Genomic DNA, 72,089 nt, shown 5'->3' with positions numbered 1-72,089 from the left:
TTATAGCAGCAATTCTAGTTAACCTTCAAAGAGACATTTCATTTTTGAAAGCTGATAATAATTGAGCTGCATTTTTGTCTGCATAAAACCCCATGAACCAAATTCAATTATCTGCTAAATAAGGACATATATGCTTCTCTGTTTCATTTCATTTCTTCTCACGTTTTAGTGCTTGCTTGGGGACAAGCAAGATTTAAGTTTGGTGTTGTAATGACAAGTCATCTTATGCTAGTTTCACAAGCATTTTTTATTTGTTTCATTAGGTTTTATGCACTTTCTTGCACAATTAGTAAGTGGTTGGAGTGGAATTTCATGATTATTGTGATTCAATCAAACATCATTTATTTCATTCAAAATCATGAGATTTATGCAAGAATTAAGTTGACTTTGATTGCTTATTTGGTTGATTTCAGGTGATAAAATAAAGAGAAAAAGGTTCAGCACAGGGCAGCGTTGCGTTCAAATAAAGAGCGCTACGCTCACTTACGATGCGCATGCGTGCGGGATGCTCACGCGTCAGACAACAAAATTTGAAGATCCACGCGTACGCGTGCATGACGCGTATGCGTGCATGACCCGTACGCGTGGGTGTGTTTGGCGCTCGTTTTCAAAGAGAGTGCTACGTTAAATTACTCAGTCTTTTCGGGCAAGATTCAAAGCTGGAGGCAAAGTTTTGCAAACGACGCGCACGCGTGCTTGATGCGCACGCGTAGCTGGCGCTGAAGCCAGAGTTGATATTTGGTTACCTACGCGCACGCGTACATGACGCGCACACGTGGGGTAGCACTCACTAAGCCAACGTAGCGCTCACTAAGTGAACGCCATTAAGGACGCGTACGCATGAAAGTAGGCGCGCGAGTTTGGGAGCTGAAGACTGATAGTGACGCGTACGCGTACATGACGCGTACGCGTCGATGAGCAAAATGCAAAAAGGACGCGCACGCATCAGAGATGCGCACGCGTGGATGAATGAATGCAGCGCTCACTTAGAGAACGCAACGTTCCACTGGGAGCTGGATCAGAATGGCATTTTGCTCCACTTCATGCAAGGCCACAAAGCCCACTCCAAGTGCTGAAGGCCAGAAATAGAAAGTGTATATATAGATAGGAATTTAATTTCATAGAGAGACTCTCTTTTAGTTTTCAATTTTTAGAGTTTTGGGATTGAGATCAGATCTGAATTTTCCTTTCTGTTTTTGGCTTTCTCTTTTCTGCAGTTGTTACTTTCTGTTTTGGGTTTTCAACTTCAGATTGGAGAATTCTCCTAAATTTCTTCATCTTGGAGTTCTTTTTCATCTTTTTCCTTTGATAGCTTTATGAATTGAAGATCTTATCTTAGCTTTCTGTCTTGTTTTCTTTCTTCTGCAATTTACACTTTTATGTTTTGTTAAGAGAGTAATTGAGATTTTATTTTCCTTTCTGTTTCGTTGGTTTCCTGCAATTTCTCATTTCCGAATTCTGATTGATCTATTTTCTAAGATTTGTCATCTGAGAGTTCCTTAGTTTACTACATTTTATATTTTCTATTTCTACTTTGAATCCTCGGACCCAAATCCCTTTACTCTTCATGCAATTTAAGTTTCCTGTTAATTTAGATTCAGCAATTTAAATTACTTGCACTTTAAGTTTTAGCTATTTATCTTTCTTGTAATTTAAGTTTCAGCTCTTTTACTTTCTTGCACTTTAAGTTTCTGCACTCTACTTCTTTTGCACTTTAAGATTCGCCCAATTTCAATTTTGCAATTTAGTTTCCTTGCAATTTTACTTTTGTTAATTAAATTTCACCCAAATCCTCAAATATTCGCTTAACTAAATTCATCAGTACACTAAAGTTGCTCAATCCATCAATCCCTGTGGGATCAACCTCACTCCTTTGAGTTATTACTACTTGATGCGACCCGGTACACTTGCCGGTGAGTTTGTGTGGAATCAATTTTCCCATATCAAGTTTTTGATGTCGTTGCCGGGTGATAAACCACTATTTTATGATTTATCTTATGCTCAATTGTGTGGTTTTTATCAAGTCTTTGCACACTTATTCATACAAATTGCATAGTTTTACAATTTCTTCCTAGTTTTGTTCTATCATTGAAAACTTGCTTTCTATGCCTTTAATTTATGTATTTTAAATCCCCTCTCTACCATTTGATGCCGTGATCTGTGTGTTCAGTGTTTCAGGCTTTATAGGGCAGGAATGGTTTAGAGGATGGAGAGGAAGCTAGCAGAAATGGAAGGAGCACAAGAAATAAAGGAGACAACCAGCGAGCATCGACGCGCACGCATGGTTCACACATGCGCGTGATCTGGAGATTTTCACAGCGACGCATGTGCATACTTGACACATACGCGTGGATTGAAGTTCTGCAAGACGACGCGTGCGCGTGCATGACGCGTACGCATGACATGCGAAGATGACCAGCAATGCGTACGCGTGACTGATGCGTATGCATGACATGCGCGATCTGCAGAAATCACAGAAAACGCTGGGGGCGATTTTGGGCTGAGTTTGGACCCAGTTTCTAGCCCAGAAACACAGACTAGAGCCAAGAGACATGCAGAGACTCAATACACATTCTCATTAGCATAGTTTTCAGTTTTAGATCTGAATTTAGAGAGAAAATTATTCTTCCTCTAGGTTTTCTTTATATTCATAGATTTCTAGTTTTATGCTTTTGCCTTGGATATTGAGAGAGTCATCACCTCCGTTGAAGTTACTATTCTAGTTTGTTTTCTTATTCCTTTACTCTTTTGATTACTTATTAATCCTGTTCAGATAGGTATGTTGCATTTTGGATTTATTAATACAGAGAATTATTTTTACCTTTAATTAATTTTCAATCCCTATTTTATTTAATTTATCATGCTTCCTTCTTATAATTTTGTGAGCGTTATATTCATGTCAATGGAGTAGATTCCCAACTTGACATGAGGGTTGATTAAAAGGAGACACTTGAGTTGGAATGCTTAAGTGATTAGTTAAATTGGAAGTTGTTGGCTAATTCTCTTTTTACTAATGCTAGTCCTTCCCAAGGGAGAGGACTAGGATTTGCGAATAAGAGTTAGCTCAATCACTTGACTTTCCTTTATTTAGTAAAGGGTTAACTAAGTAAAAATAACAACCTTTTGATACTACGCTTGAGGAATTCCAACAAGGATAGAACTTCCAATTAATCATACCTCCGGTCAAGGCTTTTTATTCTGAGTAGATAAATCTCTTTTAATTTACATTGCTTTAATTCACAATCCTTTATTTTCCTGCCTTTCAACCCTCAAAATTTCTCGAAAAACTCCTGATTAATAAAATAGCACTCTTTTGTCAACTCGTTGGGAGACGACCTGGGATTCATACTCCCAGTATTTTTATTCTAATTTTGTGACAACCTTTCTAAATTGATAAGTAGATTTTTGCTGGTTAAGGACTATACTCGCAAGTATTCCTTCTATTAATTTCTTAATTGGCTGATTTCCGCCCTAATCAATTTTTGGCGCCATTGCCAAGGAGTTGCAATAGCGTGCTAAATTATTAATTGGTGTACATATTTTTAATTTTTGCATATTTTATTTTATTTTATTACCATGAGCTGTATGTTTCTTTCATTGAATGACGTGTTCACTGCCTGATCCGAGCTTAGCCGCATTTGATCTTGAAATTGAAAGAACTCTTTCATGTATTAGGCGGGCTCGACGTCAGTTAGCCTCTGAGGGTGGTAAAGTGATTACTATCAATTCACCAGTCTTATATGAGGGTGATTCTGAACTGCCATTTGAGGAAGAAACAAGCTCATCTACTACTGATTCTGTTAATTCACGTGCAGGTAACATGGCGGAGCCCAGAAGAATTACTCTCCAGGAAGCTGGAGCTCCAGACTTTACACTGCAACCGTATCAAGTGCGCCACCCAAATCTGGTTGCAGATTTTGAACTGAAGACTGCATTAATCAACTTGATGCCTAAATTTCATGGATTACCTGCTCAGGAGCCTATAAAGCACCTCAGGGATTTTCAGACAGCCTATTCTACTGTTAGGCGTCATGGTGCAGATGAGATTTCCATCCTGCAAACTGCCTTCCTGTTCTCTCTTGAGAGAAAGGCGAGGGAGTGGTACTACTCCCAACTTGAGGCAGTTGTTACTAACTGGGATACGCCCACGAGAGAATTCTTGGAAAAATACATCCCAGCTGAATTGACAGATAGACTGAGGAAAGAGATTTCCTGCATCATTCAAGGTGAATCGGAGACTCTTTATGAGTACTGGGAGCACTTCAAGAATCTTCTGGACGCATGCCCCCACCACATGATTGACAAGTTGGTGGTGATCAGCTACTTCACTCAAGGCATGAAGCCTCAGGATAAGACTACATTGGATGGTGCTAGTAATGGTTCTCTGAAAAAGTACAAGACCGCAGATGAAGCGTGACAACTGATCAACGAGCTAGCTGAGTCCACCCAAAATCACAAGCACACAAACAATGACTCAAAGGCTGTTTCAGAGGTTTTCTCTAGCATTGAGACTTATGCTCTTACACAGAGTATATGTGAGATGACCAACCTACTGAAGCAGATACATCTGGGCCAACAACAACCTCAGCCTCCTCCACCATAACAAAGTCAACAGTTAGTCCCTCAGAGAGTATGCGAAATATGTGCTGATTATAGTCATTACACTGATGAGTGTCCACAGCTCCAACAAGAGGACAACACCTTGGCAGCTACTCATAATTTCTATGACCGCTCGAATCAAGGGTACAATCAACAAGGCGGCAATTACAACCAAGGTGGAAACTACAATCAAGGTTGGCAAGATAATTTCAACCAGGGATGGAGAGACCATTCCAACCAGGGATGGAGGGACAATTCCAACCAAGGTTGGAGGGACAACTACAACAGAGGAGGCAGAGACAACAATGGAAATCAGAGGTGGAATAACAACAACAGACAGCAGAACCAAAACCAGCCCTACAAAGCACCTCACTTAAGGCAGTCCCAAGCGCCTCAAAACAACCAACAGCAGGCCCCTTAGATCACTTACCCTTCTTCTTCTTCTCATGACGAAGTGCTTCAGTCTATTGAGCAAAGACAAAAAGCCATGGAGAACACACTTAGCTCCACCTTGAACAGTCTAACCTCTGATGTACAAGCTCTTGCCTCACAGGTTGGATCAATGAATACTTCCAATAATCAGCCTTCAAGCTCCAATGGAATTCCTTCTCAACCCATACCAACCCCAAGGGTGGCATCAATGCCATCACTTTAAAGTCTGGAACCACACTGCAAGAGAGAAATTAGGAGGAGCCTAGCCCACAAGAACACGTCCCAGTTGAAGACATAGTTGAAGTGGAGGATGCTGAAGAGGAAGAGGAAGTACAAGACATGGTTGAAGAAGAAGTAGCTCAGCCATGGAATGGAGCACCAAAGGACGCAGAAGCTGTAAGTGGCACCATTCCTATTCCATTTCCACACCTTGCAAGGAAGTCCAGCAAGCAGATGGAACTTGATCCCAAAATGGTTGAAATCTTCAAAAAGGTTGAGGTAACTATTCCCATTTTTGATGTTATTCAACAAGTACCTAAATATGCAAAGTTTCTGAAAGATTTATGCATACGTAAAGATAAAATTAATGAATTAGAAACTATTACTTTAGGTAGTTCTATATCTGCTTTAATGGGAGGTATACCTGAAAAATATAGTGATCCAGGTCCATGCATGGTTAACTGTACCATTGGGGGTGTAATATTTTCTGACTGCATGTGTAATTTAGGAGCGTACGTGAGTATTATGCCAATGTCTATATATGATGCTTTGAGGCTTCCTCCCTTAAAAAGGTCAACAGCTCGTTTTGTTGTAGCAGATAAAAGCATCATCACAGTGGTTGGAATTGCTGAAGACGTGCTGGTGAGCATTAAGGGGCTTATATTTCCCATTGACTTCTATATCTTGGAAATGTCCCCTAATGACTCAGGAAGACCATCATCAATCCTGCTTGGAAGGCCATTCTTGAAGACTTCAAAGTCCAAGCTGGATGCCTTCTCAGGAACTTACTCTTTTGAGATAGATGGCAGAGTAGTGAGTTTCAATTTGAATGAAGCTATGAAGCACCCTCTGAAAGATCATTCCATCTTCTAGTGTGACATCATTGATGAAACTGTAGCTGCAATTCACCAAGAAGAAGTAGAAGAGAGGCACATGGAGCAAGGTCCAGGTGTGGGGACACCCTCTGAACACAATGAGGACGCTTCGCCATTATCACTAGCTCCAGATGATCCAGAGCCTAGCCATGAGCATAAATTGGAATTAAAGCCCCTTCCACCCCACCTCAAGTATGCTTACCTTGAGGATAATCAGAAGCTCCCAGTTATCATTGCAAGGGAACTCACTTCCCAACAGGAGGAGCAGCTGCTCAGTGTGCTGAGAAGACACAAGAAAGTAATTGGGTGGAGCTTGGCGGATATAGTAGGCATCAGTCCTCAAGTTTATGAGCACAGAATATTCTTAGAAGAGGGAGCAAGGCCTGTCTGTCAACCCCAAAGGTGGTTAAACCCCACCATATTAGAAGTTGTCAAGAAGGAAGTGACCAGACTGCTGGAGGCTGATATCATCTACCCCATCTCAGATAGTGAATGGGTCAGTCCAGTACAAGTAGTGCCCAAGAAGTCTGGAGTCACAACATTGATGAATGAGTATGGAGAGCTCCTGACAACTAGAGTGCAAAATTCATAGAGAGCTTGCATTGATTACAGACGTCTCAACCAAGCTACTCCCAAGGATTATTACCCCTTGCCATTTATTGATCAGATGCTTGATCACCTGTCAGATAAATCCCATTACTGCTTTTTAGATGGTTATACAGGCTATTTTCAAATTCATATAGCTCTTGAAGACCAGGAGAAGACTACTTTTACATGTCCCTTTGGAATGTATGCATACAAAAGGATGCCTTTTGGCTTATGTAATGCACCGGCTACTTTCCAAAGATGCATGATGAGTATCTTCTCAGATCTTATTGAGAACTGTATGGAAATTTTTATGGATGATTTTAGCGTATATAGTGATTCGTTTAACCTTTGTTTGGATAGTTTAGCTAGAGTATTAGACAGGTGTGTTAGTTCAAACCTTGTGTTGAATTTTGAAAAATGTCATTTTATGGTAAAACAAGGAATTGTTCTAGGACATGTTGTTTCTAATACTGGTATTTTTGTAGATCCAGCAAAGGTAGATGTCATTTCTAGTTTACCTTACCCCTCCTCTGTGAGGGAAGTCCGTTCATTCCTTGGCCATGCAGGTTTTTACCGGAGATTTATTAAGGACTTCAGTAAGGTAGCATTGCCTTTATCCAGACTGTTGCAGAAGGATGTTGAGTTTGAGCTGAGTGAGGATTGCATGCAAGCATTTGATAAGCTAAAAATTGCCTTGACTCAAGCTCCGATTGTGAGAGGACCAGACTGGAGCCAGCCTTTTGAGATTATGTGTGATGCCTCCAACATACTGTGGGAGCGGTGCTGGCTCAGCGCGAAGGTAAGGATCCTTTTCGTAATTGCTTATACTTCTAAGACCTTAGACCCTGCTCAGTCTAATTACACAACCATTTAAAAAGAGCATCTGGCTATTGTTTTTGCTTTGGATAAATTCTGAGCCTATTTACTTGGTACTAAGGTGGTAGTGTACTCAGACCATGCAGCTCTAAAATATTTATTAGCTAAAAAAGAGTCTAAATCGAGGCTAATATGTTGGATATTGCTGCTGCAACAATTCAATTTAGAAATTAAGGATAGGAGTGGTTTCCAAAATTTAGTGGTAGACCACTTGAGTCACCTAGAGCAAATTAAGACTGACTCCACTCCTATCAATGATGCTTTTCCATTTGATAGCTTGCATACAGTATCTGAAGTAGTTCTTTGGTATGCACCTGTAGCTAATTATCTAGTTAGCCATACTTTCCCTTCCAATTCTAATAAGCATCAAAGAGACAAGCTGAAAAGCGAGTCCAAATATTATATATGGGATGACCCATATTTATGGAGGTGTGGTGCTGACCAGGTAATTAGAAGATGTGTGCCTCAATCAGAATTCCAGTCCATTTTAGAGGCCTGCCATTCTTCTGAGAGTGGAGGACATTTTGGCCCTCAAAGAATAGCTAGAAAAATTTTAGACTGTAGATTCTGGTCGCCTACTCTTTTTAAAGATGCTACTTGAACAATCAGATTTTCTATTGGTAAAGAAATTCACAAATATAATCGCGTTGTAAGTATAGTTTCTAAACCAACAGAGAATCCTTTCGTACAAAAGTTTTGGTTGTCACAAGTAACAAAACCCAATAAAATTTATAACCGAAGTATTTAAACCTCGGGTCGTCTTCTCAAGGAATTGCAGGGAGGTATAATTTATTATTGGTTATGGAAAAAGTGTATTTTTGGGGTTTTTGAAATAAGGAACAAGTAATTTAATTGGCAAGAAAAATAAATTAATAATTAGAAAATCTCTTCGCAAGGTATAAGAACTGAAAATCCTATCATAGTTATCCTTATCAGGTGTGATGAGAATTGGATTCTGCTCCCACTTAGTTAACCCTTACTAACTAAAGGTAAGTTAAGTGGACTAATTAATTTGATCTTCAAGTCCTAGTCAACTCCTGTGGAAAGACTAGCTTTAGAGCGATTCGAATCAATTAGCAACTCCAATTTCAATCAACAGCTGAGTTTGATAACTCAAGCATTACCAATTAATCAACCAAAGCCAAAAGGGAAGAAAATCTACTTGAATGAAAATAATTTTTTTACATAAATTAAAGAAAGCAATCATAAGTCTGAAATACCTCAAATTATATTAAATAAAGATATCAATTCTAACATAGGGAAGTTCATAAGTCAATTTGGCAAGATAAATAATAATTAAAATAATAGAATAAATAAAAGTAGAAAATAAATTAAAGGAACATTAACCTGAGAAGAAGTTAAAATCCTAATCCTAAATCCTAAGAGAGAGGAGAGAGCCTCTCTCTCTCTAAAATTATATATAAAACCTAAAATTGTGAATAATGAATGCTGTATTTATTGTTGTATGAATGAATGGATTGATTCCCCCACTTTATAGCTTCTAATCTATGTTTTCTGGCCGAAAATTGGGTCAAAAACAGCCTAGAAATCGCCCCTAGCGATTTCTGGTACGTACAGGTAGCTGCAAAGTCACGCGGAAGCGTCGTCCATGCATTCGCACGGATTGCAATTTTTCTAGGTCATGCGTCCGCATGATCCACGCGTTCGCATCGCCTGGCTTCGGGGCAGTGACGTGGTGGAAATTGGCAAGTTAAGAAATTATTATAAGAGATACATTGCAAGTACAGTTCTTAACCAACCGAAGATCCGTTTATCAATTTAGAAGGGTTATCACAAAATTAGAATTAAAATACTGGGAGTATGAATCCCAGGTCGTCTCCCAATGAGTTGCAGAAAGATGTGCTATTTTATTAATCAGATGTTTTCTAAAAATGGTTGAGTTGATAAATAAGAAATTAAATTAGAGAATTTATGTAATTTAAATAAAAACCTTGACAGGGAGTAGATTAGTTGGAAGCTCTATTCTTGTTGGAGTACTCTCAAGATTAATTGATGATTGAAGGTTATTCTGTTTAGTTATCCCTTACTAGGTAGAGGAAAGTCAAGCAAGTTGGAAAGCTATTTCTATTCACAAGTTCCAATCCTCTCCCTTAGAAGGGATTAGTGTCAGTGACTAGAGGGCAATCCAACAGTAAACCCAATTACAATTTTTCTCTTGAGCGTTCCAACTCAAGGTTCTCCTTTCAATCAACTCCCAATCAAGTTATGGAACTACTCGCTCATTATGAATGTAAACTTCACAACATAAGAAAGGGAAATAAAGAAAGACATGATAAATAATAATCAAAAGATCAATTAAAAATAAAAATAGTTCTTGTATTAATAAATTCTAAAAATAATCCACCAGTAATTCTGAATAAATTGAGGACATGGAAGAGTAAGAGGCAAGTAAGGAAAACAAACTAGAATAATGAAGTCTTGGCGGAGGTAATAACTCATCTCAATATCCCAATCCAAAAAGCAATAAAAATGAATTCCTAAGAACTATGAATGTGTAGACAGAAAAACCTAGAGGAGGAGTAAAATCAGATCTAAAACTAAAATTAGGCGGAATGAATGTTGTGTTTGGTCTCTCCATGTTTCCTGGCTCTAATATGCTTTTCTGGGCTGAAAACCGGGTCAAAACAGGGCCCAAAATCGCCCCCAGCGAATTCTGCAGATCGCGCACGTCACGTGATCGCATCATCCATGCATTCGCGTCATCCAGCATTTTGCCTTGCCACGCGTGCGCGTCGTCCACGCCTTCATGTCACTTGTGCAGTTTCCAATCCGCACGGTCGCGTGAGCCATGCGTCTGCGTCACTGCAATTTCCTCTATATCGCGCGGTCGCATGACCCATGCGTCCGCGTCACTTCTCGCTGGTCATCTCCTCAATTTCTTGTGTTCCTTCCATTTTTCCAAGCTTCCTTTCTAATCTCCAAGTCATTCGTGCCCTATAAAGCTTGAAACACTTAACACACAGATCACGACATCGAATGGAATAAAGAAGAATAAAAATACATAATTAAGAGTCTCTAGGAAGCAAGTTTTCAATCATGAAGTATTTTTAGGAAGGAATTATAAATGCATGCTAATCATATGAATAAGTGGGTAAAGATTTGATAAAACCGCACAATTAAGCACAATATAAACCATAAAATAATGGTTTATCAACCACCCAACACTTAGATATTAGCATGTCCTCATGCTTAGTTGAAGGAGACAAAATAAATGAGTAGGAACATGTAGAACTCATGCAATGCAATGCAACCTATATATATGAATGCAATTATATGATTCTTGTCTACCTGGTTAAAAGTAAATAAGCTCTTTAAGACAATCACAAATCAAATTCCACTAATTCAATTCTTATACAGTAAGAACAGATAAAAATGCAAGAAGGTAGTGATGATCGGATTTCTATCGGTAAAGAATAAGAGTGATCGCGTTGTAAGTATAGATTCTAAACCAACAGAAAATCCTTTCGTACAAACGTTTCGGTTGTCACAAGTAACAAACCCCTTTTAAAATTTATAACCGAAGTATTCAAACCTCGGGTCGTCTTCTCAAGGAATTGCAGGGAGGTATGTTCTTATTATTGGTTATGAGTTTTGTAAATTAGGGGTTTTTGAAATAAGGAGCATGTAATTTAAATGACAAGAAAAATAAATTAATAATAATAAAATCTCTTGGCAAGGTATAAGAATTTGGAATTTCTATCCTAGTTATCCTTATCAGGTATGATGAGAATTGGGTTTTAATCCCACTTAGTTAACTCAAGGGAACTAATTAGCTTGATCATCAAGTCCTAGTCCATCCCTGTGGGAAGACTAGCTTTAGAGCGATCTAGATCAATTAGTAATCTGCCAATTTCAACCACTGCTGAGTTTGACAACTCAAGTGTTACCAATTACTTAACCAAAGCCAAAAAGAAGAAAATATCTAAATTAAATTAAAAGCATTCATAAATAGAATAAAACAATCATAAACTGAAATACCTCAAATAATATTAATTAAGAAAATCCTAACATGAATGTAGCATAAGCCAAATTGAAAAGATAAATAATAATTAAAGGTATATAATAAAAGTAGAAAATAAATAAGAGGAACATTGAACTTGTACTTGAAGAGAAGTAATCCTAAAATTAAGAGAAATCCTAATCCTAAATCCTAAGAGAGAGGAGAGAACCTCTCTCTCTAAAAACTACATCTAATCCTAAAAATTATGAATTGTGAGAACATGATTGGATGCATTCCCCCACTTTATAGCCTCTAATCTGTGTGTTCTGGGCTGAAAACTGGGTCAAAAACAGCCCAGAAATTGCCCCCAGTGATTTCTGTTACGTTCAGATCGCGGGAAAGTGACGTGGAGGCGTCGTCCACGCGTTTGCGTGGATTGAGATTCGCAGATGTGACGCGTGCGCGTCATTCACGCGTCCATGCAACCTAACTTCGGGGCAGCTATGGCAAATTATATATCGTTGTGAAGCTCCGGATGTTAGCTTCCCAACGCAATTGGAACCGCATCATTTGGACCTCTGTAGCTCAAGTTATGGTCGATTTAGTACCAAGAGGTCAGGTTGACAGCTTTGCAGTTCCTTCAACTTCTTGTATTCCTTCCAATTTTGCATGCTTCCTTTCCATCCTCTGAGCCATTCCTGCCCTATAAACTCTAAAATCACTTAACACACATATCAAGGTATCTAATGGTAATAAGAGAGGATTAATATTAGCAATTTAAAGGCCCAGAAAACATGTTTTCAATCATAGCACAAAATTAGGAAGCAAAACGTAAAACCATGCAAATAGTATGAATAAGTGGGTAAAGAGTTGATAAAAATCACTCAATTGAGCACAAGATAAACCATAAAATAGTGGTTTATCAACCTCCCCACACTTAAACATTAGCATGTCCTCATGCTAAGCTCAAGAAAAACTATAAGAGTGAAGAGGAATGGTAGAATGTATGAAATGCAACCTACTATATAAATGCAACTACATGCAAAATATTTCTACCTACTTGGTTAAAAGTAAATCAAATTCTCCAAGAATATACATAAATCAGATTTCACTAATTCAAATTATACAATAAAAGACAAGTAAACTTGTAAGAAGATAGCTCATGAAAGCAGGGAACATAGAATCAAGCATTGAACCCTTACTGGTAGTGTATATCACTCTAATCTCTCAAGTGTCTAGGGTTAATCACTCTACTCTTCTCTAGTCATGCTTTCTAAAACTTTGTTCTTCATCTAACTAATCAACAATATTTAATATATCAATGCAAACATCATGTGGTCTTTTCAAGGTTGTAATGGGGCTAAGGTAAGGGTAAGGGTATATATATGGCTAAGTGAGCTATAAATTGAATCTTTGACTAACCTAAGCTCTCACCTAACATACATACACTCTATATATTCTAATTCATGCCTAGCTACCCAAAATTCCCACTTTTGCATCACATACTCATGTATCAACTTTTCTTTTTAATTTATCACATGTGCATTGATCTTTCATTATTAAGCTTAGCATTGGGGTAATTTTGTCCCTTTATTTATTTACTTATTTATTGAATATTTTTTTTGGATTTATTTATTTATTTATTTATTTTTTATTTTTTGAACATGAAAATAAACATAGCTTATCAATGCACATGAATTTTTAATTTTTTTATAGTTTCACATGAGTAGGTACCCAAATTCCTAATATTTTATCAAAGTAAAAACATAACACATTCCCTTATTCACCCATGTTCCCACAGTTTCCCCACACTTAATAGTTACACAATCCCTATCTTAAGCTAACCAAAGATTCAATTGGGATATTTAATTATTTTTCTGCTTAAGGCTAGTGATGTGGTTATAGAACAGAATAAATGGAGATAAAAGGCTCAAGGTGGCTAACAAGGGTGATGAAAAAGGTAGGCTTATTTGGGATAAGTGAGCTAATAACAAGTAATGGTCTCAATCATATGCAAGCATGTAAATACACTAAATATTGGACATATAGACTGAAACAAAGCAAAGATTGCAATCATAGAGAAGAAAACACACAAGAATAAAAATTTATGGTTAAATAATGTAACCATGTAAATAAGCTCAAAATCTCACGGGTTGTGTGTTTTTTGGCTCAAAAACCATGTTCCAAATACAACTTTAAACAAGTTTTAACATAAAAAATTTTTCAATTTAAATTAGTGAAATTTTTCAAAAAGATTTCTTGAAAAAGAAAATATTACTTCAACCAAGTGGTAAAATATGCACAAAATCAAACAAATATGCAATCAAACATGTAAATACAACAACTAATAAGGAAAATAAACCATTGGTGTTGAGATAGAAGAGTAACTAACCCATGGAAATCGATATCGACCTCCCCACACTTAAAGATTGCACCGTCCTCGGTGCATGCTAAGATGTACATGTGGATGGGTGGCTCCAACTGATGCTTTTCTCTGAAGATTTTTGCAGATGGACTTGTCTGTCTCCCCATGTAAACGTCTTCCGGTTCCTTTCCGGGTGGCCATCCTGAAAGAAAAGGGAAGAAGAGTAACCCAGAAATAAAGATAAGAAAATAAATGAAGTATGGATGGGTTAATGCCAAATGATAAGGGTCTCAATTACATGGTAGCTACAACATGCAAGTGAGAAAATAATAGAAGTACGTGGCATATCAATAGTGCAAACATTGCAACAAAGGAGAGGGGAATGTAGGTAATGCAAGATAGTATAAGTTCATATCAATGCAAGAGAAGTACAAGTATCATAAAAGATTAGCATTGATTTAAATAATGTTACCCAATCAGAATTAAACAAGTCATAAGCACCAAGAAAATACCAGAAAAGATGTAACAGTTGAATAAGAACATTTGAACACCAATGGTAAAATAATAAATTTAGAAAAGAAAATAAAAATATGCACAAAATTAAAATGCAATGAATGAAAGTATGCAAATAAATTAAATAAAATAAAATGAAAGTGAAAAAGGATGAGAAGTTAAAAAGATGAAGAAAAAGAAAGTAAGAAAGGAGAAAGAAAGAAGAAAAGATAGAAGAAATTAGGATTAGAAAAGAAAAGATAAGATAATTGGCGCTGGTTTGGATAAGTTGTGCGGCGCAGGCGACGCGGTCGTGTGGTTCACGCGTTCGCGTGGATAGCGCTTCTATGAAGTGATGCGGACGCGTGGGTCACGCGTTCGCGTGGAGTGATTTGTGCCATTAGCGCGAGGGCAGCGTCACGGTCGCGCAACTCTCTGTTTTAAATGCATTTTGCCAAAAATCTGGGTGACGCGGTCGTGTGGTTGACGCGATCGCGTAGATGGCCATTTTTGGAAAACGACGCGGCCGCGTGGGGCACACGTTCGCGTGGTGGGGCTTGTGCTTCTAGCGCGGTTCCAGCCCCACTCCATCACAACTTTCAGCCATGCACCCCTTTTTACGCCAATTTTCAGGTCACGCGTTCACGTGGTTGACGCGGACGCGTGGGAGGCATTTTTCCCACATGACGCGGATGCGTCAGTGACGTGGTCGCGTGGGGCAATTTGTGCCAGAGGCACGCCTCTAGCCACGCTTTTGCGTGACTCTCTGTTTACTTTCTTTTCTTCACAACGCACTGGTGACGTGGACGCGTCAGCGACGCTGCCGCGTCGCGTGCGTATTTTTTTTTTCAATAATGCAGTATGCAGAATGCAATGCTAATATGAATGTTATGCAAAACTCCAGGTTCAATATAATAAAATAAAATAAAACTCAAAAACAAATAAAACTAAAAAAAATGAAAAAAGAACGATCATACCATGGTGGGTTGTCTCCCACCTAGCACTTTTTGTTAAAGTCCTTAAGTTGGACATTTGGGGAGTCCTTTGTTATGGTGGCTTGTGCTTGTACTGATCCTTGAATCCCCACCAATGTTTGTAATTCCAATGGCCTCCAGGATCCCAAACTAGGCGTAGAAAGCCTTCAAGCAGGTTAAAGCAAGTGACAAGGCCCCAAGAGTGTTGATTGCCAGAATGAATTCCGGGGTCCCAAACCTTGCTTTTGCACCCGTTTTCTTGTTGATCATCATTTTTTCAACCCGGTGGCAGGCAATCCGAATTCTCACTAAAGCAGCCAAACAACTTCCTAGACTCATTCAGTTGAGCTTTACACCAACCCTTGTACTTCAATTTGGAGCAGGCAACCATATTGAACCTTGCATGACAATTCTTACCACTAACCATCTCCCTCTTACTCTTATAGCCACAAAGAGCTCTAAGTTGACCATCTATCTCAAATAAACCATATTCAAGTGGAATGAGAAAGCTAAGGGATATAAATTTTACCCACTTGAATGTTGTATTGGGTGGTAATGGCCTTTGGGGAGAGGTCTCCAGCAACTTTGGCAAGGTGATTTCCAGCTCTATTCCCTTGAGTTCTTCCTTGACAATTCCCACCTCTTTGCAAGCTTCTTCAATATCAACCTCTTCCTCTTGGTAGCTTTCTTCCAATTCAATCTCTTCTTCATTGTTCACCAGGGGCATGGCAGGTTGTGCTTCTTCTTCTTTAATCTCCATGTCAAGTCCAATGGCAGAGGATTCAATTGTAGATAAGAATTCAGTAATGATTGAATCCATCTCTTGATCATTCCCTTCAAAGTCTTCAACCATGATATACTTTGGAGGTTGTACACCCTCCTCAACATCAATTTCAAACTCCTTAGAAGAAGGTTCTATGACTTCAGGTTCCCATGGAGGTTCATCATCTCCTAAGTCTTCAACCACTTCTTCCTCTGCAACTATTATGGCTTCCTCCACTTGTTCCAATACAAAGCCATGCTCCATATTGTCCACTGGAGTTTCTAGTATCTCCTTCATGCTACGTTCTTCATTAGATTGCCCACATGAATCCATGAGGGTTCCTTGAGTGTCCGAACATCGAGAAGGTAGTCTATTTATCGCTTGATTCAATTGGTGAAGTGTGGCATGAGATTTTTCAAATGTTTCTTTGAGTTGCTTCCTTGATTCTTGGGGTGATGGATATGGACATGGTGCATAGGGAGGTGGTGGTTCTTGGGAGTAATTGGGTTGGAATTGGGGTGGATAAGGGTTAGGGTTATATGGAGGTGAATGGTGGTAGTTGGCTTGTGAGTGTGATGGTTCAAAGCTGTGTTGAGGAGGTGGATCATAGGCATATGATGGGGCTTGTTGGTAATTACAAGGGGGTCCACCATATCTATCATCTTGGTATGCACCTCGGAATGGTTTCTGACTATAGTAATTTGGTGGGTGATGGTTGTCACGAAAGGGTCCACCATAACTATTGTCTCGACATGCATTGTGGAATGGTCGTGGTCCATGGTATCTTGGAGGGTGTTGTTGTCTAAAGGGTTGATCAAATCCTCGTGGCTCCTTCCATCTCTGATTGTTTTGACTTTGATGCATGTTCTTGTTATAATTTCCATTTCTTGCAACAGCATTGGAACCAAACTCAAAGCGAGAGGGGTGAGAATTCATGGTAACTAATAAAAATTAAAAATAAAAATAAAAACAATTTTAAATTAAAAGGTTATTGAAATTTAAATTTTTGAATTTGAAAATTAAATTTTGAATTTTAAAATTTGAAATTTGAAATTTTGAATTTTGAAATTTGAAATTTGAAAATTTTTAAATTTTGAAATTTGAATTTTGAAAAAGTCAACAATATAAGATAAAGCTTTGAAAAAAAAAAGATTTAAATTTTGAAAAGGTTTGATTTTTAAAATTTAAAATTTAAAATTTAAAATTTGGATTTTGAATTTTTGGAATTTAAATATTAAAATTTGAAATTTGATTTTTGAAATAAGATAAGATAAGATTTTGAAAAAAAAGATATGATTTTTGAAAAATATTTGAATTTTGAAATTTAAAACTAAGATAAGATAAGATAAAAATTTTAAAATAGAAATCTGAAATTTTTTTAAATAAAATTTCTAAAATTCAATTAAAATAAAGAGAAAAGATATTTTTGAATTAGATGAGGAAAGAGAAAAATAATAAAATGACACCAAACTTAAAATTTTTAGATCAAAACGAAGAAAACAACTAAGAACAACTTGAAGGTCAAGATGAACACGAAGAACAACTTGAAGATCAAGATGAACACCAAGAACAAATTTTTTAAAAAATTTTTAATAACTAAATAAAAACCAATAACCTCTTAATTTACGAAAAAGCAGAAATAAAAACAAAAATAAAAACAAATAAACAAGCAAAAAGCAAATATTTACAATAACCAATAATAAGGCACACGTTTGCAATGGCAACAGCGCCATTTTGACGATCAGATTTCTATCGGTAAAGAATAAGAGTGATCGCGTTGTAAGTATAGATTCTAAACCAACAGAAAATCCTTTCATACAAACGTTTCAGTTGTCACAAGTAACAAACCCCTTTTAAAATTTATAACCGAAGTATTCAAACCTCGAGTCGTCTTCTCAAGGAATTGCAGGGAGGTATGTTCTTATTATTGGTTATGAGTTTTGTAAATTGGGGGTTTTTGAAATAAGGAGCAAGTAATTTAAATGACAAGAAAAATAAATTAATAATAATAAAATCTCTTGGCAAGGTATAAGAATTTGGAATTTCTATCCTAGTTATCCTTATCAGGTGTGATGAGAATTGGGTTTTAATCCCACTTAATTAAGTCAACCGGACTAATTAGCTTGATCCTCAAGTCCTAGTCAATCCCTGTGGGAAGACTAGCTTTAGAGCGATCTAGATCAATTAGTAATCTGCCAATTTCAACCACTGCTGAGTTTGACAACTCAAGTGTTACCAATTATTTAACCAAAGCCAAAAGGTAGAAAATATCTAAATTAAATTAAAAGAATTCATAAATAGAATAAAACAATCATAAACTGAAATACCTCAAATAATATTAATTAAGAAAATCCTAACATGAATGTAGCATAAGCCAAATTGAAAAGATAAATAATAATTAAAGGTATATAATAAAAGTAGAAAATAAATAAGAGGACCATTGATCCTGTACTTGAAGAGAAGTAATCCTAAAATTAAGAGAAATCCTAATCCTAAATCCTAAGAGAGAGGAGAGAACCTCTCTCTCTAAAAACTACATCTAATCCTAAAAATTATGAATTGTGAGAACATGATTATGAATGGATGCATTCCCCCACTTTATAGCCTCTAATCTGTGTGTTATGGGCTAAAAACTGGGTCAAAAACAGCCCAGAAATCACTCCCAGCGATTTCTGTTACGTTCAGGTCGCGGGAAAGTGAAGCGGAGGCGTCGTCCACGCATTTGCGTGGATTGAAATTCGCAGATGTGATGCGTGCGCGTTATTCACGCGTCCGCATCACCTAACTTCGGGGCAGCTATGGCAAACTATATATCGTTGCGAAGCCTCGGATGTTACCTTTCCAACGCAACTGGAACTGTGTCATTTGAATCTCTGTAGCTAAAGTTATGGTCGATTTAGTATCAAGAGGTCAGGCTGACAGCTTTGCAGTTCCTTCAACTTCTTGTATTCCTTCCAATTTTGCATGCTTCCTTTCCATCCTCTGAACAATTCCTGTCCTATAAACTCTGAAATCACTTAACACACATATCAAGGTATCTAATGGTAATAAGAGAGGATTAATATTAGCAATTTAAAGGCCCAGGAAACATGTTTTCAATCATAGCACAAAATTATGAAGTAAAATGTAAAACCATGCAAATAGTATGAATAAGTGGGTAAAGAGTTGATAAAAATCACTCAATTGAGCACAAGATAGACCATAAAATAGTAGTTTATCAGGTAGCTTATGAAAGTAGGTAACATAGAATTTCAAGCATTGAACCCTCACTGATGATGTATGTACACTCTAATCTCTCTAGTGTCTAGGGTAATCACTCTGTCCTTCTCTAATCATGCTTTCTAATTTTTATTCTTCACCTAACCAATCAACAACATTTAATATACCAATGCAAACATCATGAGGTCTTTTCAAGGTTGTAATGGGGCCAAGGTATGGGTAAGGGTACATATATGGCTAAGTAAGCTTATAAATTGAATCTTTAATTAACCCAAGCTTTCACCTAACACACATATATATTCTTTATAGCTTAAATTTCACACTTAGCTACCCAAAATTTTCTTTTCACATTCCTTACTCATGTATCAACTTTTATTTCAATTTTATCATACATGCATTGATCTTTGAATTCTTAACTTAACATTGGGGTAATTTTGTCCCCTTATTTATTTATTGAGTATTTTTTTTTGAACATAAATATAAACGCAGTTTATCAATGCACATAGATTTTTTATTTTTATAGTTTCACATGAGTAGGTACCCAAATTCTCATTATATTATCATGACACATTCCCTTATTATCTTTTGTTCCCACAATTTTTCCATACTTAATTAACACATAATTCTATCTTAAGCTAACCAAAGATTCAATTGGGATATATAATTGTTTTTTTTTTCACTTAAGGCTAGTAATGTGGTAAAATACAAAACAAATAGGATTTAAAGGCTCAAAGTGGCTAACAAAGGTAATTGAAAGAGTAAGCTTAATTTGGATAAGTGAGCCAAACAAATAATGGCCTCAATCATATGCAAGCATATAAATATATTAAACATTGGACATATAGGATGAAACAAAATATAGATTACAATCATAGAGAAGTAAACACACAAGAATAAAATAATTATGGTTAAATAATGTAACCATGTTTAAAGGCTCAAAGTCTCACAGGTTGTGTGTTCTTTGGCTCAAAAACCATGTTCCAAATACAACTTCAAGCAGATTTAACATAAAAGTTTGTAATTAAAATTAGTGAAATTTTATTCTAAAAATAGGGTCTTGGAAGCAACTTATTGTCTTTTCAATCAAGTAGAACATGCATGCAACTAATCTATTATTATGCAATCTATCCTATTCTACAAAAGAAAAACTAACTAAAATCCTATTTTATTGGTGTTAGGGAAGAGAATTTACCTCCGGAAGTCAGGTACTGACAGACCTCCCCACACTTAAGGCTTTGCACCGTCCTCGGTGCCATCTGTTAGGAACAAAGCTGGGATGGTAGCAGTATCTCCACAGTCGAGACCGTCATGGCTCCCTGTGCTGGTAAACGAGGTAGAGTCCGGGGTGTCTGAGTCTCTGTATTTTCCATTAAGTATCTCCTTGAGGTATGTGAATCGGCGCTTGTTACAGTGCTCTCTCAGCTTTGCTTTGTGTTCCTGCCGATCCAACCTCTCAAGTATTTGGTGAAGCAGTTGAGGGGTTGTAGGTGCTTGTGGTGTTGAGGGAGGAATGTCTTCAGCCGGTTCAGTAGGCTGGCTTGTAGTGGCTGCTGGAGGTCTGATATATTTCCCGTTAGGGACATACTGCTCATCCCGTGGAAGCATGGCTTTGGTGTCCCCAGCTCTGTAGGAGACTCCGGCTGCTGAGACAAGATCTGAGACCAAGGCGGGAAAAGGTAAGTTGCCCACAATTTGTACGTGTCCCAGAGCATTCCGGATGTGTCTTGGTAGGTTTAGAGGTTGATCTGTAACGATGCACCATAGTAGAACGGCCATGTCTGCAGTGAAGGAGGACTCGTGAGTGCTCGGAAAGACGTAATGGAACATAATCTGTGCCCATACGCGAGCCTCCAAGGTAAATGCAGAAGCCAATATTCCCTTAGGACGGGAACGATGGTATCCGTAGATCCATCTGCTGCCAGGTAGCGCGATGACTCTGAGAACAGCGTCCCAGTCCAATTGGTATATCTGGCACTTGAGTGTGGCTTCTTGAAATGCGTCCAGTACTTCTGGAGTAGAGGGACGATCTAAATCTCGTTGAATGGCCTCTTCTGTAATGGGGACTTGCTTCTGAAGGACATAGACAGACTGCAGGGTCGGCAGGTGGAAGTTAGAGTAGAACTCGACTACCCAGGAAAGATTAACCTGCCGTGGCTGTCTCTGTATGAAACCCCATTGTCTTCGTGCAATTTGCGGTTCAACGAATTCAACGATATGGGTTGGGAGGATAAGAAGGTATTCGTTGTTGTAACTCCTTTCTGCCAGGATGGGGAACATCTGCTCACAGTAGCGATTGGTAAATCGCGCAGTGTCCTTTGCTAGGAAGGCTTTCTCTTTGTCATCAACCTTTATAATCCTCTTAATTCTTTTTGTTGAGGGTTTAACTGCAGTTGAAGATGGTTCTGCCACTAATGCTCTTTTTGTTCCTCTTCTCGCTGGTGGTTTGGGAGTAGCTTTCTCTTTTCCTTTCTTGGTGGCCATCCTGAAAAAGGGAAAAAGAAAGTAACTTGAATTCAAAGTGATAGACCAAGGAAGAGGATGATATAGGTGATAAACAATGCACGGTAAAAAGGATGTCGTTAACACATGGTCATGACTACATGTGAAAAGTTCATCAAAGGGAATAAAGCAAGTGCATTTTGTGGTAATTAGATGCAAGATGTTTATTGGCATGCTGGCAAAGGCATGAGTAGCATAGATCAAGCATTAATTACTTAAATATGTTATCACTCGTAACAAACTGGCCATCATGTTTGTATTGACAATTATCTTCAATGAATAAAATATGAAAGGGGTTTTGTGAAAAATAGGCTTTAGAATAGTAGAATGGAATAATCTGGAAAAATGCATAATACCATATGGGCTTTTTCACAAACACATAGCATGCATGATGAATAAGCTATTGAAATTATTAAATTGAACATGCAAGCAACCCTTAAAAATTAATATATAATTGCCAAACAATTTTGCAACAATCCACAAGCATATAATAAGAAATAATGACCCAAATAAATTTCTAACACTAATTAAAAGAAAGAAAAAGAAAATATGGATAATGAAAGTAAAAAGAAAAGAAAAGAAGAAAACATAAAAATAAGAAGAATAATAGAAAAGTAAATAAGGAAGAAGAAAAGAAAAACCTTGATAATAGTGGTGAGAGAGAGAGAGTAGAAGGTGAGAAAGAATGAAGAAGGAAGGAAGGGGAGGGGGAAGAAGAAGGGAAAAGAAAAATTAGGATTTGGGAAAGAAAAAGATAAGATATTTTGGCAGATTAGGATGAGCTGTGCGGCGCAAGCGACGCGGACGCGTGAGGTATGCGTTCGCGCGGATGGCGCTTATATGAAACGACGCGGACGCGTCGGTCACGCGGACGCGTGACAAGAACCGTGCGAGTGGCGCGAGGGCAGCCTCGCGTCGCATAACTCTCTGTTCGAAACTCTTTTTGCCAAAATATTGGGTGACGCGGTCGCGTGGTGGACGTGATCGCGTGGATGGCCAGAATTGGAGGGCGACGCGGACGCGTGGGGCACGCGGTCGTGTCGTAGGGCTTGTGCATCCAGCACTATTCCAGCCCTACTCCAACCTAACTTGCTGCCAAACACCCCTTTTTTACGTCGATTTTCAGGTCACGCGTCCGCATTGGTGACGCGGACGCGTGGGAGGCCAATTTCCTACATGATGCGGATGCGTCAGCGACGCGGTCGCATGGGTCGAATTGTGCCAAAGGCACGCCTCCAGCCACACTCTCGCGTGACTTTCTGTTCGATTTCTTATTCTTTCTGAGCCACCTGCGACGCGGACGCGTCGGTGATGCAGTCGCGTCGCGTGCGATTTTTTTATGCAATATGCAAAGACAGATGCAAACTATAGGCACTGGTACTGAGAAGAGTTATTGCTAAAGAAAACAAAGAAATGAAAAGAAAGGAACGATCATACCATGGTGGGTTGTCTCCCACCTAGCACTTTGCTTTAACGTCCGTAAGTTGGACGCTCCACTAGCTCAGTCTTCGGCTATGGGTGGATCCTCCAAGAGGAAGATCTCGAGCTCCTTGTTTTTCTTCATCTTCTCACCATGATAAAGCTTTAAACGGTATCCATTAACTTTGATGAATTCAGAGCTTGAAGGATGACTTAGGTGAAAAACTCCGTACGGCTCAGTCTTCTCTACTCTATATGGACCTTCCCATCTTGATCTCAACTTGCCTGGCATGAGCCTCAGTCTAGATTTGTAAAGGAGGACTAAGTCCCCAGGTTGGAACTCTTTCCTCTTGATGTGCTGATCATGTACAGCCTTCATCTTTTTCTTGTACAGCCTTGAGTTCTCATAAGCTTCTAGGCGAAGTCTTTCTAATTCTTGCAGTTGCAACTTCCTTTCAGCTCCAGCTGTCTCAAATCCCATGTTGCACTCCTTTACTTCCCAAAAGGCTTTGTGCTCTACTTCAACTGGGAGATGACAGGCTTTTCCATAAACTAAGCGGAAGGGACTCATCCCAATGGTTGTCTTATATGCTATTCTGTATGCCCAGAGTGCATCTTGTAGCCTGGTGCTCCAGTCTCTTCTATGAGGTTTGACTATCTTCTGCAATATGCGCTTTATCTCTCTGTTAGACACCTCGGCTTGCCCATTAGTCTGAGGATGGTAGGCTGTTGCTACTTTATGCATTATCCCATGCTTCTTCAATAATCCTGTTAGTCTCCTGTTACAAACATGGGTGCCTTGATCACTCACGATTGCTCGTGGTGATCCAAAGCAACAAATGATATGATTTCTAACAAAGAAACAACAGTGTTAGCATCATCAGTACGGGTAGAAATTGCTTCCACCTATTTAGAAACGAAATCCACCGCTAACAATATATAAAAATAACCATTAGAATTTGGAAATGGACCTATGAAGTCAATGCCCCAAACATAAAAAATTTCACAGAAAAGCATAGTCTGTTGAGGCATCTCATCCCTCTTGGATATATTACCTCACCTTTGGCATGGAGAACAAGATTTACAAAATTCAGCAGCGTCTTTAAAAAGAGTAGGCCACCAGAACCCATAGCCTAAGATTTATCTAGCTGTTCTTTGAGGGCCAAAATGTCCTCCACTCTCAGATGAGTGGCAGGCCTCTAAAATGGACTGGAATTCTGATTGAGGCACACACTGTCTAATTACCTGGTCAGCACCACATCTCCATAAATACGGGTCATCCCATATATAATATTTAGACTCACTTTTCAGCTTGTCTTTTTGATGCTTAGTAAAGTTTGGAGGAAAAGTGCGGCTAACTAGATAGTTAGCTACAGGTGCATACCAAGGGACTACCTCAGATACTGCTTACAGGTTATCAAATGGGAAATTATCAGCTATAGGAGTGGAGTCATCCCTGATGTGCTCAAGGCGACTCAAGTGGTTCGCCACTAAATTCTGGTTACCACTCCTATCCTTTATTTCTAAATCAAATTCTTGTAGTAGCAGTATCCAACGTATAAGAGGCGGTTTGGATTCCTTTTTAGCTAATAAATACTTTAGAGCTGCGTGATCCGAGTACACTACTACTCTCGTACCAAGTAAATAGGCTCGGAATTTATCCAGAGGAAAAACAATAGCAAGAAGCTCTTTCTCAGTAGTAGTGTAATTAGACTGAGCGGCGTCTAAAGTCTTAGACGCATAAGCAATTACAAAGGGGTCCTTACCTTCACGCTGAGCCAGCGCTACGCCTACTGCATGGTTGGAAGCATCGCACATGATTTCAAATGGCTGGCTCCAGTCTGGTCCTCTCACAATTGGAGCTTGAGTCAGGGCAGTCTTCAGCTTATCAAATGCTTGTTTGCAATCCTCACTGAACTCGAACTCAATATCTTTCTGCAGTAGTTTGGATAAGGGTAGTGCTACCTTACTGAAGTCCTTAATGAATCTCCGGTAAAAACCTGCATGGCCAAGGAACGAACGGACTTCCCTCACAGAGGAGGGGTAAGGTAAACTAGAAATAACATCCACCTTTGCTGGATCTACAGAAATGCCAGTATTAGACACAACATGTCCTAGTACAATCCCTTGTCTAACCATAAAGTGACATTTTTCAAAATTCAATACAAGGTTTGTATGGACACATCTATCTAATATTCTAGATAAACTATCCAAGCAAAGGCTAAAAGAATCACCATAAACGCTAAAATCATCCATAAAAACCTCCATACAGTCCTCAATAAGATTAGAGAAAAGACTCATCATGCACCTTTGGAAAGTAGTTGGTGCATTGCACAAGCCAAATGGCATTCTCTTATAAGCATAAGTTCCAAAAGGACATGTGAAAGTGGTCTTTTCCTGATCTTCAGGAGCTATATGAATCTGGAAATAGCCTGTGTAACCATCTAAAAAGCAATAATGTGATTTACCTGACAGGCGATCCAGCACTTGATCAATGAATGGAAGAGGATAGTGGTCCTTACTAGTGGCTTGGTTTAGGCGCCTGTAATCAATGCAGACCCTCCAGGCGTTCTGGACTCTGGTTTCCATGAGCTCTCCATGCTCATTCTTCACTGTAGTGACTCCAGACTTCTTGGACACCACTTGTACTGGGCTTACCCATTCACTGTCTGAGATGGGGTAGATGATATCTGCCTCTAGTAGTCTGGTCACTTCCTTCTTGACAACCTCTAAGATAGTGGGGTTCAGTCTTCTCTGGGGTTGATGAACAGGCCTTGCTCCCTCTTCTAGAAATATCTTGTGCTCACAAACTTGAGGGTTGATGCCTACTATGTCTGCCAAACTCCATCCAATTGCTCTTTTGTGTTTCCTCAGCACACTGAGTAGTTGTTCTTCTTGTTGGAAAGTGAGTTCCCTTGCAATAATAACTGGAAACTTTTGCTTGTTCTCAAGGTAAGAATACTTGAGGTGTGGAGGGAGGGGCTTTAATTCCAATTTCTGCTCATGGTCAAGCTCTGGATTATCTGGGGCTGGTGATAATGGCAAAGTGCCCTCATTGTCCTCCAAGAGTGTCCCCACACTTGGACCTTGTCCTGTGTACTTCTCTTCTAACTCCTCCTGGTGAACTTCAGCCACGGTTTCATCTATGATATCACACTGGGAGATAGAAAGGTCATCCAGAGGGTGCTCCATAGCTCCATTTAAACTGAATTTCACTATTCTACCATCTATCTCAAAGGAATAAGTTCCGAAAAATGCGTCCAGCTTGAACTTTGAAGTCTTCAGAAATGGTCTTCCAAGCAGGATTGATGATGGCTTTCTTGATTCTTTAGGGGGCATTTCCAGGATATAGAAGTCAATGGGAAATGTGAGCCCCTTAATGCTCAATAATATATCTTCAGCAACTCCAACCACTGTAATAATGCTTTTATCTGCTAACACAAAACGAGCTGCCGACCTTTTTAAGGGAGGGAGCCTCAAAGTATCATATATAGACAAAGGCATTATACTAACACATGCTCCTAGATCATACATGCAGTCAGAAAATACCACACCACCAATAGTACAATTAACCATACATGGACCTGGATCACTACACTTTTCAGGTATACCTCCCATTAAGGCAGATATAGAACTACCTAAAGGAATAGTTTCTAATTCATTAATTTTTGTCTTTATCTATACATAAATCTTTTAGAAACCTTGCGTATTTAGGTACCTGCTGAATAACATCAAAAAGAGAAACAGTTACCTCAACCTTTTTCAATATTTCTACCATTTTGGGATCAGGTTCCAACTGCTTCCTGGGCTTCCTTGCAAGTTGTGGAAATGGAATAGGAATGGCGTTTTCTGCAGTGTCTGCGCCCTTTGGTGCTTCTTCCTGTGATTGAGCTTCTTCTTCTTCAGCCATGTCCTGTATGTCCTCTTCCTCCTCAACATCTTCTATTTCCACTACCACTTCAGCTGAGGCGTGTTCTGGTGGGTTTGGCTCCTCCTGATTCCTCTCTTGTAATGTGGTTCCGGACCTTAGGGTGATGGCATTAATGCCACCCTTTGGATTGGGTAATGGTTGAGAGGGGATTCCACTGGAACTCAAAGGATGGTTATTGGAGTTATTTAGTGATCCAATCTGTGATACAAGAGCTTGCAAGGTAGAGTTCAGACCATTTAGAGTAGAAGTAAGGTTGTTTTTCATGGCCTGCTGTCTCCGATCAATAGATTGTAGTAACTCATCATTAGAAGATGAAGAAGGATAAGTGATCTGAGAGGTCTGCTGTTGGTTGTGCTAAGGTCCTTGGAATTACCTCAGGTGAGGTGCTCTGTAAGGCTGGTTCTGGTTCTGCTGCCTGTTGTTGTTATTATTCCACCTCTGATTTCCCTAATTGTCTCTGCCTCCTCCGTTATTGTTGTCCCTCCAGCCCTGGTTAGAATTATCTCTCCAACCTTGGTTTGAATTATCCTGCCATCCATGATTGTAGCTGCCACCTTGATTATATCCTTGATTGGAGTGATCATAAAAGTTATGAGTGGCTGCTACAGTGTTGTCTTCCTGCTGGAGCTGCGGACATTCATTAGTATAATGGCTATAATCAGCACAGATTCTGCACACTCTCTGTGAAACCAACTATTGGCTCTGCTGTGGTGGAGAGGGCTGAGCTTGCTGAGCTTGTTGCTGATTCAACTGCATCTGCTTCAGTAAGTTGGTCATTTCACGGATACTCTGAGTTAGAGTAGCAGTCTCTCTGCTAAAGGATACTTCTGCAATAGCTTTTGACCGGCCTTGTTTCTGCTTGTGATTCCTAGTAGATTCGGCTAAGTCACTGATCAATTGCCATGCCTCATCAGTAGTCTTGTACTTTTTCATAGACCCATTGCTAGCACTTTCCAATGTGGTCTTATCTTGGGGCTTCATGCCCTGTGTGACGTAGCCGAGCAACACTATCTTGTCAATCATATGGTGGGGGCATGCTTCCAGAAGATTGTTGAAGCGCTCCTAGTATTCATAGAGAGTCTCGGATTCGTCCTGAACAATCATGGAAATGTCTTTCCTCAGTTTATCAGTAACTTCAGCTGGAATCCAAAAATTCTCTTCTAAGTGGATCCCAGTCAGAAACAGTTGCTGCGGGTTGAGTGTAGTACCACTCTCTCGTCTTTCCCTCAAGAGAGAATGGGAAAGCTTTTAACAAAATAGAAGTTTCATCTGCACCATCACGCCTGACAGTAGAATAGGCTGCTTGGAAATCCTTGAGGTGCTTGATAGGCTCTTGAGCAGGTAAGCCATGAAACTTAGGCATCAAGTTGAACAGTACAGTCTTTATTTCAAAATCTGTAGCCACTGTTGGGTGATGCACTTGAAACGGTTGCATTGTGAAATCAGGGGCTCCAGCCTCCTGGATAGTAACTCTCCTAGGTTCTGCCATGTCACCTGCACGTAAATCAACCGAATCAGTAGAAAGGAAGCTTGTTTCTTCCTCAAGTGACGTTTCAAATTCGCCCTCGGAGAGGACTAACTGACGCCGAGCTTGCCTTATACGTGAAATAATTTTTTCAATCTCAGGATCAAATACTGGCAAGCTTAGATCAGGAAGTGAACACGTCATTTAACAAAAGAAACATGTAGCTCATAGTAGCAAAAATAAAATAAAATGCAAATAAATAAATTCCAATCAATAACTTAGCACTCTATTGCAACTCCCCGACAACGGCGCCAAAAATTGACGTGGCGAAAATTGGCAAGTTAAGAAATTATTATAAGAGATACGTTGCAAGTACAGTTCTTAACCAACCGAAGATCCGTTTATCAATTTAGAAGGGTTGTCACAAAATTAGAATTAAAATACTGGGAGTATGAATCCCAGGTCGTCTCCCAACGAGTTGCAGAAAGATGTGCTATTTTATTAATCAGATGTTTTCTAAAAATGGTTGAGTTGATAAACAAGAAATAAAATTAGAGAATTTATGTAATTTAAATAAAAACCTTGACCGGAAGTAGATTAGTTGGAAGCCCTATTCTTGTTAGAGTACTCTCAAGATTAATTGATGATTGAAGGTTATTCTGTTTAGTTATCCCTTACTAGGTAGAGGAAAGTCAAGCAAGTTGGAAAGCTATTTCTATTCACAAGTTCCAATCCTCTCCCTTGGAAGGGATTAGTGTCAGTGACTTGAGGAAAATCCAACAGTAAACTCAATTACAATTTTTCTCTTGAGCGTTCCAACTCAAGGTTCTCCCTTCAATCAACTCCCAATCAAGTTATGGAACTACTCGCTCATTATGAATGTAAACTTCCCAACATAAGAAAGGGAAATAAAGAAAGACATGATAAATAATAATAAAAAATAATCCAATAGTAATTCTGAATAAATTGAGGACATGGAAGAGTAAGAGGCAAGTAAGGAAAACAAACTAGAATAATGAAGTCTTGGCGGAGGTAATAACTCTTCTCAATATCCCAATCCAAAAAATAATAAAAACAAATTCCTAAGAACTATGAATGTGTAGAGAGAAAAACCTAGAGGAGGAGTAAAATCAGATCTAAAACTAAAATTAGGCAGAATGAATGTTGTGTTTGGTCTCTCCATGTTCCCTGGCTCTAATCTGCTTTTCTGGGCCAAAAACCGGGTCAAAACAGGGCCCAAAATCACCCCCAGTGAATTCTGCAGATTCTACAGATCGCGCACGTCACGCGATCGCATCATCCAGGGTTTTGCCTTGCCACGCGTGCGCGTCGTCCACGCCTTCGCGTCACTTGTGCAGTTTCTGATCCGCGCGGTCGCGTGAGCCATGCGTCTGCATCACTTCTCACTGGTCATCTCCTCAATTTCTTGTGTTCCTTCCATTTTTGCAAGCTTCCTTTTTAATCTCCAAGTCATTCGTGCCCTATAAAGCCTGAAACACTTAACACACAGATCACGGCATCGAATGGAATAAAGAAGAATAAAAATACATAATTAAAAGTCTCTAGGAAGCAAGTTTTCAATCATGAAGTATTTTTAGGAAGGAATTATAAATGCATGCTAATCATATGAATAAGTGGGTAAAGATTTGATAAAACCTCACAATTAAGCACAATATAAATCATAAAATAATGGTTTATTAGGAAGCTATGATAAATTATATATCGTTGTGAAGCCCCGGATGTTAGCTTTTCAACGCAACTGAAACCACCTCATTTGGACCTATGTAGCTCAAGTTATGGTCGATTTAGTACCAAGAGGTCAGGCTGGACAGCATTAGCAGTTCCTTCAATTTCTTGTATTCCTTCCACTTTTGCATGCTTCCTTTCCATCCTCTAAGCCACTCCTGCCCTATAAATTCTAAAATCACTTAACAAACATATCAAGGCATCGAATGGTAATAAAGGATAATTAAAATTGACAGTTTAAAGGCCTAGGAAACATGTTTTCAATCATAGTACAAAATCAGGAAGAAAATTGTAAAACCATGCATTTTGTATGAATAAGTGTATGAAAGATTGATAAAATCCACTCAATTGAGCACAAGATAAACTGTAAAATAGTGGTTTATCAACCTCCCCACACTTAAACATTAGCATGTCCTCATGCTAAGCTCAAGAGAAACTATAAGAGTGAAGAGGAATGGTAGATAGTATGTAATGCAACCTATCTATATGAATGCAACTACATGAAAAAAATATTTCTACCAACTTGGTGAAATGTAAATAAACCTTTCAAGAACAAATATGAACTGGATTTCACTAATTCAAATCACAAAATAAAGTACAAGTGAACTTGCAGATGAAAATAGCTCATGAAAGTCGAGAACAAAGAATCGAGCATCGAACCCTCACCGGAAGTGTATACTTTCTAATCACTCAAGTGTTTAAGGTTTGATTCTCTCAATTATCTACTAACCTTGCTTTCTAAGGCTTGCTCTTCATCTAACCATCAACAAAAATTTAATGCACAGATACACATATCAAGAGGTCTTTTAAGGGTTGTAATGGGGTTAGGGTCAAGGTAGGATTGTATTTGGTCAAGTGGACTAAAATCTGAATCCTTAATTAACTTAAACTTCCACCTAACTTAGACAATCCATGTAATCATAATACAACATCTAACTATCCATTAACCATGTTTTTCACATATTCATGCATCCTATTTTCGAGTACAGTACATATGCATTGCTTTCACCACTTACTTTGGGGCATTTTGTCCCCTTTTATTTATTTGCTCTTTTTCTTTTCTTTTTCTCTTTTTTCTTCTTTTTTTTTCTCTTTTTTTTATTATTATTTTTATTTATTTTTTATTTTTTTCTAATTTTCTCAATGCATATGCTTAAATTACTGAATGCATGAACATGTTCTAAACATTTTTTTTTCATAAAGAAGTTTAACATACTTAATTTTCAAAATCAAACATTTCCAAGCCCACTTTCCCCACACTTAATTCATGAGCACTCTCACTAGTCTAAGCTAACCAAGGATTCAAATTAAGGACATTATTGTTTTCCGTTTAGAGTTAGTGATGAGCTAAAGTAAAGAACAAAGGGGTATAATAGGCTCAAAAATTGGTTTGCAAAGGATAATGAAAAGGTTAAGGCCATATGCGTATGTAAGCTAAGTGAAACAAGGCCTCAATCATATAAGTGCATGCATACATCAAACCATGGAAATATAGAATTAAGCAAGACAAAGATCACAATTTTAGAGAGAACAACACACACCAAAAATAAAATATTGGTTGATAAAATGCAACCAATCAAATAGGCTCAAAATCTAACTGGTTTTGTGTGTTCGAGCTCTAAACCATGTTCCAGTATAATATTTCTTCAAACAAGTTTAACAAAAATTTTAAATTAGTGAAATACTCTAAAAAGTTTCTTGAAAAAGTAAATATTACTTCAAGCAAGTAGTTGGTAAAATATGCACAAAATGTAACAAATATGCAATCAATCATGCAAATGCAACAATGAACAAACAAAGAAAATAAAATATTGGTGTTTGAGAAGGAAATGACTAACCCACAGAGATCGGTATCGACCTCCCCACACTTAAAGATTGTACCATCCTCGGTGCATGCTAAGATGTGTAAGTGGATGGGTTGCTTCAACTGATGCTTTTCTCCAAAGATTGTGCAGATGGACTTGTCTGTTGCCCCATATAGAAGTTTCTCTTTCCCTGTCTCGGTGGCCAGCCTGAAAGAAGAGGAAAAAGAAGAAAAAGTAACCCAGAAATAAAGATAAGAAAATAAATAAAGTCTGGGTGGGTTAATACCAAATAATGAGGGTCTCAATTACATGGTAGCTACAACATGCAAGTGAGAAAGTAATAGAAGCATACGGCATATCAATAGTGCAAAAATTACAATAAATGGGGGAGAAGTGTGGGTAATGAAAGACAATATAAATTCATGTCAATGCAAAAGGAATACCAGTATTATAAAAATTAGCATTGACATATAATTAAAAATACCCAATCAGAATAAAATAAGTCATGAAGCACCAGAATAATACAAGTAAAGATGTAACAGTTGAATATGAAAATTTAACACCAATGGAAAAATAATAAATTTAGAAAGGAAAATAAAAATATACACAAAATTAAAATGCAATAAATGAAAGTATGCAAATAAATTAAATAAAATAGAATGGAAGTGAAGAGGGATGAGAAGTTAAAGAGATAAAGAAGAAGTAAGTAAGAAAGAAAGAAGAAAGAAGAAAAGATAGAAGAAATTAGGATTAGAAAAGAAAAGAAAAGATAATTAGCGCTGATCTGGATAAGTTGTGCGGCGCAGGCGACGCGGATGCGTGGATCACGCGATCGCGTGGCCTGATTTGTGCTATTGGCGCGAGTGCAGCCGTCCGGTCGTGCAACTCTCTGTATTAAATGCATTTTGCCAAAAATCTGGGTGACGCGTTCGCGTGGTTGACGCGATCGCGTGAATGGCCATTGATGAGCGGATATTCTATACGCTTTTTGGGGTTAATTTCATATAGTTTTTAGTATGTTTTAGTTAGTTTTTAGTTTATTTTCATTAGTTTTTAGGAAAAATTCATATTTCTGGACTTTACTATGAGTTGTGTGTTTTTCTGTAATTTCAGGTATTTTTCTGGCTGAAATTGAGGGAGCTGAGCAAAAATCTGATTCAGGCTGAAAAAGGACTGCTGATGCTGTTGGATTTTGACCTCCCTGCACTCAAAGTGGATTTTCTGGAGCTACAGAACTCGAAATGGCGCGCTTCTAATTGCATTGGAAAGTAGACATCCAGGGCTTTCTAGCAATATATAATAGTCCATATTTTGCTCAAGGATAGATGACGTAAACTGGCGTTCAACGCCAGTTCTCTGCCCAATTCTGGCGTCCAGCGCCAGAAAAGGATTAAAAGTTGGAGTTCAACGCCAGAAATGGATCCAAACCTGGCGTTGAACGCCCAAAATGGCCTTATACACGTGAATTGCTTAAGTCTCAGCCCCAGCACACACCAAGTGGGCCCCAGAAGTGGATCTCTGCATCATCTGTCATAGTTTACTCAATTTCTGTAAACCTAGGCTACTAGTTTAGTATTTAAACAACTTTTAGAGACTTATTTTGTATCTCATGATATTTTAGATCTGAACTTTGTACTCTTTGACAGCATGAGTCTCTAAACTCCATTGTTGGGGGTGAGGAGCTCTGCTGTGTCTCGATGAATTGATGCAAGTATTTTTGTTTTCCATTCAAACATGCGTGTTCCTATCTAAGATATCCATTCGCGCCTAACTATGGAGAAGGTGATGATCAGTGACACTCATCACCTTCCTCAATCCATGAACGTGTGTCTGACAATCACCTCCGTTCTACATCAGATTGAATGAATATCTCTTAGATTCCTCAATCAGAATCTCCGTGGTATAAGCTAGATTGATGGCGGCATTCATGAGAATCCGGAAAGTCTAAACCTTGTCTGTGGTATTCCGAGTAGGATTCAGGGATTGAATGACTGTGATGAGCTTCAAACTCGCGAGTGCTGGGCGTAGTGACAGACGCAAAAGGAGGGTGAATCCTATTCCAGCATGATCGGGAACCTCAGATGATTAGCCGTGCTGTGACAGAGTATTTGGACCATTTTCACAAGAGGTGGGGATGTAACCATTGGCAACGGTGATGCCCCAACACATAGCTTGCCATAGAAGGATGTGCATGCGTGAATCAGAGGACAAAGGAAAGCAGATATTCAGAAGACAAAGCATCTCCAAAACTCCAACATATTCTCCATTACTGCATAACAAGTAACCTTTAACCCATGCTCTCTTGTGTATTTGCAATTCAACTGATAAATATAATTGACTTCCTGACTAAGAATTGCAAGATAACCATAGATTGCTTCAAACCAACAATCTCCGTGGGATTCGACCCTTACTCACGTAAGGTATTACTTAGACGACCCAGTGCACTTGCTGGTTAGTGGTACGAGTTATGAAAAGTGTGATTCACAATTTGTGCACCAAGTTTTTGGCGCCGTTGCCGGGGATTGTTCGTGTTTGGACAACTAACGGTTTATTTTGTTGCTTAGATTAGGAAAAATTTCTCTTTTTTAGTTTAGAGTCTCTTATTGTTGTCGGGTTAAAATTTTAGAACCCTTATTTTCCTTTTCTTAAAATCTTTTTCAAAAAAAAAAGTAATAATAATAATTTTTCTATTAAATCCTGTGCCAAACTTTAAGTTTGGTGTTTTCTTGTTGATTTTTCATAAAATTTTCGAAAATTTATTCTGCTTTTCTAAAAATTTTAAGTTTGGTGTTCTTCCTTTGTGTTTTTGTGTTCTTGCGAATCTTCAAAGTGTTCTTGCGTTTTCCTTGTGTCTTGATCTTAAAATTTTTAAGTTTGGTGTTCCTTGGTGTTTTTCCCTCCTAAAAATTTTCGAAAACAAGGAGTATTAGATCTAAAAATTTTAAATCTTGTGCTATCTTATTGTTTTTCTCTCTCTTCTTAAAATTCAAAAATATCTTTTCTCTCTATTTTAAAACATCGTTTCGAAATCTATTTCTAAAATTCAGATTTTTATTTAAAAATTTAAAACCTTTTTCAAAATTCATCATATCCTTTTTAAAATCTCCTAACCACTTTCTCTCTCCTCACTTTTTCGAAAATCTTTCACTCATTTTTATTTATTTTATTTTGATTTATTTTGTTTCCGAAATAAATAAATAAATAAATAAATAAAAATATTTTTTCTATTTTACATCATCTCCCTTTCTCCATCATGGACCTAAGCGGAAATGAACAGTCCAGGAGGACTCTAGGGTCATATTCTAACCCCTCTACTGCTTCATATGGGAGTAGTATCTGCATACCCTCCATTGGAGTTAGTAGCTTTGAGTTGAATCCTCAGCTCATTATCATAGTGCAGCAAAGTTGCCAATATTCCGGTCTTCCACAGAAAGAACCTACAGAGTTTCTGGCACAGTTTCTACAGATTGCTGACACAGTACATGATAAAGGAATAGATCAGGATGTCTACAGACTATTACTGTTTCCATTTGCTGTAAAAGATCAAGCTAAGAGGTGGTTGAATAACCAACCTAAGGCCAGTATAAGGACATGGAAACAGCTAACAGAAAAATTCCTGAATCAATACTTTCCCCTAAAACGGATGACACAGCTAAGGCTGGACATCCAAGGCTTCAAACAAGGAGATAATGAATCTCTTTATGATGCCTGGGAGAGATACAGAGAGATGCTACGAAAATGCCCCTCTGAAATGTTTTCAGAGTGGGTTCAGTTAGACATCTTCTATTATGGGCTTCCAGAAGGAGCTCAGATATCTTTGGATTACTCAGCTGGTGGATCTATCCACATGAGAAAGACAATTGAAGAAGCTCAAGAGCTCATTGATACAGTTGCCAGGAATCAGCATCTGTACCTAAGCAGTGACCCTTCCATGAAAGAAGAGGTTAAAACAGCAACTGCTGAACTCAGTCCTGTAAAACAAGCTGCTGAATTCAATCAGCAATTGGACTTTCTAACAAAGCAGTTAGCCGAATTCAAAGATAGACTACAAGAGACAAGGATGGCTAATATACATATGGACGAACAGTTTAAGCAAACAAAGCAGCAGCTGTCAAGGCAAATAACAGAAGAATGCCAAGTAGTTCAACTAAGAAGTGGGAAAACATTAAACACCCCACCTCAAGGCAGCAAAATGCTAAGAAATGAGCAAACCACCCAAAATTCACCTGAGGATAGTAAGAGCCCAGGGAAGAGTAATTTTGGAACTAAAACGCCAGAAATTTGGTGGAAGGCTGGCACTGAACGCCCAGACCATGCTCAGGACTGGCGTTCAATGCCAGAAACAAGGCAGGACTGGCGTTCAACGCCAGAAATAGGCAAGGATCTGGCGTTGAACGCCCAAAATGGGCAAGATCTGGCACTGAACGCCCAAAATGGGCACAGTTCTGGCGTTCAGACGCCAGGAACAGACAAGGAATTGGCATCTAACGTCACTCCAGTCTCTAACTCTGGCACTCAATTGCCAGTGAGGGATCAGACACACACAAATGCTGAAAGCAACCCCTCTAAAAAGGCTTCTTCAACCACTTCTGTAGGCAATAAACCTATAGCAACTAAGGTTGAAGAATATAAAGCCAAGATACCTTATCCTTAAAAACTCCAGAAAGAGGAGCAGGATAAGCAATTTGCTCGCTTTGCAGATTATCTCAGGACTCTTGAAATAAAGATTCCATTTGCAGAAGTACTTGAGCAAATACCTTCTTATGCCAAGTTCATGAAAGAGATCTTGAGTCATAAAAAGGATTGGAGAGAAACAGAAAGTGTTCTCCTCACTGAAGAATGCAGTGTAGTCATTCTGAAAAGCTTTCCTGAGAAGCTTAAAGACCCTGGGAGCTTTCTGATACCATGCATATTAGAAGGTCAATGCACCAAGACAGCTTTATGCAATCTTGAGGCAAGCATCAACCTAATACCTGCGTCCACTATCAGAAAGCTTGGCTTAACTGAAGAAGTTAAACCAACCCGGATATGTCTCCAACTTGCTGATGGCTCCACTAAATACCCATCAGGCGTGATTGAAGACATGATTGTCAGAGTTGGGCCATTCGCCTTTCCCATTGACTTTGTTGTGCTGGAAATGGAGGAGCACAAGAGTGCTACTCTCATTCTAGGAAGACCTTTCCTAGTAACTGGACGATCCCTCATTGACGTCCAACAGGGGGAAATAACCCTGAGAGTCAATGATGATGAGTTTAAGTTGAACGCTGTCAAAGCCATGTAGCATCCTGACACATCAAAAGACTGCATGAAAGTTGATCTTATTGACTCTTTGGTAGAAGAGATCAACATGGCTGAGAGTCTCGAATCAGAGTTGGAAAACATCTTTAAAGATGTTCAGCCTGATTTAGAGGACATGAAAGAGCCTCTGAAAATTCTTCTGGAAGAAGAAAAACCTCCTAAACCCGAGCTCAAGCCATTACCACCATCCTTGAAATATGCATTTCTGGGAGAAGGTGACACTTTTCCAGTGATCATAAGCTCTGCCTTAAATTCACAGGAAGAGGAAGCACTTATTCAAGTGCTAAGGACACACAAGACAGCTCTTGGGTGGTCCATAGGTGACCTTAAGGGCATAAGCCCAGCTAGATGCATGCACAAAATCTTATTGGAGGATAATGCTAAACCAGTGGTTCAACCACAGAGGCGGCTAAATCCAGCCATGAAAGAAGTGGTGCAGAAAGAGGTCACCAAATTACTAGCGGCTGGGATTATTTATCCTATTTCTGATAGCCCCTGGGTGAGCCCTGTCCAAGTCGTCCCAAAAAAGAGATGCATGACAGTGATTTATAATGAAAAAAATGAACTGGCTCCTACAAGAACAGTTACAGGGTGGCGCATGTGTATTGACTACAGAAGGCTCAATACAGCCACCAGAAAGGATCATTTTCCTTTACCATTTATAGACCAGATGCTAGAAAGACTAGCAGGTCATGATTATTACTGCTTTTTGGATGGCTACTCAGGCTATAACCAGATTGCAGTAGATCCTCAGGATCAAGAGAAAACAGCATTCACATGTCCATCTGGAGTATTTGCTTATAGAAGGATGCCATTTGGGATGTGTAATGCGCCTGCAACCTTCCAGAGATGCATGCTCTCTATTTTCTCTGATATGGTGGAAAAATTTCTAGAAGTCTTCATGGATGACTTCTCAGTATATGGAGACTCATTCAGCTCCTGTCTTGATCACCTAAAACTTGTTCTGAAAAGATGCCAAGAAACCAACCTAGTTTTAAACTGGGAAAAATGTCACTTCATGGTGACTGAAGGGATTGTTCTTGGGCATAAAATTTCAAACAAGGGAATAGAGGTGGATCGAGCAAAAATAGAGGTAATTGAAAAATTACCACCACCTGCCAATGTTAAGGCAATCAGAAGCTTTCTGGGGCACACAGGATTCTATAGGAGGTTTATAAAGGATTTCTCAAAAATTGTAAAACCTCTAAGCAATCTGCTAGCTGCTGACATGCCATTTGTGTTTGACACAGAGTGCCTGCAGGCATTTGAAATGCTGAAAGCTAAGCTGGTCACAGCACCAGTCATTTCTGCACCAGACTGGACATTACCATTTGAGCTAATGTGTGATGCCAGTGATCACGCCATTGGTGCAGTGTTGGGACAGAGGCATGATAAGCTTCTGCACGTCATTTATTATGCCAGTCGCGTTCTAAATGATGCCCAGAAAAATTACACAACCACAGAAAAAGAATTACTTGCAGTGGTTTACGCCATTGACAAGTTCAGATCATATTTAGTAGGATCAAAAGTGATTGTGTATACTGATCATGCTGCTCTTAAATATCTACTCACAAAGCAGGATTCAAAACCCAGGCTCATCAGATGGGTGTTGCTTCTGCAAGAGTTTGATATAGAAATAAGAGACAGAAAAGGGACAGAGAACCAAGTGGCTGATCATCTATCCCGGATAGAGCCAGTAGAAGGGATGCCCCTCCCTTCTCTTGAGATCTCTGAGACTTTTCCAGATGAGTATTTATTTGCCATTCAGGAAACACCATGGTTTGCCGATATTGCAAACTATAAATCTACAAGGTTCATACCCAAGGAGTACAACAGGATACAAAAGAAAAAATTAATTACTGATGCAAAGTACTACTTGTGGGATGAACTGGTGCACGAAATTGTGATCTCCAGGCTCAAACAAATCCTGGTAATGGCTCCAAAGCTTGGTGCTCTGATCTTAATTCATAATTGTCACAACTTCGATACAACTAACCAGCAAGTGCACTGGGTCGTCCAAGTAATACCTTACGTGAGTAAGGGTCGAATCCCACGGAGATTGTTGGTATGAAGCAAGCTATGGTCACCTTGTAAATCTCAGTTAGGCGGATATAAAGTGATAATGGAGTTTTCGAATATTATATAATAAAAGAGGGATAGAGATACTTATGTAATTCATTGGTAGGAATTTCAGATAAGCGAATGGAGGTGCTTTCGTTCCTCTGGACCTCTGCTTTTCTGCTATCTTCATCCAATCAGTCTTACTCCTTTCCATGGCTGGCTTTATGCAAGGGCATCACCGTTGTCAGTGGCTACATCCCCTCCTCTCAGTGAATAATATGCTCACGCACCCTGTCACGGCACGACTATTCATCTGTCGGTTCTCGATCATGCTGGAATAGGATTCACCCTCCTTTTGCGTCTGTCACTAACGCCCAGCACTCGCGAGTTTGAAGCTCGTCACAGTCATTCAATCATTGAATCCTACTCGGAATACCACGGACAAGGTTTAGACTTTCCGGATTCTCTTGAATGCCGCCATCATTCTAGCTTACGCCACGAAGATTCTGGTTAGGAGATCTAAGAGATACTCATTCTAGCTTAATTCATGTAGAACAGAAGTGTTCGTCAGGCACGCGTTCATAAGGGAGAAGGATGATAAGCGTCACACATAATCATCACCTTCATCACGTTCTTGGGTGCGAATGGATATCTTAGAAGAGAAATAAGAAGAATTGAATAGAAAATAGTAGTACTTTGCATTAATCTTTGAGGAACAGCAGAGCTCCACACCTTAATCTATGGAGTGTAGAAACTCTACCGTATGAAAATACATAAGTGAAGGTCCAGGCATGGCCGAGATGGCCAGCCCCCTAAACAAGATCAATAGTCTCCTAAGATGAACAATGAATTAAAACTGAGACCAAAGATTTCTAATACAATAGTAAAAGGTCCTATTTATAATAAACTAGTCACTAGGGTTTACATGAGTAAGTAATTGATGCATAAATCCACTTCCGGGGCCCACTTGGTGTGTGTTTGGGCTGAGCTTAAGTGTTGCACGTGCAGAGGCCATTTGTGGAGTTGAACACCAGTTTCTGTGCCAGTTTGGGCGTTCAACTCTGGTTTTGGATCCTTTTCTGGCGCTGGACGCCAGATTCGGGCAGAAGGCTGGCGTTGAACGCCAGTTTACGTCATCAATTCTTGGCCAAAGTATGGACTATTATATATTGCTGGAAAGCCCTGGATGTTTACTTTCCAACGCACTTGGAAGCGCGCCATTTCGAGTTCTGTGGCTCCAGAAAATCCACTTTGAGTGCAGGGAGGTCAGAATCCAACAGCATCAGCAGTCCTTTTTCAACCTCTGAATCTGATTTCTGCTCAAGTCCCTCAATTTCAGCCAAAAAATACCTGAAATCACAGAAAAACACACAAACTCATAGTAAAGTCCAGAAATGTGAATTTAACATAAAAACTAATGAAAACATCCCTAAAAGTAACTAGATCCTACTAAAAACATACTAAAAACAATGCCAAAAAGCGTATAAATTATCCGCTCATCACAACACCAAACTTAAATTGTTGCTTGTCCCCAAGCAACTGAAAATCAAATAGGATAAAAAGAAGAGAATATACTATAAATTCCAAACTATCAATGAAACATAGTTTCAATCATATGAGCGGGACTTATAGCTTTTTGCCTCTTGAATAGTTTTGGTATCTCACTTTATCCATTGAAGCTCAGAATGATTGGCATCTATAGGAACTCAGAATTCAGATAGTGTTATTGATTCTCCTAGTTCAGTATGATGATTCTTGAACACAGCTATTTTATGAGTCTTGGCCGTGGCCCTAAGCACTTTGTTTTCCAGTATTACCACCGGATACATAAATGCCACAGACACAAAACTGGGTGAACCTTTTCAGATTGTGACTCAGCTTTGCTAAAGTTTCCAATTAGAGGTGTCCAGAGTTCTTAAGCACACTCTTCTTTTTGCTTTGGACCTTGACTTTAACCGCTCAGTCTCAAGTTTTCACTTGACACCTACACGCCACAAGCACATGGTTAGGGACAGCTTGGTTTAGCCGCTTAGACCAGGATTTAGGTCCTCCTATCCACTGATGCTCAAAGCCTTGGGATCCTTTTTATTTGCCCTTGCCTTTTGGTTTTAAGGGTTATTGGCTATTTGCTCTTGCCTCTTGGTTTTAAGAGCTTTTGGCTTTTTCTGCTTGCTTTTTCTTTTTCTTTCTATTTTTTTTTCGCCTATTAATTTTTTTTTTCTGCAAGCTTTGTTCTTTGCTGCTTTTTCTTGCTTCAAGAATCATTTTTATGATTTTTCAGATTATCAAATAACTTGTCTCCTAGTCATCATTCTTTCAAGAGCCAACATATTTAACATTCTTAAACAACAACTTCAAAAGACATATGCACTGTTCAAGCATACATTCAGAAAACAAGAAGCATTGTCACCACATCAATATGATTAAACTAAGTTCAAGGATAAATTCGAGACTCATGTACTTCTTGTTCTTTTAAATTAAAACAGTTTTTATTTTAAGAGAGGTGATGGATTCATAGGACATTCATATCTTTAAGACGGAGTTACTAACTACTAATGATCATGTAATGAAGACACAAACACAGATAAGCACATAACATAGAAAACGAAAAATAGAAGAAATAAGAACAAGGAATGAGTCCACCTTAGTGATGTCCTAGAGCTTTTCTATGTCTCTTTCTTGTCTTTGCTGCTCCTCCTTCATTGCTTTTAGATCTTCTCTGATTTCATGAAGGATGATGGAGTGCTCTTGATGTTCCACCCTTAGTTGCTTCCAATAATTGTGTGGAAGAAAATGTATCCCCTGAGGTATCTCAGGAATCTCTTGATTTGCAGTCAAATGTTCTACCACTGAGCTATAGACCCTTGATGGAAGCTTTTGTCTTCCCTTTCCTCTTTCTAGAGGTTTCTCTGGCCTTAGGTGCCATCAATGGTTATGGAAAAAACAAAAAAGCTATGCTTTTACCACACCAAACATAGAATGTTGCTCGCCCTCGAGCAAAAGAAGAAAGAATAGAAGAAGAAGAAGAGGATATGAAGGAGATGGATGGCTGTGTGTATTCGGCCATATGGGTGGGATTGGGGGAGAGAGAGAGATGTTGAATTTTGAAGGTAGTGGTTGTATGGATGTGAGTGGTAAATGGAAAAGTAGAAGGGATGATCATGAATGGGAAGAGAGATGATGAGGTAGGTGGGGATCCTGTGGGGTCCACAGATCCTGAGGTGTCAAGGCATTTACATCCCTGCACCAATTTAGGCATGTAAAATGCCCTTGCACACAACTCTGGGCGTTCAGCGCCAGGTTGGTGCCCCTTTTGGGCGTTCAACGCCCCTTTGCTGCCATTTCTGGCGTTGAACGCCAGAACCATGCTTGTTCTGGGCATTCAGCGCCAGGATGCTCCCATTCTGGGCGTTCAGCGCCAGAACTATGCTCTGTTCTGGCGTTTGAACGCCAGACAGATGCTCCTCCAGGGTGTGATTTTTCTTCTGCTGTTTTTGATTCCGTTTTTGATTTTTTTTATTTATTTTGTGACTCCACATGATCATGAACCTAAGAAAACATGGAAAACAATAAAAATAAGAATTAGATAATCATTGGGTTGCCTCCCAACAAGCGCTTCTTTAATGTCAATAGCTTGACAGTGGGCTCTCATGGAGCCTCACAGATGTGTAGAGCTTTGTTGAGACTCTCCAACACCAAACTTAGAGTTTGGATATGGGAGTTCAACACCAAACTTAGAGTTTGGTTATGGCCTCCCAACACCAAACTTAGAGTTTGATTGTGGGGGCTCTGGTTGACTCTGCTTGGAGAGAAGCTTTTCCTCTTCCTCTCTATGGTTGCAGAGGGAGATCCTTGAGTTTTGAATACAAGGGAGTTCTCATTCCATTGAAGGACTATTTCACCTCTGTCAACATCAATCACAGCTCTTGCTGTGGCCAGGAAAGGTCTTCCTAGGATGATGGATTCATCCTCTTCCTTTCCAGTGTCCAGGACTATAAAATCAGTAGGTATGTAAAGGCCCTCAACCTTTACTAATACATCTTCTACTTGTCCATAAGCCTGTCTTCTTGAGCTGTCTGCCATCTCTAGTGAGATTTTAGCAGCTTGCACCCCATAGATTCCCAGTTTCTCTATTACAGAGAGGGGCATGAGGTTTATTCCTGAACCAAGGTCACACAGAGCCTTAAAGATCATGGTGCCTATGGTACAGGGTATTATGAACTTTCCAGGATCCTGTCTCTTCTGAGGCAATGTCAGTTGATCCAGATCACTTAGTTCATTGATGAACAAGGGAGGTTCAACTTCCCAAGCATCAATGCCAAACAATTTGGCATTCAGCTTCACGATTGCACCAAGAAACTTGGCAGTTTGCTCTTCAGTGACATCCTCATTCTCTTCAGAAGAGAAATACTCATCAGAGCTCATGAAGGGCATAAGGAGGTTCAATGGGATCTCTATAGTCTCTAGATGAGCCTCAGAGTCCTTTGATTCCCTAGAGGGAAGCTCCTTATTGATCACTGGACGTCCCAGGAGGTCTTCCTCCTTGGGATTCACGTCCTCTCCTCTCCTCACAGGTTCGGCCATGGCGCTTATGTCAATGGCCTTGCACTCTCCTTTTGGATTCTCTTCTGTGTTGCTTGGGAGAGTACTAGGAGGGATTTCAGTGATCCTTTTACTCAGCTGGCCCACTTGTGCTTCCAGATTTCTAATGGAAGACCTTGTTTCATTCATGAAACTTACAGTGGCCTTAGATAGATCAGAGACTAGATTTGCTAAATTAGAAGCATTTTGTTCAGAGTTCTCTGTCTGTTGCTGAGTTGATGATGGAAAAGGTTTGCTATTGCTAAACCTGTTTCTTCCACCATTGTTAAAGCCTTGTTGAGGCTTCTGATCCTTCCATGAGAAATTTGGATGATTTCTCCATGTTGAGTTATAGGTGTTTCCATAAGGTTCACCTAAATAATTTACCTCTGCTATTGCAGGGTTCTCAGGATCATAGGCTTCCTCTTCAGAAGATGCCTCTTGAGTACTGTTGGATGCAGCTTGCATTCCATGCAGACTCTGAGAGATCATATTGACTTGCTGAGTCAATATTTTGTTCTGAGCCAATATGGCATTCAGAGTATCAACCTCAAGAACTCCCTTCTTCATAGGCGTCCCATTGATTACAGGATTCCTTTCAGAAGTGTACATGAACTGGTTATTAGCAACCATGTCAATGAGTTCTTGAGCTTCTGCAGGCGTTTTCTTTAGGTGAATGGATCCACCTGCAGAAGTGTCCAGTGACATCTTTGATAGCTCAGACAGACCATCATAGAATATAACCAGGATGGTCCATTCTGAAAGCATGTCAGAAGGACACTTTTTGGTCAACTGTTTGTATCTTTCCCAAGCTTCATAGAGAGATTCACCTTCTTTCTGTCTGAAGGTTTGAACATCAGCTCTAAGCTTGCTCAGCTTTTGAGGAGGAAAGTACTTGGCTAAGAAAGCCGTGACCAGCTTATCCCAAGAGTTCAGGCTGTCTTTAGGTTGAGAATCCAACCATAATCTAGCTCTGTCTCTTACAGCAAAAGGGAAAAGCATGAGCCTGTAGACTTCAGGATTTACGCCATTAGTCTTAACAGTATCACATATCTGCAAGAATTCAGTTAAGAACTGAAAAGGATCTTCAGATGGAAGTCCATGAAACTTGCAGTTCTGCTGCATCAGAGAAACTAACTGAGGTTTCAACTCAAAGTTGTTTGCTCCAATGGCAGGAATGGAGATGCTTCTTCCATGTAAATTGGAATTAGGTGCAGTAAAGTCACCAAGCATCCTCCTTTCATTATTATTATTTTCGGCTGCCATCTCCTCTGCCTGTTTGAAAATTTCTGAAAGGTTATCTCTGGATTGTTGTATTTTAGCTTCTCTTAGTTTTCTCTTCAGAGTCCTTTCAGGTTCTGGATCTGCTTCCACAAGAATGTTCTTATCCTTGCTCCTGCTCATATGACAAGGAAGAATGGCCAGGAAAATGATAATAATAATAGAGATCCTCTATATCACAGTATAGGGATCCCTTTGTGAGTGGAAGAGAGGGAGATAAATGATGTGATGTAAAGGAAGAAACACAACTGTGAGGGTTGGAATGTGAGATGAGATGTTAGGATATGAATGAATAAATAGAATGAGATGGGAGAGAAGGAGGGAATTTTCGAAATTTATTTTTGAAAAGGAGTTAGTGATTTTTGAAAATAGTTTTTGAAAAAGTTTAGTATTTTTTCGAATTTTTTTGAAATCAAAAATAGAAAATAAAAATAATTAGTTAATTAAAAAGAAATTTTAGAAAAAGAGGGAGATATTTTCGAAAATTAGAGAGAGAGAGTTAGTTAGGTAGTTTTGAAAAAGTTAAGAAACAAACAAAAAGTTAGTTAGTTAGTTGAAACAAATTTTGAAAAGATAAGAAGTTAGGAAGTTAGAAAAGATATTTTGAAAAGATATTTTTGAAAAAGATAAGATAAGAAGATATTTTTGAAAAAGATAAGATAAGAAGATATTTTTGAAAAAGATAAGATAAGAAGATATTTTTGAAAAGATATGATAGAAATTAGTTTTGAAAAGGATTTAATTTTTAAAATCTCAATTAATGACTTAATTCACAAGAAATCACAAGATATGATTCTAGAACTTAAAGTTTGAATCTTTCTTAACAAACAAGTAACAAACTTCAAATTTTTTTTGAATCAAAACATTAATTGATTATATTATTTTCGAAAATTTGGTATAAAAATAAGAAAAAGATTTTTGAAAAAGATTTTTGAAATTTTCGAAAATAACTAATAATTTTGAAAAAGATTTGATTTTTGAAAAAGATTTTGAAAAAGATAAGATTTTCAAATTGAAAATTTGATTTGACTCATGAGAAACAACTTGATTTTAAAAATTTTTAAAAAAGTCAATCCAAATTTTCGAATTTGATGAGGGAAAAGGGAAAGATATTTTTTTGATTTTTGACATTTTTATGAAAAACATGAAAAATATGCAATGCATGAAATTTTTAGATCAAAACAATGAATGCATGTATGAATGATATGAATGTCAAGATGAACACCAAGAACACTATGAATGTCATGATGAACATCAAGACACAATTTTGAAAAATTTTTAATGCAAAGAAAACATGCAAGGCACCAAACTGAGAATTCTTTAATGCTTAGACACTAAGAATTCAAGAATGCATATGATAAACATGAAAAGACACAAAACAAAAAATCATCAAGATAAAAAAAGAAGACTTACCAAGAACAACTTGAACATCATGAAGAACACCATGAATGCATGAGAATTTCGAAAAATGCAGGATGCATATGCAAGTGACACCAAACTTATAATGTGACTCAAGACTCAAACAAGAAACAGAAAATATTTTTGATTTTTATGATTTTCTAATTTTTTTGGATTTTTATTTTATATTTTTCGAAAATTATATGAAAAAGAAAAATAAGGATTCCAAAATTTTTAATATGAATTCCAGGAATCTTGCCATGTTAGTCTAAAGCTTCAGTCCAGGAATTAGACATGGCTCATTAGCCAGCCAAGCTTTCAATGAAAGCTCCAGTCCAAAACACTAGACATGGCCAATGGCCAGCCAAGCTTCAGCAGGTAGATCAGGAATAGTAGCAGGTGGATTAGCTCCAACTAGCTTGCTCTTGATAACAAATTGCAAGCCTCAGTCCAAAAGAATTTAGACATGGCTTTACAGCCAGCCAGGCTGCAACATATAATTACATGGGCTGGAGTGATTAGTTGAATACCAATCCCAAAGTAGTTTGGGTATGGCTTTACAGCCAGATATGATTCAACATATTTCATGAAACACTAGAATTCATTCTTAAAAATTTTGAAGCCATAGAATAATTTATGTTTGAAAACATTTTTAATTTTTTCGAAAACAGATGAGAAAATTTTAGAAATTTTTTTGAAAAATTTTTGAAAATAAAATAAAAAGAAAATTACCTAATCTGAGCAACAAGATGAACCGTCAGTTGTCCATACTCAAACAATCCCCGGCAACGGCGCCAAAAACTTGGTGCACGAAATTGTGATCTCCAGGCTCAAACAAATCCTGGTAATGGCTCCAAAGCTTGGTGCTCTGATCTTAATTCATAATTGTCACAACTTCGATACAACTAACCAGCAAGTGCACTGGGTCGTCCAAGTAATACCTTACGTGAGTAAGGGTCGAATCCCACGGAGATTGTTGGTATGAAGCAAGCTATGGTCACCTTGTAAATCTCAGTCAGGCGGATATAAAGTGATAATGGAGTTTTTGAATATTATATAATAAAAGAGGGATAGAGATACTTATGTAATTCATTGGTAGGAATTTCAGATAAGCGAATGGAGGTGCTTTCGTTCCTCTGGACCTCTGCTTTCCTTCTATCTTCATCCAATCAGTCTTACTCCTTTCCATGGCTGGCTTTATGCAAGGACATCACCGTTGTCAGTGGCTACATCCCCTCCTCTCAGTGAATAATATGCTCACGCACCCTGTCACGGCACGGCTATTCATCTGACGGTTCTCGATCATGCTGGAATAGGATTCACCCTCCTTTTGCATCTGTCACTAACGCCCAGCACTCGCGAGTTTGAAGCTCGTCACAGTCATTCAATCATTGAATCCTACTCGGAATACCACGGACAAGGTTTAGACTTTCCGGATTCTCTTGAATGCCGCCATCATTCTAGCTTACGCCACGAAGATTCTGGTTAGGAGATCTAAGAGATACTCATTCTAGCTTAATTCATGTAGAACAGAAGTGTTCGTCAGGCACGCGTTCATAAGGGAGAAGGATGATGAGCGTCACACATAATCATCACCTTCATCACGTTCTTGGGTGCGAATGGATATCTTAGAAGAGAAATAAGAAGAATTGAATAGAAAACAATAGTACTTTGCATTAATCTTTGAGGAACAGCAGAGCTCCACACCTTAATCTATGGAGTGTAGAAACTCTACCGTATGAAAATACATAAGTGAAGGTCCAGGCATGGCCGAGATGGCCAGCCCCCTAAACGAGATCAATAGTCTCCTACGATGAACAATGAATTAAAACTGAGACCAAAGATTTCTAATACAATAGTAAAAGGTCCTATTTATAATAAACTAGTCACTAGGGTTTACATGAGTAAGTAATTGATGCATAAATCCACTTCCGGGGCCCACTTGGTGTGTGTTTGGGCTGAGCTTAAGTGTTGCACGTGCAGAGGCCATTTGTGGAGTTGAACGCCAGTTTCTGTGCCAGTTTGGGCATTCAACTCTGGTTTTGGATCCTTTTCTGGCGCTGGACGCCAGATTCGGGCAGAAGGCTGGCGTTGAACGCCAGTTTACGTCGTTAATTCTTGGCCAAAGTATAGACTATTATATATTGCGGGAAAGCCCTGAATGTCTACTTTCCAACGCAATTGGAAGCGTGCCATTTCGAGTTCTGTAGCTCCAGAAAATCCACTTTGAGTGCAGGGAGGTCAGAATCCAACAGCATCAACAGTCCTTTTTCAACCTCTGAATCTGATTTCTGCTCAAGTCCCTCAATTTCAGCCAGAAAATACCTGAAATCACAGAAAAACACACAAACTCATAGTAAAGTCCAGAAATGTGAATTTAACATAAAAACTAATAAAAACATCGCTAAAAGTAACTAGATCCTACTAAAAACATACTAAAAACAATGCCAAAAAGCGTATAAATTATCCGCTCATCATGAACCTTATCTCTTTAAGAGATGTGCAGACGGAATAATTCATAGGTGTGTACCTAGAGAAGAAGCACAGAGGATCCTGTGGCATTGCCACGGATCTCAATATGGAGGCCATTTCGGAGGTGAGCGAACAGCCACCAAGGTCCTCCAATGTGGCTTCTATTGGCCCACACTCTATAAAGATTCCCGAGAGTTTGTACGTAACTGTGACAGTTGCCAAAGAGCTGGTAATCTGCCTCATGGTTACACCATGCCTCAACAAGGAATCTTGGAAATTGAGTTGTTTGACGTATGGGGAATTGACTTCATGGGACCTTTCCCACCATCATACTCAAACACTTATATTCTGGTAGCAGTTGACTATGTATCAAAATGGGTTGAGGCCATTGCCACACCCACCAATGATACTAAAACAGTGCTGAAGTTCCTCCAGAAACATATCTTTAGCAGGTTTGGTGTCCCTAGAGTACTCATCAGTGATGGGGGCACTCACTTCTGCAATAAACAGCTTTACTCTGCCATGGTTCGGTATGGGATTCGCCACAAGGTGGCTACTCCATATCATCCACAAACTAATGGGCAAGCTGAAGTCTCTAACAGAGAATTAAAGAGAATCCTGGAACGGATAGTAAATACCCGTAGAAAGGATTGGGCACGGAGCTTGGATGATGCTCTGTGGGCTTATAGAACAGCATTCAAGACCCCTATAGGGACCTATCCATACCAACTCGTGTATGGTAAGGCATGTCACCTGCCCGTGGAACTGGAATATAAGGCCTACTGGGCAACCAGATTCCTAAACTTTGATGCCAAATTAACAAGAGAAAAACGATTGCTCCAGCTAAATGAGCTAGAGGAATTCAGATTCACAGCTTTCGAAAATGCCAAGCTTTATAAAGAGAAATAAAAAAAGTGGCATGACAGAAAGCTGTCATCTAAAATCTTTGAACCAGGACAGAAAGTTCTGTTGTTTAACTCTAGACTCAGGCTATTTCCCGGGAAACTGAAATCCCGGTGGAGAGGACCATACGTGATTACAAGTGTATCACCATATGGTTATGTGGAGCTTCAAGATATTGATTCTGATAAGAAGTTCATTGTCAATGGACAGAGAATCAAGCACTATCTTGAAGGCAACATTGAGCAAGAGTGCTCAAGGCTGAAGCTAGATTAAAAGCTCAGCAAGGTCCAGCTAAAGACAATAAAGAAGCGCTTGCTGGGAGGCAACCCAGCCATGGGGCAACAATCCTCTAATCATTTTGCCCTATTTTTATTTTTATTTGTTTATATACAGTTCACTGAAACTAAGGTGAGGAATCATTTGTATAAATCCACAGAGTTACAAAAGGACTCGGCACACAAAACAGAGAAAAAGAGCTCACTGGCAAGAAAACGCCAGTAAAAGTGTATTTTGGGCGTTCAACGCCCAAAATGGGCATCCACTGGGCGTTGAACGCCAGTAATGGTAGCAATCTGGGCGTTCAACGCCAGAAATGGGCACCCACTGGGCGTTGAACGCCAGTAATGGCAGCAGCTGGGCGTTGAACGCCCAGGAGAGCAGCATTTGGGCGTTGAACGCCCAAAACAGGCAGTGTTTGGGCGTTCAAACGCCAGGATGGCAGGGAGGAGACAAAACTCATTTTTCTTCAAATTTTTTCATTCTAAATCTTGATTTTCATACTTTAATACATGATTTCTTACATAAACATGTTAAGAACCCTGATTTCTAAAATCCCTAATTTCTAAAAACCCTACCTTAAAAATATCAAATGTATTTTAATCCATAAGCACCAGGCCTCTTTGCAAATTCAATCCAACTCTTTTCAAAACTTTTTTTTACAAATCTATCTTTTCAACTCATCAATATCTTTTTCAAAACCTCCACTTTATCTTTTTCAAAATCTAAATCTATCTTGTTCAAAAATCTTTCATATCCTCTCAATTTTAAACTATATCTTCTCTTATCATATCTTCTATCTTATCTTTTCCAAATAAATCTTTTTATCATATCTTTATCTCTTTTTTTTCGAAAAAAAACCCACTCCCCCTATAAATTTGAGTTCGGCCTCCCTCTCCTCCCATCAACAATTGCACCTAGCTCTCCTTCTATCCCTCTCCTTTCTTTTCTTTTGCTTGAGGACAAGCAAACCTCTAAGTTTGGTGTGTTTATCCGCGATCACTAAGATCATGGCTCCCAAAGGAAACCAACCCACTCCAAGAGGCAAGAAAGAGAGCGTTCCAAAACCACTTTGGAATCAAGGGAAGTTCTTATCTAAAGACCATTCAGACCATTATAACAAAATAATGGGTCTGAGATCAGTGATCCCGGAAGTTAGATTCGATCTGAAAGAAGATGAATATCCGGAGATCCAGGAGCAAATTCGAATCAGGAACTGGGAAGTCCTAGCTAATCCTGAAACGAAAGTGGGAAGGAATATGGTCCAGGAGTTCTATGCTAATATGTGGCAGACTGACAAGAAAAAACTATCTGGAACTGCTTTCTATGAATATCGGACCATGGTCAGAGGAAAGATTATTCATACCATCCCTGATAAGATCAAAGAGATCTTAAAGCTACCTCAGCTGAAAGATGATCCAGACTCCTTCAACAGGAGAATGATGAGAACAGACAAGGGCCTGGATAAGATTCTAGAGGACATATGTATCCCTGGAGCCAGGTGGACCACCAACACAAAGGGTGTCCCAAATCAACTCAAGAGAGAGGATCTCAAACCAGTCGCCAGAGGATGGCTAGACTTCATTGGGCATTCTCTGTTGCCTACTAGCAACCGTTCTGAAGTCACAGTTAAAAGAGCAGTGATGATCCATTGCATCATGATGGGAAAGGAAGTGGAGGTTCATCAGCTGATCTCAGCTGAATTCTACAAAATTGCTAACAAAAATTCTAAAGAGGCAAGGTTGGCTTATCCAAGCGTGATTTCTCTGCTCTGCAAGGACGCCGGAGTAAGAATGGGAATAACTGAGTATATCTCAGTTAAGAAACCAATCACCAAAGCATCAATGGAAAAATAACAAGCGCAGGAGGATCCCACCAAGAAGAAAACACAGGAATTTCTCCCAGAAATCCCTCAATCTGAATACTGGGAGTATCTTGAGACGTCTGTCACCAAGATACGGGAAGCTATGGAGCAAATAATAAAAGAACAGAAGGAACACAGTCAAATGCTGACCTATATGTTTAAAGAACAAGAGGAGCAAGGGCGTGACTTAAGGGAATTGAAGCGCTAGAAGTTTTCTCTTGAAGAATCAAGCACCCCACGGATCAGAGGAACACCCATTTCCCAAAACAAAGGTTGTTAAATTCTAATTTCTGCTTTAACTCTGTGATAGTGTCGTTATAGAAGTTCACCTTAGGAGTCATATAGTAGTAATTAGTATCTATTTTGATTTTATCCCCAATTAAGCCATAGTTTATTTTTCTCATCATCAGCAAACATGAATAAAATAGTAGATCTTTTGAATAAGAGGCAATAAAATTTCGAGTTTTAATAAGAGAAATTCTCATTAGTTGCATGTGGTGGCAATACTTTCTGTCTTCTGAATGAATGCTTGAACAGTGCATATGTCTTTTGAATTTGTTGTTTAAGACTATTAAATATGTTGGCTCTTGAAAGAATGGTGAACATGAGACATGTTATTGATAATCTGAAAAATCATAAAAATGATTCTTGAAGCAAGAAAAAGCAGCAAAAAAAAAAAGCAGAAAAAGCCAATAGCCCTTAAAATCAAAAGGCAAGGGTAATAAAAAAGATCCCAAGGCTTTGAGCATCAGTGGATAGGAGGGCCTAAGGGAATAAAATCCTGGCCTAAGCGGCTAAATCAAGCTGTCCCTAACCATGTGCTTGTGGCGTGAAGGTGTCAAGTGAAAACTTGAGACTGAGCGGTTAAAGTCAAGGTCCAAAGTAGAAAGAAGAGTGTGCTTAAGAACTCTGGACACCTCTAATTGGGGACTTTAGCAAAGCTGAGTCACAATCTAAAGGGTTCACCCAATTATGTGTCTCGGGCATTTATGTATCCGGTGGTAATACTGGAAAACAAAGTGCTTAAGGCCACGGTCAAGACTCATGAAATAGCTGTGTTCAAGAATCATCATACTAAAATAGGAGAATCAATAACACTATCTGAATTCTAAGTTCTTATAGATGCCAATCACTCTGAGCTTCAATGGATAAAGTGAGATGCCAAAACTGCTCGGAAGCAAAAAGCTACTAGTCCCGCTCATCTAATTAGAATCTGAGCTTCACTCAAAAAACTCTGAGATATTATTGCTTCTCAACCTATTAGTCTTCTATTTTATTTGTCTAGTTGCTTGAGGACAAGCAACAGTTTAAGTTTGGTGTTGTCATGAGCGGATATTCTATACGCTTTTTGGGGTTAATTTCATATATTTTTTAGTATGTTTTAGTTAGTTTTTAGTTTATTTTCATTAGTTTTTAGGAAAAATTCATATTTCTGGACTTTACTATGAGTTTTGTGTTTTTATGTAATTTCAGGTATTTTTCTGGCTGAAATTGAGGGAGCGGAGCAAAAATCTGATTCAGGCTGAAAAAGGACTGCTGATGTTGTTGGATTCTGACCTCCCTGCACTCAAAGTGGATTTTCTGGAGCTACCGAACTCTAAATGGCGCGCTTCCAATTGAATTGGAAAGTAGACATCCAGTATAATAGTCCATACTTTGCTCAAGGATAGACGACGTAAACTGGCGTTCAACGCCAGTTCTCTGACCAATTCTGGCGTCCAGCGCCAGAAAAGGATTAAAAGTTAGAGTTCAACGCCAGAAATGTATCCAAACCTGGCGTTGAACGCCCAAAATGGCCTTATACACATGAATTGCTTAAGTCTCAGCCCCAGCACACACCAAGTGGGCCCCAGAAGTGGATCTCTGCATCATCTGTCATAGTCTACTCAATTTCTGTAAACCTAGGCTACTAGTTTAGTATTTAAACAACTTTTAGAGACTTATTTTGTATCTCATAACATTTTAGATCTGAACTTTGTACTCTTTGACGGCATGAGTCTCTAAACTCCATTGTTGGGGGTGAGGAGCTCTGTTGTGTCTCGATGAATTGATGCAAGTATTTCTGTTTTCCATTCAAACATGCGTGTTCCTATCTAAGATATCCATTCGCGCCTAACTATGGAGAAGGTGATGATCAGTGACACTCATCACCTTCCTCAATCCATGAACGTGTGTCTGACAATCACCTCCGTTCTACATCAGATTGAATGAATATCTCTTAGATTTCTCAATTAGAATCTTCGTGGTATAAGCTAGATTGATGGCGGCATTCATGAGAATTCGGAAAGTCTAAACCTTGACTGTGACGAGCTTCAAACTCGCGAGTGCTGGGCGTAGTGACAGACGCAAAAGGAGGGTGAATCCTATTCCAGCATGATCGGGAACCTCAGATGATTAGCCGTGCTGTGACAGAGTATTTGGACCATTTTCACAAAAGGAGGGGATGTAACCATTGACAACGGTGATGCCCCAACACACAGCTTGCCATAGAAGGATGTGCATGCGTGAATCAGAGGACAAAGGAAAGCAGAGATTCAGAAGACAAAGCATCTCCAAAACTCCAACATATTCTCCATTATTGCATAACAAGTAACCTTTAACCCATGCTCTCTTGTTTATTCGCAATTCAACTGATAAATATAATTGACTTCCTGACTAAGAATTGCAAGATAACCATAGATTGCTTCAAACCAACAATCTCCGTGGGATTCGACCCTTACTCATGTAAGGTATTACTTGGACGACCCAGTGCACTTGCTGGTTAGTGGTACGAGTTGTGAAAAGTGTGATTCACAATTTGTGCACCAGCCATATTTTAAAAACGACGCGGACGCGTGGGGCACGAGTTCGCGTGATAGGGCTTGTGCTTCTAGCATGGTTCCAGCCCCACTCCATCATAACTTATTGCCATACACCCATTTACGTCAATTTCAGAGGGACACGCATTCGCGTGGGTGACGCGGACGCGTGGGGAGGCTATTTTGCAAACGACGCGAACGCGTCAGCGACACGGTCGCGTGATCATATTTCTGCCTAAGGCATACCTCCAGCGACGCTTTCGCGTAACTTTCTGTTCAATTCTCTCTTCCTCAGAACGTACCTATGACACGGACGCGTCAGCGACGCTTACGCGTCGCGTGCGTGTTTTTTTTATACAATATGCAGATGCAAATGTAGAATGCAGATGACTATGCAAAAATTATGAATGAACACAAGTGAAAATAAAATAAAATAAAACTAAGAACAAAAAGGAAAGAATATACCATGGTGGGTTGTCTCCCACCTAGTACTTTTAGTTAAAGTTTTTAAGTTGGACATTTGGGGAGTCCTATGTTATGGTGGCTTGTGCTTGAACTCATCTAGGAATCTCCACCAATGTTTGTGATTCCAATGGCCTTCGGGGTCCCAAACTAGTTGCATAAAGCCTTCAAGCAAGTTAAAGCAAGTGACAAGGCCCCATGAGTGTTGATTGCTGGAATGAATTCCGGGGTCCCAAACCTTGCTTTTGCATCCGTCTTCTTGTTGACCATCTTTGTTCCAACCGGGTGGTAAGCAATCCGAATTCCCACTAAAGTGGCCAACCAACTTCCTAGACCCATTCAGTTGAGCTTTACACCAACCTTTGCATTTAAACTTTGAGCTTTCCACCATATTGAATCTTGCATGATGACTCCTACTACTAACCATCTCTCTCTTACTCTTAAAGCCACAAAGAGCTCTGGTGCACGAAATTGTGATCTCAACGGCGCCAAAAACTTGGTACACACGTTCATAATCTCAATTCTTTTTCACAATTCTGCACAACTAACCAGCAAGTGCACTGGGTCGTCCAAGTAATAAACCTTACGCGAGTAAGGGTCGATCCCACGGAGATTGTCGGCTTGAAGCAGGCTATGGTCATCTTGTATATCTCAGTCAGGAAGATTCAAATGATAATTAAAATATAAATAGAACATAAAATAAGATAGAGATACTTATGTAATTCATTGGTGAGAATTTCAGATAAGCGTATGGAGATGCTTTGCTCCTTCTGAATCTCTGCTTTCCTACTGCCTTCATTCAATCATTCATACTCCTTTCTATGGCAAGCTGTATGTTGGGAGATCACCGTTGTCAATGGCTACCATCCGTCCTCTTAGTGAAAATGGTCCAAGTGCGCTCTCACCGCACGGCTAATCATCTGTCGGTTCTCGATCATATTGGAATAGGATCCATTGATCCTTTTGCGTCTGTCACTACGCCCAACACTCGCGAGTTTGAAGCTCGTCACAGTCATCCCATCCCAGATCCTACTCGAAATACCACGGACAAGGTTTAGACTTTTTGGATCTCAAGAATGCTACCAATATATTCTAGCTTATACCACGAAGACTCCGATCTTTCGGAATGGAGGCTAAGAGATACACACTCAAGCTATTGCAGATAGAACGGAAGTGGTTGTCAGGCACGCGTTCATAGGTGAGAATGATGATGAGTGTCACGGATCATCACATTCATCAGGTTGAAGTGCGAGTGAATATCTTAGAATAAGAATAAGCTTGAATTGAATAGAAAAACAATAGTACTTTGCATTAATTCATGAGGAATAGCAGAGCTTAATCTATGGGGTGTAGAAACTCCACCGTTGAAAATACATAAGTGATAATGGTGTTCATTGGATTCGGCCCCATAGGGGGAACCAGAATAACCAAGACTAAAATACAATAGTAAAAGGTCCTATTTATATTGAACTAGTAACCTAGGGTTTACAGAAATAAGTAAATGATGCAGAAATTGCAGAAATCCACTTCCGGGACCCACTTGGTGTGTGCTTGGGCTGAGCATTGAAGCTTTCACGTGTAGAGACTCTTCTTGGTGTTAAACGCCAGGTTGCAGCCTGTTTGTGGCGTTTAACTCTAGTTTGTAACCTATTTCTGGCGTTTAACTTCAGAATAGGGCAGGAAATTGGCGTTTAAACGCCAGTTTGCATTGTCAAGACTCTAGCAAAGTATGAACTATTATATATTTCTGGAAAGCCCTGGATGTCTACTTTCCAAAGCAATTGAGAGCTTGGCAATCGAGTTTTTTTAGCTCTAGAAAATCCATTTCGAGTGCAGGGAGGTCAGAATCCAACAACATCTGCAGTCCTTTTTCAGCCTCTTATTCAGATTTTTGCTCAGGCCCCTCAATTTCAGCCAGAAAATACCTGAAATCATAGAAAAACACACAAACTCATAGTAAAGTCCAGAAATGTTAATTTTGCTTAAAAACTAATAAAAATATAATAAAAACTAACTAAATCATACTAAAAACTACCTAAAAATAATGCCAAAAAGCGTATAAATTATCCGCTCATCAAGCTCTAAGTTGACCATCTGTCTCAAGTAAACCATATTCAAGTGGAATGAGAAAGCTAAGGGATATGAATTTTACCCACTTGAATGTTGTATTGGATGGTAATGGCTTTGGGGGAGAGGTCTCCAATAGCTTTGGCAAGGTGATTTCCAACTCCATTCCCTTGAGCTCTTCCTTGACAACTTCCACCTCCTTGCAAGCTTCTTCAATTTTAACCTCTTCCTCTTGGTAGCTATCTTCCAATTTGATCTCTTATTCATTGTTCACCAAGGGTATGGGAGGTTGTGCTTCTTCTTCTTCAATCTCCATGTCAAGTCCAATGGAAACGGATTCAAATGTAGATAAAAATTCATCAATGATTGAATCCATCTTTTGATCATCCCCTTCAAAGTCTTCAACCATGATATGCCTTGGAGGTTGTACACCCTCCTCAATATCAAATTCAAACTCCTTAGAAGGGGGCTCTGTAACTTGACTTTCCCATGGAGGTTCAGCATCTCCTAAGTCTTCAACCACTTCTTCCTCTTCAATAATTACGGCTTCCTCCACTTGTTCCAATACAAAGTCATGCTCTGTACTGTCCACTGGAGTTTCTAGTGTCTCTTTCATGCTATGTTCTTCATTAGATTGTCCACATGAAGCCATGGGGTTTCTTGAGTGTCCGAATGTCGGAAAGGTAATCGATTTATCGCTTGATTCAATTGGTGAAGGGTTTCATGAAATTTATTCACTGCTTCCTTGAGACGCTCCCTTGATTCTTGGGGTGATGGATATGGATATGGTACATAGAGAAGTGGTGGTTCTTGGGAGTAATTGGGTTGGAATTGGGGTGGATAAGAGTTGGGGTCATATGGAGGTGAATGGTGGTAGTTGGCTTGTGAGTGTAGTGGTTCAAAGCTATGTTGAGGAGGTGGTTCATTGGCATATGATTGAGCTTGTTGGTAACTACAAGGGGTCCACCATATCTATCATCTTGGTACGCACCTCGGAATGGCTCTTGACCACAGTAAACTGGTGGGGGTTGGTTCTCACGAGAAGGTCCACCATAACTATTGTCTTGGCATGCATTGTGGAATGGTCGTGGTCCATGGTATCTTGGAAGGTGTTGTTGCCGAAAGGGTTGATCAGATCCTCGGGGCTCCTTCCATCTATGATTGGTTTGACCTTGATGCATGTTCCTGTTATAGCTTCCATTCCTTTCAACAATATTTGAACCAAACTCAAAGCGACTAGGGTGAAAGTTCGTAGTAACTAATAGAAAATTAAAAACAAAAATAAAAGCAAATAAACAAACGAAATAAAATATTTACAATAACCAATAATAAGGCACATGTTTGCAATTCCCCGGCAACGGCGCCATTTTAAACGATCATATTTTCTATCGGTAAAGAAATTCACAAATATAATCGCGTTGTAAGTATAGTTTCTAAACCAACAGAGAATCCTTTCGTACAAAAGTTTTGGTTGTCACAAGTAACAAAACCCAATAAAATTTATAACCAAAGTATTTAAATCTCGGGTCGTCTTCTCAAGGAATTTCAGGGAGGTATGATTTATTATTGGTTATGGAAAAAGGTGTATTTTTGGGTTTTTTGAAATAAGGAACAAGTAATTTAATTGGTGGTGCACGAAATTGTGATCCTTAACAACGGCGCCAAAAACTTGGTGCTCGAAACGTAATTCACACACTTTGTCACAACTTGGCACAACTAACCAGCAAGTGCACTAGGTCGTCCAAGTAATAAACCTTACGTGAGTAAGGGTCGATCCCACGGAGATTGTCGGCTTGAAGCAAGCTATGGTCACTTTGTAAATCTCAGTCAAGCGGATTCAAATGGTTATGGTGAATTGATAATAAATATAAATAAAATATAAACTAGGATAGACATACTTATGTAATTCATTGGTGAGAATTTCAGATAAGCGTATAGAGATGCTTTTGTTCCTCCTGAACCTCTGCTTTCCTGCTGTCTTCATCCAATCATTCCTACTCCCTTCCATGGCAAGCTGTATGTAGGGCATCACCATTGTCAATGGCTACATCCCATCCTCTCTGTGAAAATGGTCCAATGTGCTGTCACTGCATGGCTAATCATCTGTCGGTTCTCGATCATACTGGAATAGGATTTACTATCCTTTTGCGTCTGTCACTACGCCCAGCACTCGCGAGTTTGAAGCTCGTCACAGCCATCCCTTCCCAGATCCTACTCGGAATACCACAGACAAGGTTTAGACTTTCCGGATCTCAAGAATGGCCATCCATGGGTTCTAACTTATACCACGAAGATTCTAATATCTCGGACTCGGTCCTCTGTATTAGATATCAAAGAGATATTCATTCTAGCTTGTTTGCCTGTAGAACGGAAGTGTTTGTCAGGCACGCGTTCGTAAGTGAGAATGATGATGAGCATCACATAATCATGACATTCATCATGTTCTTGGGTACGAATGAACATCTTAGAATAGGAATAAGCTTGAATTGAATAGAAAAACAATAGTACTTTGCATTAATAATCAAGGAACAGCAGAGCTCCACACCTTAATCTATGGTGTGTAGAAACTCTACCGTTGAAAATACATAAGTGATAATGGAGTTCATTGGTCTCGACCCCAGAGGGGAACCGGAGTAACCAAGACTTCGAATACAATAATAAAAAGTCCTATTTATACTAAACTACTTACTAGGGTTTACAAAAATGAGTAAATGATGCAGAAATCCACTTCTGGGGTCCACTTGGTATGTGCTTGGGCTGAGCATTGAGCTTTACACGTGTAGAGGCTTCTCTTGGAGTTGAACGCCAGTTTGTAACCTATTTTTGGCGTTTAACTCCACTTTGCAACCTGTTTCTGGCGTTTAACTCCAGAATGCAGCATGGAACTGGCGTTGAACGCCGGTTTGCGTCGTCTAAACCCGGGCAAAGTATGGACTATTATATATTTCTGGAAAGCCCTAGATGTCTAATTTCCAACACAGTTGAGAGCACGCCATTTGGAGTTCTGTAGCTCCAGAAAAGCCACTTTGAGTGCAGGGAGGTCAGAATCCAACAGCATCTGCAGTCCTTCTTCAACCTCTGAATCTGATTTTTGCTCAAGTCCCTCAATTTCAGCCAGAAAATACCTGAAATCATAGAAAAACACACAAACTCATAGTAAAGTCCAGCAATGTGATTTTTATTTAAAAACAATAAAAATATACTAAAAACTAACTAAATCATACTGGAAACCATGTAAAAACAATGCCAAAAAGCGTATAAATTATCCGCTCATCACAACACCAAACTTAAATTGTTGCTTGTCCCCAAGCAACTGAAAATCAAATAGGATAAAAAGAAGAGAATATACTATGAATTCCAAAATATCAATGAAACTTAGCTCCAATCAGATGAGCGGGACTTGTAGCTTTTTGCCTCTTGAATAGTTTTGGCATCTCACTTTATCCTTTGAAGTTCAGAATGATTGGCATCTATAGGAACTTAGAATCTAGATAGTGTTATTGATTTTCCTAGTTCAGTATGTTGATTCTTGAACACAGCTACTTTATGAGTCTTGGCCGTGGCCCTAAGCACTTTATTTTCCAGTATTACCACCGGATACATAAATGCCACAGAAACATAACTGGGTGAACCTTTTCAGATTGTGACTCAGCTTTGCAAAATTCCCCAATTAGAGGTGTCCAGGGTTCTTAAGCACACTCTTCTTTTTTTTTTTTTTTTTGCTTTGGACCTTGACTTTAACTGCTCAGTCTCAAGTTTTCACTTGACACCTTCACGCCACAAGCACATGGTTAGGGACAGCTTGGTTTAGCCGCTTAGGCCAGGATTTTATTCCTTTAGGCCCTCCTATCCACTGATTCTCAAAGCCTTGGATCCTTTTTATTACCATTGCCTTTTGGTTTTAAGGGCTATTGGCTTTTTCTGCTTGCTTTTTTCTTTTTCTTTTTCTCTTTTTTTCGCTATTTTTCCTTTTTTTTTCCGCAAGCTTTGTATTCACTGCTTTTTCTTGCTTCAAGAATCATTTTTATGATTTTTCAGATTATCAAATAACATGTCTCCTTTTTCATCATTCTTTCAAGAGCCAACATATTTAACATTCATAAACCACAATATCAAAAGACATATTTACTGTTCAAGCATTCATTCAGAAAATAAAAAGTATTGTCACCACATTAAAATAATTAACCTAGTTTTAAGGATGAATTCGAAACCATGTACTTCTTGTTCTTTTGTTTTTAGAACTATTTTCATTTTAAGAGAGGTGATGGATTCATAGGACATTCATAACTTTAAGGCATAGACACTTAGACACTAGTGATTATATAGTAGAGATACAAACATAAATAAAACATAAAGCTCAAAAATAAAAAAAACAATAAAATAAATAGACAAGGAGATTAAGGAATGAGTCCACCTTAGTGAGGATGGCGTCTTCCTCTTCTTGAAGAACCAATGGTGCTTTTGAGCTCCTCTATGTCTCTTCCTTGCTTTTGTTGCTCCTCCCTCATAGCTCTTTGATCTTCTCTTATTTCATGAAGGATGATGGAGTGCTCTTGATGCTCCACCCTTAGTTATCCCATGTTAGAACTTAATTCTCCTAGGGAGGTGTTGATTTGCTCCCAATAATTTTGTGGAGGAAGGTGCATCCCCTGAGGCATCTCAGGAATTTCATGGTGAGAAATTTCCTCATGCTCTTGTTGAGTTCCATGATCTCTTGTTTGTTCCATCCTTTTCTTAGTGATGGGCTTGTCCTCTTCAATGAGGATGTCTCCTTCTATGTCAATTCCAGCCGAATTGCAGAAGTGGCAAATGAGGTGAGGAAAGGCTAACCTTGCCAAAGTAGAGGACTTGTCAGCCACCTTATAGAGTTCTTGAGGTATGATCTAATGAACTTCCTCTTCCTCCCCAATCATGATACTATGGATCATGATGGCCCGATCTATAGTAAATTCAGACCGGTTGCTAGTAGGAATGATTGAGCGTTGAATAAACTCCGACCATCCTTTAGCTACAGGCTTAAGGTCTAGTCTTCTCAATTGAACCGGATTGCCTCTTGAGTCAATTTTCCATTGAGCTCCTTCTACACATATGTCCATGAGAACTTGGTCCAACCTTTGATCAAAGTTGACCCTTCTAGTCTAGGGGCGTGCGTTTTCTTCCATCATTGGTAAGTTGAACGCCAGCCTTACATTTTTCGGACTGAAATCTAAGTATTTCCCCCGAACCATGGTAAGCCAATGCTTTGGATTTGGGTTAACACTTTGATCATGGTTCCTAGTGATCTATGCATTTGCATAGAACTCTTGAACCATTAAGATCCCGACTTGTTAAATGGGGTTGGTGAGAACTTCCCACCCTCTTCTTTGGATCTCAAGTCGGATCTCCGGATACTCATTCTTTTTTAGCTTGAAAGGAACCTTAGGGATTACTTTCTTCTTGGCCACAACTTCATAGAAGTAGTCTTGATGGTCCTTTGAGATGAATCTCTCCATCTCCCATGGCTCAGAGGTGGAAGCAATTGCCTTCCCTTTCCTCCTTCTTGAGGATTCTCTGGCCTTAGGTGCCATTGATGGTTATGGAAAAATAAAAAGCAATGCTTTTTACGACACCAAACTTAAAATGTTTGCTCGTCCCCGAGCAAAAGAAGAAAAAAAGAAGGAAAAGAGGAAGAAAATAGAGGAAATGTAGGGAGAAGGTGTATTCGGCCAAGGAGAAGAAGAGAGGGTTGTGTTGTGTGAAAATGAATAAGGAATGATGGGTTTATATAGGAGTGTGGGGAGGGTTAGGGTTCGGCCATTAGGGTTGGGTTTGGGAGGGAAAATAGTTTAAATTTTGAAGGTAGGTGGGGTTTATGGGGAGGAGAGGATGGATGTGAGTATTGAGGGGGTGATGGGAAAGAGTGATTGAGGTGATTGGTGAAGGGTATTTGGGGAAGAGAGTTATGAAAAGGTGTGAAGAGGAGAGAAGAAAAGGTAGGGATCCTGTGGGGTCCACAGATCCTGAGGGAATCCTGTGGGATCCACAGATCAAGTGAGGTCAAGGACTTAACATCCCTGCTCCAATTAGGCGTGTAAAATGCCCTTGCTGTGTAATCCTGGCGTTTAACGCCAGACTGCTGCTTGTTTCTGGTGTTTAACGCCAGGCAGATGCTTGTTTCTGGCGTTAAACGCCAGCTTGGTGCTTGTTTCTAGCGTTAAACGCCAGACAGATGCTTGTTTCTGGCGTTTAACGCCAGACTGCTCGTCCTCCAGGGTGTGCTGTTTTTCATTCTATTTTTCATCCTGTTTTTGATTTTTCAGTAATTTTTGTGACTTCACATGATCATCAATCTAAAGAAAACATAAAATAACAATAGAAAATAAATAAATATAATTAGATAACGTTGTGTTGCCTCCCAACAAGCGCTTCTTTAATGTCAATAGCTTGACAGTGAGCTCTCATGGAGCCTCACAGATGTACAGAGCATTGTTGGGACCTCCCAACACCAAACTTAGAGTTTGACTGTGGGGGCTTTGGTTGACTCTGCAGTGAGAGAAGCTTTTCATGCTTCCTCTCCATGGTTACAGAAGGAGATCCTTGAATTTTAAACACAAGGTTGTCCTCATTCAGTTGAAGGACTAACTCTCCTCTGTTCACATCAATCACAGCTTTTGCTGTGGCTAGGAAGGGTCTTCCATGGATGATGGATTCATCCTCATCCTTCCTAGTGTCTAGGATTATGAAATCAGCAGGGATGTAAAGGTCTTCAACCTTTACTAACACGTCCTCTACTTGTCCATAAGCCTATTTTCTTGAGTTATCTGCCATCTCTAATGAGATTCTGGCAGCATGCACCTCAAAGATCCCAAGTTTCTCCATTACAGAGAGTGGCATTAAGTTTATTCCTGACCGCAGGTCACACAGAGCCTTCTCAAAGGTCATGGTGCCTATGGTACAGGGTATTAAGAATTTGCCAGGATTCTGTTTCTTTTGAGGTAATTTCTGCCTATCCAATGCATTTAGTTCATTGGTGAGCAAGGGAGGTTCATCTTCCCAAGTCTCATTACCAAATAATTTGGCATTCAACTTCATGATTGCACCAAGGTACTTAGCAACTTGCTCTTCAGTGACATCTTCATTCTCTACAGAAGAAGAATACTCATTAGAGCTCATGAGGGGCAGAAGGAGGTTCAATGGAATCTCTATGGTCTCTAGATGAGCCTCAGATTCCTTTGGTTCCTCAAAGCGAAACTCCTTATTGGTCACTGAGCGTCCCAGGAGGTCATCCTTGCTAGTATTCACGTCCTCCTCCTCCCTTGTAGGTTTGGCTATGATGGTCAAATCAATGGCCTTGCACTCTCTCTTTGGATTTTCTTCTGTATTGCATGGGGGAGTACTAGGAGGAGTTTCAATGACTCTTTTACTCAGCTGGCCCACTTGTGCCTCTAAATTTCTAATGGAGGACCTTGTTTCATTCATGAAACTTAAAGTGGCCTTAGATAGATCAGAGACTATATTTACTAAGCTAGATGTATTCTGCTTAGAATTCTCTGTCTGTTGCTGAGTGGACGATGGAAAAGGTTTGCTATTGCTAAACCTATTTCGTCCACCATTATTAAAGCCTTGTTGAGGCTTTTGTTGATCCTTCCATGAGAAATTTGGATGATTTATCCATGAGGGATTATAGGTGTTTCCATAGGGTTCACCCATGTAATTCACCTCTGCTATTGCAGGGTTCTCAGGATCATAAGCTTCTTCTTCAGAAGATGCCTCTTTAGTACTGTTGGATGATTCCTTCAATCCATTCAGACTCCGAGAGATCATATTGACTTGCTGAGTCAATATTTTATTCTAAGCCAATATGGCATTCAGAGTATCAATTTCAAGAACTCCCTTCCTTATAGGCGTCCCATTACTCACAGGATTCCTTTCAGAAGTGTACATGAACTGGTTATTTGCAACCATGTCAATGAGTTTTTGAGCTTCTGCAGGTGTTTTCTTTAGGTGAATGGATCCACCTGCAGAATGGTCCAATGACATCTTAGACAATTCAGACAGACCATCATAGAATATATCCAGGATGGTCCATTCTGAAAGCATGTCAGAAGGACACTTTTTGGTCAGTTCCTTGTATCTCTCCTAAGCTTCATAGAGGGATTCACCTTCCTTCTGTTTGAAGGTTTAAACATCCACTCTAAGCTTGCTAAGCTTTTGAGGAGGAAAAAACTTGGCTAAGAAAGCCGTGACCAGCTTATCCCAAGAGTTCAGGCTATCCTTAGGTTGAGAGTCCAACCATATTCTAACTCTGTCTCTTACAGCAAACGGGAAAAGCATGAGCCTGTAGACCTCAGGATCAACCCCATTGGTCTTAACAGTATCACAGATTTGCAAGAATTCAGTTAAAAACTGACAAAGATCTTCTGATGGAAGTTCATAAAACATGCAGTTCTGTTGCATCAGAGAAACTAATTGAGGTTTCAGCTCAAAATTGTTTGCTCCAATGGCAGGGATTGAGATGCTTCTTCCATGTAAATTGGAATTTGGTGCAGTGAAGTCACCAAGCATCTTCCTTGTATTGTTATTATTTTCGGCCATGTCTTCTTCTTTTTCAAAAATTTCTGTCAGATTTTCTCCAGAGAGTTGTGCTTTAGCTTCCCTTAGCTTCCTCTTCAGAGTCTTTTCAGGTTCAGAAGCAGCTTCAACAAGAATGTTCTTATCCTTGTTCCTGCTCATATGAAAAAGAAGAGAACAAAAAATATGGAATCCTCTATGTCACAGTATAGAGATTCCTTATGTAAGTATGAGAAGAGAATAATGGAGGGAGGAAAAGACAAGAATCCAAACACAAGGGAGAGGAATGAGTTCGAATTCTTGGGTGAAAGAGGGGTCTTAGTAGATGAATAAATAAACAGAAGGGGATGAGAGATGAGAGAATTTTCGAAGATAATTGAAAAGAAAAGAAAAATATTTTTGTTTTTTTTTTAGATTTAAAATAAAATTCGAAAATAAAAAAAAGAAAAATAAAATTAAATCAAATTAAAATTTAAAACAAATAGTTAATTAAAAAGAAATTTTGAAAAAGAGGGAAGGTGATTTTCGAAAATTAGAGAGAGAGTTAGTTAGGTAGTTTTGAAAAATATATGATTGAAACAAAAAGATAGGATTAGTTGGAAAGGATTTGAAATTTAATTTTGAAAAGATAAGAAGTTAGAAAAGATTTTGAAATTAATTTTGAAAAAGATATGATTGAAACTTAATTTGAAAAAGATTTGAAAAAGAAATTTAAAAAGATTTGATTTTTGAAATCAAAATTGATTACTTGACTAACAAGAAACTAAAAAGATATGATTCTAGAGTTTAAGGATTGAACCTTTCTTACTAGGAAAGTAACAACTTAAAATTTTTTAATCAGTCACATTAATCATAAATTTTGAAAATATGAAATAGAAATAAGAAAAAGATTTTGAAAACCAATCATAAAGTTTTCGAAAAAATGAAAGAAAAAATGAAAAAGATTTGATTTTCGAAAAAGATTTGAAAAAGATAGAATTTTTAAATTGAAAATTTGATTTGACTCATAAGAAACAACTAACTTTTAAAAATTTTTGAAAAAGTCAACTCAAATTTTCAAAAATTGATGACTGAAAAAGGGAAAGATATTTTTTTTATTTTTGAATTTTTAATGATGAGAGAGAAAAATAATAAAAACACTCAATGCATGAAAGTTTTGGATCAAAACAAATGATGTAGGCAAGAACACTATGAATGTCAAGATGAACACCAAGAACACTTTGAATGTCAAGATGAGCACCAAGAACTTATTTTTAAAAATTTTTAAGAAAAGAAAAACATGCAAGACACCAGACTTAGAAATTTTCAAACTTTAGACACTAACAAATTGAAAATGCATATGAAAAACAAGAAAAGACACAAAACAAGAAAATGCAATGGCCAAACAAGGGAAATCATCAAGAACAACTTGAAGATTATGAAGAATGCAATGCATGGATTTTCAAAAAATGCAAGAAAGAGATAAACATGCAATTGACACCAAACTTAAAAACTGACACAAGACTCCAACAAGAAACACAAAATTATTTTTGGTTTTATGATTTTATTAAAATTTTTTTGGTATTTTTCAAAAATTAATTGGAAAAAGGAAAATAAGGATTTCAAGATTTTTAATGAGAATTCCAAGAATCATGCAATGTTAGTCTAAAGCTCCAGTCCAGAAATTAGACATGGCTTACTAGCCAGCCAAGCTTTCAGTGAAAGCTCCGGTCCAAAACACTAGACAAGGCCAATGGCCAGCCAAGCTTCAGCAGAACATTACATACAACAGCTAATTTGCTAAGAAAGACAAAGAAGCTCTTCTCTTGAGAATAAATGAAACCTCGGTCCAAAAGATTAGACATGGCTTAACAGCCAGCCAGGATTTAACATATCTCTTGAAACTCTAGAATTCCTTCTTAAAAATTCTGAATAATAAAAACAAAAAGGTTAAAATTAAAATAAAAATTTTTGAAAATATTTATTTATTTTTTGAAATTTTCGAAAATAAGAATAATAAAAACAAAAAGGTTAAAATTAAAATAAAATTACCTAATCTGAGCAAAAAGATGAACCATCAGTTGTCCAAACTCGAGCAATCCCCGGCAACGGCGCTAAAAACTTGGTGCACGAAATTGTGATCCTTAACAACGGCGCCAAAAAATTGGTGCTCAGAATGTAATTCACACACTTTGTCACAAGTAATAAACCTTACGTGAGTAAGGGTCGATCCCACGGAGATTGTCGGCTTGAAGCAAGCTATGGTCACTTTGTAAATCTCAGTCAGGCAGATTCAAATGGTTATGGTGAATTGATAATAAATATAAATAAAATATAAACTAGGATAGAGATACTTATGTAATTCATTGGTGAGAATTTCAAATAAGCTATAGAGATGCTTTTGTTCCTCCTGAACCTCTGCTTTCCTGCTGTCTTCATCCAATCATTCTTACTCCCTTCCATCGCAAGCTGTATGTACGGCATCACCGTTGTCAATGGCTACATCCCATCCTCTCTTTGAAAATGGTCCAATGCGCTGTCACTGCATGGCTAATCATCTGTCGGTTCTCGATCATACTGGAATAGGATTTACTATCCTTTTGCGTCTGTCACTACGCCCAGCACTCGCGAGTTTGAAGCTCGTCACAGCCATCCCTTCCCAGATCCTACTCGGAATACCACAGACAAGGTTTAGACTTTCTGGATCTCAAGAATGGCCATCCATGGGTTCTAACTTATACCACGAAGATTCTAATATCTCGGACTCGGTCCTCTGTATTAGATATCTAAGAGATATTCATTCTAGCTTGTTTGCATGTAGAACGGAAGTGTTTGTCAGGCACGCATTCGTAAGTGAGAATGATGATGAGCGTCACATAATCATCACATTCATCATGTTCTTGGGTGCGAATGAACATCTTAGAATAGGAATAAGCTTGAATTGAATAGAAATACAATAGTACTTTGCATTAATCTTCAAGGAACAACAGAGCTCCACACCTTAATCTATGGTGTGTAGAAACTCTACCGTTGAAAATACATAAGTGATAATGGAGTTCATTGGTCTCGGCCCCAGATGGGAACCGGATTAACCAAGACTTCGAATACAATAATAAAAAGTCCTATTTATACTAAACTAGTTACTAGGGTTTACAGAAATGAGTAAATGATGCAGAAATCTACTTCTGCAGCCCGCTTGGTGTGTGGTTGGGCTGAGCATTGAGCTTTACACTTGTAGAGGCTTCTCTTGGAGTTGAACGCCAGTTTGTAACCTATTTCTGACATTTAACTCCACTTTGCAAGCTGTTTCTGGCGTTTAACTCCAGAATGCAGCATGGAACTGGCGTTGAATGTAAGTCTGCGTCATTTAAACTCAGGCAAAGTATAGACTATTATATATTGCTAGAAAGCCCTGGATGTCTACTTTCCAACGCAATTGAGAGCTTGCCATTGGGAGTTCTGTAGCTCCAGAAAATCCACTTCGAGTGCAGGGAGGTCAGAATCCAACAACATCTACAGTCCTTCTTCAACCTATGAATCTGATTTTTGCTCAAGTCCCTCAATTTCAGCTAGAAAATACCTAAAATCACAGAAAAATACACAAACTCATAGTAAAGTTCAGAAATGTGATTTTTATTTAAAAACCAATAAAAATATACTAAAAACTAACTAAATCATACTGAAAACCATGTAAAAACAATGCCAAAAAGCGTATAAATTATCCGCTTATCAATTGGCAAGAAAAATAAATTAATAATTAGAAAATCTCTTGGCAAGGTATAAGAACTGGAAATCCTATCCTAGTTATCCTTATCAGGTGTGATGAGAATTGGATTCTGCTCCCACTTAGTTAACCCTTACTAACTAAAGGTAAGTCAAGTGGACTAATTAATTTGATCCTCAAGTCCTAGTCAACTCCCGTGGAAAGACTAGCTTTAGAGCGATCCAAATTAATTAGAAATTCCCAAGTCCCAATCAACCGCTGAGTTTGATAACTCAAGCGTTACCAATTAATCAACCAAAGCCAAAAGGAAAGAAAATCTACTTGAATGAAAATAATTTGGATACATATATTAAAGAAAGCAATCATAAGTCTGAAATACCTCAAATTATATTAAATAAAGATATCAATTCTAACATAGGGAAGTTCATAAGTCAATATGGCAAGATAAATAACAATTAAAATAATAGAATAAATAAAAGTAGAAAATAAATTAAAGGAACATTGAACTTGAGAAGAAGTTGAAATCCTAATCCTAAATCCTAAGAGAGAGGAGAGAGCCTCTCTCTCTCTAAAACTACATCTAAAACCTAAAATTGTGAATAATAAATGTTGTATTAATTGTTGTATGAATGAATGGATTGATTTCCCCACTTTATACCTTCTAATCTGTGTTTTCTGGGCCGAAAACTGGGTCAAAAATAGCCCAGAAATTGCCCCCAGTGATTTCAGGTATGTACAGGTCACTGCAAAGTCACGCGGAAGCGTCATCCACGTGTTCGCGCGGATTGCAATTTTTCCAGGTCACGCATCCGCGTGATTCACGTGTTCGCATCACCTGGCTTTAAAGCAGCTATAAAAAATTATATATCGTTGCGAAGCCCCGGATGTTAGCTTTCCAACGCAACTAGAACCATCTTATTTGGACCTCTGTAGCTCAATTTATGGTCGATTTAGTACCAAGAGGTCAGGCTGGATAGCATTAGCAGTTCCTTCAGTTTCTTGTATTCCTTCCATCCTCTAAGCCATTCCTGCTCTATAAATCCTGAAATCACTTAACACACATATCAATGCATCGAATGGAAATAAAGGATAATTAAAATTGATAGTTTAAAGGCCTATGAAACATGTTTTCAATCATAGGACAAAATCAGGAAGGAAATAAACCATGCATTTTGTATGAATAAGTGTATGAAAGATTGATAAAATCCACTCAATTGAGCACAAGATAAACCGTAAAATAGTGGTTTGTCACTACTACCTTTTGTAAATCTTGTTCCCCATGCCAGAGGTTTGGTAATATATCCAAGAGGGATGAGATGCCCCAACAGCTTATGTTATTCTGTGAAATCTTTGATGTTTGGGGATTGACTTCATGAGTCCATTTCCAAACTCTAGTGGTTACCTTTATATACTGTTAGCTATAGATTATGTTTCTAAATGGGTGGAAGCAATTTCTACCCGTACTGATGATGTTAACACTGTTGTCTCCTTTGTTAGAAATCATATTATCTGTCGCTTTGGATCACCACGAGCAATTGTGAGTGATCAAGGCACTCACTTTTGTAACAGGAGACTAGCAGGACTACTGAAAAAGCATGGGATCATTCACAAAGTGGCAACAGCTTACCATCCCCAGACCAATAGGCAAGCAGAGGTGTCTAACAGAGAAATAAAGCGCATTCTGGAGAAGATAGTAAAGCCTCATAAGAAGGACTGGAGCACCAGACTTGTTGATGCGCTCTGGGCGTATCGGACAGCATACAAGACACCAATTGGGATGAGCCCCTTCCGCTTAGTGTACGAAAAGGCTTGCCACCTTCCAGTAGAGGTGGAACACAAGGCTTTCTGGGCTGTGAGGGAGTGCAACATGGGATTTGAGAAAGCTGGTGCTGAAAGGAAGCTGCAACTAGCAGAACTGGAGACCCTTCGACTCGAAACTTATGACAATGCCAAATTATACAAAGAGAAGGTGAAGGCTGTGCATGACAAGCGTATTAAGAGAAGAGAGTTTAGACCTCGAGATCTGGTTCTCCTTTACATCTCCAGGCTGAAACTCATGCCAGGAAAGCTGAGATCCAGATGAGAAGGTCCCTATAGAGTAGAGAAGGCAGACCCATATGGAGTCTTCCACCTGAGTTATCCTTCAA

The 72,089-nt window shown here is 38.9% G+C and overlaps 2 non-coding genes across 2 annotated transcripts; both read left to right on the top strand.

Annotated features, from left to right (window-relative positions):
* The first annotated feature begins 44,930 nt into the window (after positions 1 to 44,930).
* LOC148561649 (small nucleolar RNA R71) lies at positions 44,931 to 45,038 on the top strand. Its single transcript, XR_015888197.1, has one exon. It is a non-coding gene; the product is annotated as a small nucleolar RNA R71 (small nucleolar RNA).
* A 20,724-nt stretch (positions 45,039 to 65,762) lies between these two features.
* Positions 65,763 to 65,870, top strand: LOC148561648 (small nucleolar RNA R71). The gene has a single exon (XR_015886371.1). It is a non-coding gene; the product is annotated as a small nucleolar RNA R71 (small nucleolar RNA).
* The last annotated feature ends 6,219 nt before the right edge of the window (positions 65,871 to 72,089 follow it).

The sequence above is a fragment of the Arachis ipaensis genome, chromosome B6 (assembly GCF_059453495.1).
Source record: "Arachis ipaensis isolate K30076 ecotype BB chromosome B6, ASM5945349v1, whole genome shotgun sequence".
Lineage (NCBI taxonomy): Eukaryota > Viridiplantae > Streptophyta > Magnoliopsida > Fabales > Fabaceae > Arachis > Arachis ipaensis.
The sequence above is the reverse complement of the archived record's forward strand: the minus strand, read 5'-3'. Positions and strand labels throughout refer to the sequence as shown.